Genomic DNA, 67,815 nt, shown 5'->3' on the forward strand with positions numbered 1-67,815 from the left:
TTCCTTATAATATTTCGTGTCTTCAAAAATTATTTTTAATAAATTCATAATACAGTCATATCTAATCTAAATAAATAAAAATGAAAATAATTGATCGTTCAAAATCTTAAATCTCCATAAGTTCTCTATCGATTGCTTTGAAAATTTGACACAGCGTTGCATTCGAATACGCGCGTGATTTACATATATATCACACCTGTGATAGGTAAAATTATAGATAAAATAGAGATAGGTAAAAACATAGATTTTTTTATACCTTCATTAATATAAAATGACATATATAGAGATATAGAGAGATATAATGATATCTGTATAGAGAGGAGAGAGATAGAAAGATATAGAAGGAGATATAGATATAGAGAGATATCAAGGTTTAGATAAATAAATAGAGAGTAGATTATATATAAGTAGATGGAGATATAGAGAGATAGAGAGATGTATAGGGATATACATAAAGAGATAGAGAATTTTTAATAGCGATAGAGAAATGCTTTGTGTATGTGTGCCTACTTGAAACAAATTATAAAAAAAGTTATTGACGCATTGCAACGCATGTCGGGCATTGGCTGGTTTTTTTATAAATTTTTTTCCCACCCAACTTGTTTCAATTTAATGACTTTTATGAAAATAAAGGCCAAATTTTAAGTCAGTCCTAGCACATACTGGAAGCATGAACTCATGTGGTTTTGTATTGATCGTTCCTATGTAGATAGTCGTCGTCTTAAAACTAATTATTTTTAACCAATAATTGATTAAAACAAAAAAAAATTGTTCTCCATAACCATAGAAATATAAGTTTTTTGGGGGTTGTGGAAACTTATTTTTATTGACTTATGAATGATACACTAAAAACAAAACAAATAACTGAAGACGAAGACTACATGATAACAGAGGAAGAAATTAATTACGCATCATGGGAAGATCCTAACATTTTTTTCGATCGTCTGAGACTACTGATTGCATAAATTAGTGGAGGAAACTATTCGTAACTCAACGAAGTAGCCACCATACTCAAAGAACTGAGGGAAACTGGCTACATATAATAATGACTTGTTTTACTTGCATTGAATAAAATTGAAAAATAAGTTATATTTTGGATTTCAAAAGTATTGGTTCTATTTATCGAAATCTAATTTCTAACTATGACTGAGTTTTGGTAATACAACTTCTAAATTAAAGATCCAAATATCATCTCCAATTACTAACAAAATAGAGAGTAATAATATAGATATTCTAGCAATCGGGGTAATATCAATCAAAATGGTTTTGTAATCAGTTTGAGCCAAATTCAATTGCCATTGGAGCCCTAGGGCTGTGAGAGTATTTGAAGCTTTGGAGCACTTGGAGCATTTGGAGCATTTGGAACTTTGGAGCTCTTGGAACACTTGGAGCTGTTGGAGCAATTGGAGCATTGGAGCCATTGGGAGTAATTGGAGCATTGGAGCACTTGGAGATGTTGGATCACTTGCAACTTTGGAACACTTGGAGCACTTGGAGCTGTTGGAGAACTTCGAGCAATTGATGCATTGGAGCTGTTGGAGCAGTTGGAGCCTTGTAACCATTTTCGCATTATACCAGTCACTGAGAGTATTTATGTGATGTTTAGACGACGGTGCCCCCAGTCCTTCTCTGACTGCGGTGCAGTACGGATCGCCTCCCTTCAGAATGTTACATGAAATTTAGTTGTTCCAATAACGAACTTGATGAACAGTTTACCATCAGCAGCGCAGACCTCGATGGCAGCGACGCCGACGTGAACGCAGTTCCCTGAGGCATCTATGATACCAACTGCAGAGGAGACAACAATGGGTGCTTTTCCATCCGCTGAAGTTTCGCCAGCAACCTCAGAGACTTCAGTGAACGAAGGACTTTCATCGCGCCAGTGCAAGTACTGCGGCACTTCATTCACTACCACTTCAAATGCTCGCAGGCAGGAAGGAAGCAGATGACGGAATAATGCACAAAGAATACTGCTTCAATGCATAAAATATAGTAAACTAATTGCACGACTATAAAGTCTAAATTGATATTTTAAAATCTGTACAAAAACCTGTTTGTAAAAATTAAACTGGCTGTTGAAGGAGCTTGGCTTCCGGGTTGTTTCTGTGCCCTAGGCGAATAATTCACCGACGTTTCGGTCTAAATTGCTATCGCAATCATCACAAAACAGTTACCTACTGTAGGTAACTGCTCCCTGATGATTGCGACTGCAATGTCGACCGAAACGTCGTTAAATTATTCGCCTATGACACGGCTAACACCCAGAAGCCAAGCTATTTCAGACAATTGCCGTGAAAGCCTGCGAACATTATAAACTGGCTGTTGTTTTGACTCAATTCTCACGCTAATCGCTTAGAGTATATAAGTGAGGACTGGATGTAGCTGGCTGTGGTGCGGTGCGGGTCGTCTTTTATTTACTAGTCTGGTGCATGAAGTCACGTAATTACCTATTCTTGAGAACTCGATGGCATCATTAACATCATTAACGTCCACCTGGATGGAAAGTCTATCATCAACAGCTCAACAACATTGCTGACATCTCCAGAGATTCCAATGAATTTAATTTTAAAAACTAAAGAAATTGATTAATTTCATCATTTGATGAATCAGTTGTTTGTGAAAGCGAAACAAATTTCATGGATTATTTTTCAGGATAAATTCAAATAGTTTGATAGCATTCCCTTGGAATCAAAATCCAAGGCATTGTCCTGCATATCCTGCCTTCTATATACTGCCATCAATTTATTACATGAACATGGATATTTTCGTAATTTGTCAATTAACTTTTCTCTCTATTTGACTATTTAAAGCACATTACTGAGAGATATTAAACTTAGTAAAAAGCAGATGCGCAGAAGTACAACACAATCACTCGCGAAACAGATATTTTGTGTTTAACTGCGCATGCGCGAAGTAAGCAAAGTTTTAGAAAAATAGCCGAGAGCTAAACACCTGGTAACATCGCCAACATAGCGAACACATATTTGTGTGGCCAGTGACACCTCAGATGCAGCTGGCTATATTTTACTCGCATAGCGAACATCTCAAACATAGCGAGCACATCGCCCTGTGTGGACGTAGCTGAAGAAGACTGTAAAAATCGAGGAACGCTTCTTTTTTTGTTTTTGTACTTGAAGTACAGTATAAAATATGTAATAAATTTTTTATTTGTAATTTTGTTGTTTTTTTCTAGCAAAGTTAAGAGATATTTAATTAATTTATTGTATTTCATCAGTCAAGGATCCAAACAAACAGTATGCAATCAAATCAATGATTGTTTTAATAAGCGATATTTTAATGATTTTTAGAATTTTTTCCTAATTTTTAACTTAATAATGACATATTATCAAGATGGCGGCCAAGATGGCCTACAAGATGGCGGATGTCAGGTAATAAATAATACTACACTCTATCGGGCCAAAATTAAACTAATATGTCGACAGCGCCCTCTAGCAGACGAAACCAATATGTGGAATCCAAGATGACGGCATCCAGTAGACAAAAACAAGATGGCAACCATGACATCTTACTGGCTGATGTAATATATTCCTTGGCATTAGTGGTGGCGGGTCAGTCTTCCTGTGGCTTCTGTAAAGGAAGGATCTGGAGCCTTTTATTTTTTTGCCCTCACAAAGTTAGAATCGAGGACTCTGAGGTCCACGACGCAAGTGGTTTTTTTATTAAAATTTTATTAAATAAAGTATATTATAAATTTTAGTTATTTCCCGATATTCTAGCATAAAAATACGGATTTTCAAGATGGCGACTGTAATGATAAATGCAACGATGTCATCATATACATATACATATAAGACGGAAATTTCCATAAAAAAATGGCAGCTTGACCTGGTCCAATATGGCCGCCGTAGTAAAGGTCAAAGGTCATTCAAGATAGCCAACATGTCGTCATAGCAGTCAGTTTTTGAACCCATCTACGCCATCCACACCCTGAACCCTGCCGCAAGGGGCATGTATTTTTCACCAAATAATCCGACCACTCATTAGACTGCAATGAGGTATAAAATTATTCCCTTGTAATTGGCGGCGGAGAAGACATTTCCCTGTTTGGCTGGACCATTCAGGACTCGTTTGCTTCCGGAATGTATGGCTACGATTGTTGTGCTTACAGTAGACTTTCGCCTGAAAGAAAGCCCAGCCAACCACGGAATTCGTATGACTCGAAATTTTGATTCAGAACCGTAATTTCCTGAACTAGCAATTGTACTCGGCTTGACCTTCAGTTTATGGGTAGGAACTGAAAAAATTTGTGTTTCGATTACCTTAGGATAGACATCACAGTCGTCTGAATACTCGGACAAATAGCGGCAGTTCATTGGCTGCTAACTTCTGAGTCGTCTCAACTGGTTTGTTGGGATTTGATACTTAATTGGCTGAGGTTTTATAATTGGTTCAGAGTCTCACCGACCTCAGCCAATAACCACAGGAGAAAAGCTACAGTATTTTGTGAAATACCTTGAAACGAAATGTATTCGCGAAATACAGGTGTCCCTACTAATGACTATTGTAAGTTACGCTGGGGGCGGTGGGGCTTGTAACTATGGCCAGCGGGAGAGAAAACGGGGCGGACCGCGGTAAGCTCTCGGACAACTGTCGTAGGGGCGCGTTCTTCCTCCACTGACTCGGGCCAGCGCGCGACAGCAGCGCACTCTGGCCGCAGCTTCTGCGTCGCACTCGCGAGTTCACACAGCTGCAAACAAACCACGCAGTTAAACAGAGTAGCTGAAAATTTCATTTTAATCCTAAATGCATGAAATGTTTTTGAAAGAAAAATTCAATTTGGGTAACAAATTTTATAATGAACCTTGTATTTCTGCTTGGATCCAGCGTAATATATTGTCATAAATAGTATAATGAATAGGGACCGGAAAAATTCGCGGATTCAATTACCTGTAGGATGAACTCCATAGTTATACGTACTCTCGGTCAAATGTCACCCACCCATTGGCTGCTGTCTAGTGAGACGCCCCAACGTAGCAGCCTGTGATTCGATAAAGCGTTGGTTGGGTGTTTCTCATTGGCACAGAGTCCTCCAGGTGAGTTGTGAGCCAATAGCAGAGGCAGCACTGAGGTATAACTATTTTTATTTTAGCCTCTCGTGAAACGAATCCACGAATATTTCCGGTCTCTAAGTACTAATGCATACAACCACTATCAATCCGCGAAATATTTTCACTACCACCCAGAATCTAATTCACTTTAGCTAGTATCAGCCTTAGTTTGCAGTGAGCATTTTAAATGGCCCGGCTATTCAGGGATGTATTGTCGTACAGGTGCTAGTAAAGCGGAATGATAAGTGGAGCACTCTCTAGTGTTTTTGGTGCTATGATTAGGGACACCTGTATTTAGCGATTTCATTTAATGTCAAGGTATTTCACAAAACACTGTAGCTTTTTCTAAGAGTCATGGCAAATTGTGAGGGTGCAGCAGTACGGTGTTCACATTCTCATTGGCCCCGTCAAGAGCGGGACGACACCTATCCCCGACCTCAGCCAATAACCACAGGAGAAAAGAAACAGTATTTTGTGAAATACCTTGACACGAAAAGTATTCGCGAAATACAGGTGTCCCTAGCTATGATTTGTGTGCCAACAATGGCAGTACGCACTTTAAAAAAAAACTCAATCAATCGCGAATTACAGGTGGATGATAACAGTGTTTTAGCACATAGCTTGTCTATAAATCTTTTCGTGAAAAAAAAACCTCTGACCCTAAGCACACGTCGTAGACGAAACCATGGAATGAAAATTGTACCGATAAGTGCAAGGAGTCTTAAGTGATACTCGTATTCAGACAGTTGTAATGAATCTCGAGCTGTTTGCAAATGGCTCGGCCTGCCTCGCCTTAAGGCTGTTGGATGGTCGGGTGCTGGCATATTGCCAGTATAGGAAAATCAATGTTAACTAAATTACATTTTATGTAGGCACTAAATAAGATAAAAAGGTGAAATAAAAACCAAAATGCAGATAATGCAGGTATACACTTGCGTTAATACCCACTTTTTAAAAACATTTTCACATAGTTTTCAAATGACTTGTTCATTTTTCAATACTCTATTGTAAACAGGCTGCCCGTTTTATATATAAAATGAATATTATGGCATATTCTGCAAATTATTTAGATCAAAAAAGTTTCAGACCGCATTTCTCTATCTGTAATAGGAAAATTATAATATTATATTTGTTGTATTGAAATAATTTGGCAGGGGCAAATATCTCAGATGAGCGATGGCTAGCTTGATGAGGGGGGCAGGAAGGGAGGCAAGCTGTCAGGTAGCTGCCTTGGAGCCTGGAGGGGGGGGGGGGCGGTACTAATCCCTTCCTGTAGCTGTTTACAGTTTGTAAGTCGTGACTCACCACGGCATCGAAACTCTGGTGTATTTTCACCCCTTCGTTCTTGACAAATACTCAGTTTGAATCTTTGAATATATATACTGTATAGAAGTCGCGAGTGGATAGGATTTACTCTACGTTTTTCAGAAGCGTATGATGAGCAGCTTGGGAACTTCACCGCTGCAGTGCGCTGCCGTAACGCCCTGTATCGTCCTAGTTGTTATTTACACGTTAGAGCGCAGCACTGTCGCCCGCTGTCATTCCCCGCTCCCCCCACCCACCATTCACTTCAGCTCGAGGTCGTTCAACGGGAGGGGGAAGGGGTGTTTGAAGAGTTCGACACTTGTCCGCTAGGGACCACCACAAGTCGATGCACTAGAGATGGTGGCGATTGCGGCGGTGAATTAACCAACTACCTCAAAACCGTATTAGAAATTTTAACCTGGGCTGGCGACTTATATACAGTATATATATTCAAAGGTTTGAATCCTAGACCCTAAAACAGATTTTGAGAACTGGTATACCATATCACCTCAGTGTGGGCCACCAAATTATAAGTGTATATTACCATGTTAATGACCATGCAAATAAAATTATGGAATTTACTATGTGTGCAATTTGTGTGACACTTTATAAACCAGTTATAATGAATAGCCAAAGTTATTACAACTTCAGCATAACATTCGTTAACTGCTTTATCTACACATCGCGGACTTAAATATGATTGAAAACATGTATCATTAATATTATATGGTAAACAAAATGTTAAATATCTGAAAACAAATTATATAGTCATAGCTTTTAACTAGGGACCGGTAAAGTAGGATATTTTTTCCAAACTTAATTATAGCAAGTATTATTCATTAAAATACCTCTATTGAATTCGTATACTTATTTAGAAATGAAATATTTATTATATTTAGCAGATTAAGTGTGATTACGCACGCAATCTTGACGAGTGAGCGTACAGACAAATAAAAAAAATTGCTTACATACCGTTAATACATTGGGCCTGCGTGTTATCTGTCAATATATACATAACTGTTATTGTAGGGACAGTGATAAAACTATTTTGCAATGTTTGAATGATTTCACCTTAATTGCGCAAAGCAAGTATTGTTGGTAAATCAGCCATAAAACTACGTAATTATTTATTACGCTCAGTTGCGTTCATATTTTAAAAAATGAGGAATAAAGTATACCCATACGGAACTAAACGTTAAACGTATATGTTTAATTGCTCCAGTTGTCTGTATATTATAAATATATTTATATTAATATACGATAACTTATATTGCTGTAAATATTTTGCAGCATTGCGAAGAGTGTAGAATTATAGTGTACAGTAAAATGTAGGACCGGAACAATATGTGCGTCGCATCACTCTTTATTTCGGCAATATAAGTTTACGCTACTGAATACACACATGCCTACATTATATACATACATTAGCATAATATATCTGAGGACGTAGAACAAGTTATAGTTATATAATTTATACGCGAGTTGATATATTTGAATTAATGTTGCATTTACTTCACGAAACTAATCACAAACATTATTATTTAAATAAGTGAATATCTAATCAGACAAAAGTTATTAAACTATACAAATAATACGTTCTTTGAATGTTTGATGCAATGGGGAATCTTGATTCAGTGAAGTCTTTTGGACATACGCCATACAAATAATAAAACAACTCACTTAAACTTTAATTTATATTTCTTAATCTAAAAATAATAGTGCTTACCCAATTTATAGTAGGCCAATATATAGTATGAAATTATTATATTTGAATTTTTTTCGTTAATCACAATTAACAGCCATTATTCTGATAAATTGCAAGTCCCGTGTATGTTTCAGTTGCACTCATAAAACAAGTTATCTTCGTATTAAAAATATGGATTATTTTACAGGTTTACTGATCGACGAAGTCAAAATAAGTAGAGAAATTTGGTTGAGTAAAATGCTTCAAAAACTTCAGACATTTTACAAGGAGTGTCTTCTGCTTGAAATAATAGATTCGCGGAGAGCTCGAGGGCTGAGCATCAAAGATCCGCCATACATTCAAGATGCAAAGAAGAAACTGCAGCTTGACAAACATAAAACATGAACAAAAACTATTTGATGTGATTTGGGAGGTAATGTGTAGCTTAGATATGTGTGTACTGTATGTACAGATATGTAGGCCTATTGTAGATATTTTGGATATGTTTGTTTTTGAATGCCTAAAAACGGTTATCAACAGATAAAGTAACTAATAACGTAACTTAAAAGCCTACATGTTTCTCTCTCTCACTTCTTTTTTACATCGCACATTCTCTGATCAGCTTCTGTAAAAAAAAAAAAAAAAAAAAATTCTGTGAAAAACAATTTTCAACATGTTGTTGTGGCTTGTTGCTGAATTAATAATTACACACTAACGTAATGACTTCTAAATCACATATAAAATAATAATTCATTTGCTTATATAAATTATAAGTAGATTTCTTCAGGCTTTGCCGACTTCGGAATAACGATTACTAGGTACAAAGATTTGTCTTAGGTCGTGCAAGGGTTTCAGATTATGTCTGTGGTAAGAGAAAGGATTTATGTTTCTTGCAGGAATGAACAGTAATTTTTTTAACAGAAAAATTAATAGAAAAAAATAAAAAAATACTTTAACACACTTTGTAATACGTTGGCGTATTTAATTTTGTTTCGAAGGCATAAGAATTTCACCGATAGGGAAATTTACTAGCGAAGAAATTTCTTGCTCATTATGGTGACCTTCGAAACCGTTTGGAAGTATGCTCGTATAATAAATGTTTGTACAATATCAGTATAAATGCAAATTTATTAGAATTACATAATTATATATATTAATATATTTGTGTAATTATAATCATGATAAAAGTTTAAAATTATATTGCAAAGACTAGGTATATGTATGCTGCATACTGTACATTTTATTCAGCTTGCAAATTATTTTTTTACTCTCCTGAACCATACAATGATAACACAGTTGCCCATATTTATTATATGTGGTTTTGAAATGCACCGTGCTATTGCATAATCGCAATTCCGTCCGTATAAAATTTTAGGGCAGCTCATTTCTGAATAAATTATTGTATTAAATATTTAAAACTTTTTTTCACGAGACAAAAAAAATCCTCACTTAATTTGTGTATTTTCACTAATTTAATACACTCATTATTGGATTAACAGAAGTCTCATTTGTCACGTAAAGTTAGATAACAATGTTTTTCCAAATTCAAATAGCAAATTATAACATGAATAATATCGTTTTAATAGTAGGATATTGATATGTAACTCGCTCGTTGTAAGTCTTCAAGAAAATAATTGTGTGTCCCTGCCCATTTGTATCCTTCCCCACGTTCAAGTACACATATACAACAACAAGATGTAACCAAACCAACTACGTTGACATTAACGTGACTGTGTATTAAAGGAAGGCTTCATTGTTCAATGTCTTCACTTCAAATTCAAATCGAAATTTCGGAAGTTAATTGCCTATAATGTGCAATAAAACTAAACGACTTCAACTATTCAAGTATTATATATATAATATTTGGGGACTAGTTAAGTACTGATCTTTACTTTTATTCTTAAACGATACTTACACACGCTTATAATTTACAGATAGGCTTACGAAAAATATCTGGATGACCAGTTATGAAAAAATATAGTAAATAATATAACATTTACAGCACAGTACGTACGTGCTCATCTAAATTGACGTTTGATGGGAGTTTGTACGAAGTAGAGTTTGGTTCAGGTACAGAAAATTATGGATCTTTTAGTCATCTCTGCTAGTGTCAGAAGGATCATTACAGTGCTGAAATACGTTTCGCTGTAGAAGACTCACCAGCTGGCGGAGGGTGGGGTCATGGGTTCGAGTTTCTCGTGAGACATGCATGAGTGTGGTGGGAGTGTTTAATGTCAGGTTGATGTTTGATTACTAAGACAACCTCATTCCCTCTACAAAGTCAGCCTACGGACTAAACAAATAGGGGAAGTGTTTGAATATTTATTTACACACACGATTATTTCACTAGTAATAACTTATAAAAATCCAGTGGTGGATTATTCACTCACTCTTTACATACCACATGGCAATTTCAGCCTTTGTGGTATATCTGATTCTGGTTTAGATAATTTTTCAAGCCAATGATGTATAATTCCGCCAAACGTTAACGATAGTATTGCCATGCAGGAAATGCCATGTGACTAACACAAGAAAATGTTTTCAATCAGAAGATGCAAAATACGCATCAAAGTAGATCTAAGCCAGAAGTAGATCTTACAAAAACGTTGAGGTTACATTGCGGCACCTATAATCAACTGTAATACCACAGTCGTGCGACATATTTACAATAAAAGTCAAATAAAATTCAAAATTATTTTCAATAATTTTTTGTTGTGTATTAGACCAAATATTACATAATTATATGTAGTTATTTAGTATTGACATAACTTATTGCCACATTAATTACTTTCAATCTCACAGACGCTGGAAATTTGATATGTATTGCATTTTTTTAAAAGTACGAGTACAGTATTATAGTGATCACGGAAGCGCCTTAGATAGAGAACTGCAGTATGATTGGTCAAATGCGAAAGATGCTAAGAAACCAGACAGGAAATTAGGTGCGTGGCATAAAAACTGATAAAGTGGATACCACACATCATAGCAAGACATACCAAATTAATTATGCCACAAAGTAAACAAAAAGCGTAGGTATATCTTACTCAAGGCAACTACATTATGCATATAAATCGAATGGCGACCGAAAGAAAAACACCCCTAATTGAATAAACATTTCATGTAGGCAATTTTCTTTAGGTTTTGCATAAACGAAAAAACTTCTAATTAAAAAGTTCAATTAGCGTGGCCTTAAAAACGACGCTTTTATTATAAGCAACTGTGATGCATTTATAAATTAGAAATCACAACCCCATTCATTAATTTTTTTTTGTGTTACAAATGTGTACTCCACGTGACTGAAAGCTTCTCGACTACGCACAGGGATCAAGCCTTGATTCTGCGTTCAAACAATAACTTGTTTTTGTCGGAGATATACACGGAGAGATACTCAGTAATGATAGAAATACCAAAGGTGAACTGTAGATACGCGTAGATATAGGCCCTACAGAAATAAATACACGTATGCGTTGCCTTTCATTACTATTTATGATTTATTTTACTGCAACATCGGCAGGCAGACTATGTAGGGCCTAAATGTCGCTGCGCGAAATTTCGGTGTTATTTTTAAAAGACCTTCTAGTTTCAAATGATGTCGCACATAGAATGTGTACGACGCCTTTTACAGGCATGTTCAACGGAGAAGTTTATCAAACAAGCAAGAGAAAATAAACACATATTGCACTGTGAAAACTTAATTATATGTACCACTTTGCAGATTTCGCAATATCAAAGTATTTATTTTTAAATTCTGTGTAGCATTTTGATATCTATAACTCATTGAATTAAATGATTGAATTCACAAATTCCACTTTTTGTTTTTCCTGAACTCCACATAACACCTCGACTCGCCCCAGGACAAGCAGCATGAGATGCTTCATTTCCTCTTTTCAAACAAGGGATTACGATAATCCCCATTAGTGAAGCACCCTGCTGTGTTGACGAGGGTTGGCAAGGTGTGTCATTAGCCTGGAGGGACACAGGTGGATTATACGGCCAAATTCGCCTGAAAATTCAGAAGATGCTACTTGTCATACATCCGTGCATTTAGATAGGCAATTTTTCATATTTTACTGAAGTTCTTGGCAACCAGTCAACGCCCTTAAGGGGCCCGCCTCGTCAGGGGTGTATGTGTGTCAAAGAGGCGGGATGATAAGCGCGACGCTCGCTGGTGCTTCTAGCGTGGTGTCTCCGCTGGACTGGCGCGCAGTCTTCTCGACGTCACAGGACAACTGTGAAATTTGAGCGGTGACCGTAACAATATATGGCCGAGAAATGAAGATAAAGGTGCAATGCAAGTCCCTTGAGTGCTTTCTAGAATCTGTACTGGTTGTTTCACGCCTAAAAATTACTCTGAAAACATGCGTTTTAGCCATTTTAACTCTTCTGAAAACACAGTTTAAAAACTTAATCCGGAATCAAAAGTACTTTTTGGCCCTCAGCGAACTCTAAAATGCTTTTTCGTAAGCAGACCCCAGTCGGATATGTTGAGTAGTATTGAAATCGCGTTGTTTTTTCTGAAGCTCTGCACACCTTGTGTGTGCCCGCAATCTGTCAACAAGAGCGCTGGTTCGCTGGACGGACTGTACCAGGCTCCTGCGGCCACGAGGCTGCTCTCTTCCCAAGTGACCGGTTCACCGTGGCAAATCGCAGCGCGCATTAGGCTAACGGAACAGCGCTTCGCGAAGCATCGAGCCGTGGTGTACGTGCTGCGATCTGTCGGAGGGTCACGCGCACCACGAGGGGAAGCCTGCAGTTCACGGGAAGCCTTCTTTTCACAGACTAGAGAGCCAAACGCCCGATAGTTAGACACCTGAAAAATTCGCGGGTTCATTTCGTGTTATGCTAAAATTCAAACAATTATACCTTAGTGCTGCTTCTGTCATTGGTTCACTGTTAATCTGCAGGACTAAGGACCAATTTGAGACCCTCACTATTAGAAGTGTCGAATCAAAGGCCACCCAGTCGAGACGACTCACAAGTCAGCAGCCAATGAACAGTTGGCATTTGCCCGAGTATGTAGAAGATATTGGATTCTATCCTGGAGGTCACTGAACCCGCGAATTTTTCCGGTCTCTACCGACAGTGCATCTTCAGTTTTTTTTTTTTGTTCATTGTAAATATATATGGCGGTTTTGATAGAAGGATACTAATGGTCAATTAGGTTAGGTGAGCTACATTATAAATAGTTTAAAACATCGTGGACGGTTGATTTGGTTAAGATAGCTACATTAAAGATACGGAATAAAAGCATGAACTTCGGGAACTTCGGGTTTTGGCTCTCTAGTCTGTGAAAGGAAGGCTTCCTGCAGTTCACAGGGACGAGAGCCACGCCCGAGCAATTCCGGAGTTATCCGAAGAAAGCCTATCACTCGTCAAATAAAACCAACATGTTGCAAGGATTCGTATATGTTACGGTCATTCAGATTTAAATTAACGCTAATCAACCTTTCAAATTAGTTACGAAAACCTAATTTAACCTACCCTCCCAGAAAAAAAAAATCGGTTGTCTGTAAAGTCGGTTTACGGACGATAGTTTAACGTGACGTCATAACAAAACATTGATGAAATGATTGCATACTTTTATAAATAAAATTGAATCATTTTTTATTGAATTATCACTATTTTGTATGGATACAAAGAAGGAGTGAAATTAAATCTACAATTTAATTGATGTATTAACTTTTATTTGCACTCATTAATTCAAATAATGTTTATTACTTTAACGAACAGATTATTTTAACTATAACTTTTATACATGTTTGCTATTTAACTTCTTCCAATCTGTGTTATTCTGTTAAGGATAGGACGATGATAGGAAAAGTAGGAAACGAATGGGAGTGATTCAAGTTTAATGTGCCTCGAAAAAGTATAAATCGATGGTTGTTTCAATCGAGTGGAAGAGAGATAGATGCGGCGCAAGCGTACAATAAGCGTAACTGGACACAGCGTAACGGGACAATGTGCGTAACGGGACATTTTTTCGTGCGTGCAGCCTGCGTTCATCGATTTATTAGACGTTGTCACGTCAAAAAGAACTATTATTTATTAGAATGACCGAACCTAACCTAGCCTTTTACTTCGGTAAACTTCGGAACTGTTCGGGTTGTGGTAGTGACTTTCATCCCTGTGAACTGTAGGCTATCCCTTCACGAGGGGTGGTGATGGGAGAAACACACTACTCACTAGCCCACCGTCGAACCCCCGATTGTTTAGCTTTCGTGCATCAAATGATTATTATTTTTTCTTAATAATGAACAGTATATCAAGTAAGGTGTGTTATATAAATAATTTATCACAAAAATTAGTCATTGTTAAAGTGTAATATCCTAGCTCTCGATAATACAGTTTTTGGTAGGAGTAATTTCGGGAATGGAACGGAAGTCGCATGAATCGGAAATATGTAACCACGGTGCTGCCATTTGTGGCAGATGGCGCGAACCAAAGTTCACAAAGCCAAATGTAAACTTTATAGTATTAACGGTTTAATTAAATTTAACAAGATAGGTAGTACTTTAATAAAATTCCTTTTCGAAAATCAGGTCAAAATTTCCCTTTAATCGGGATCGTTTCATTACATATTTAAAATTTCGGTATGCTAATCAAATGATTCAGCGGTCAACGAATTCTAGTGGCGGGCGCGGAAACTACTTGTGAGCCGCGTCTAGAAATGTGGCTGTAAACACAATTTGCGTAATTTCAAAGAATTATACGTTAAATCCCGTGTCCAAATTTCGTGTTATAAGTGTATTTACGATACGGGAACACATTAATTTTGCAAGTTACCAGGGTTAGATGTTACTCATCTCTGTCAGTACTAAAAGACGCGCTCACGTGTATTTTTTTTCCGTCGGAAGAGTACCTATGATTTTGCAATAGGTAATAATAACTTAAAAGAACGTTTGAATGGGTTAGGTTAGTGAAATTTGAAGTAATCTAAAATCGTTAATATATATATACTCTTGCAAAATGGTGGGATTTGTTATTATTATTATTATTTCGGCCGCAAATCGCACGAGCGGGCGGGCGAACTTAAGAGAACTTCGGAACTGCTCAGGAGTCAATGTATCGTAGGATACCCTGATGACAGAGAAGAAGCAAGTCTGTGCCAGATTATTCCGACCTTATGGCCGGCATTCTCACGTTCCCCTCCCACGTATGCGCCCTATCAGGGTAGGGTGGGAGTAACATTCCAGTTCGATTTTTATAACATTCCAGATCTTTAAGAAAAACAGAATTGTTAGGGATTACTCCCTTTTGTTGATCAGGAGGGTGTTAGAGCTTCGGAAATGACCAGCGGCTGGGGCCACCAACCCAGCATAGTCACCGCCTCAGCCCCGTACCTCGCTCAGCTAACCAGACAGTTGGCTGTGTCCTGAGCCCTAAGACTTTGTCAGCACTGCTGGCGCCTACATCACACCGGGACCCCTCGAAACACCCAGTGAACCCGTGGTCCGGTGGAGGCCTATCCAACCTCTGCCAGCTGTCCAGGCTAGTATCGGAGCTGTGTCGTCGCTCACCACGTCGACTCCGCATATAGGGCTAGGGAACCCTAGTCTGTGTCAGGAGGGGATTGCGGGGATGGGAGGGTATCGCGGTGCGTGTGATCAAGGCTCGACGTCTGCGCCAGAGCAAATGCTCGACCCCGCCGATTGTAGCTCTCCCTGCGGCAATCGCAACACAATTGTGCGGCGTTAAAAAAAATGTGAGCGAGTCTTTCAGATTTCTCCAGAGATTTGTATCATTTAACCTCGGTAACGATCATTTGCATGTTTAGGGACCGGAAAAATTTGTGGGTTGAATGACATCTAGGATTAACTTTATAGTTCTACGTACACTCGGTCAAATGTCACCTTCTCATTGGCTGCCGTCTTGCGAAGGTGTCCCAATGTAGCGGCCTGTTATTCGACACAGCTTCGGTTGAGTGTTTTCTCATTGGCCCAGTCATCCGGGTGAGTTGTGAGCCAATAACAGAGGCAGCACTGAGGTGCATCTATTTGAATTTTAGGCTGTCGTGAAATGAATCCGCGGATTTTTCCGGTCTCTATTTATATGTTCTCATGTTGCAAATACACTTACAACTAGGGGCATGCGTATTTCGCGAAAAGATTCTGAGACTAGCTGGAAGTTAAAACACTGTAGTATCGTCTGTGTTCCGTGATTTGGTGAATTTCTTCCAGGTCCATGTCTACTGTTACAACACCAATCACAGTGATGCAATGCAGAATCAAACGCGTCCTGAGTGGCTCGGTCAAAAAGGGTAACGACTTGTCTCGCAGACGACCGCCAATCACAAGGGAGAAACCGTTGTTGCGGGTACCTATACCTTGTTGCAGTCTAATGAGCGCTCAGATTTTTTTCGCGAAAAATGCCTACCCCTACTTATAACTAAGGATACCTGTTTTTCGCGATTTCATTTCATGTCAAGGTATTTCACAAAACACTGTAGCTTTTTCTAAGAGTCATGGCAAATTGTGAGGGTGCAGCAGTACGGTGACCACATTCTCATTGGCCCCGTCAAGAGCGGGACGACACCTCTCACCGACCTCAGCCAATAACCACAGGAGAAAATCTACAGTATTTTGTGAAATACCTTGACACGAAATACAGGTGTCCCTACTTATAACACGAAACTCGGACACGAAATTTAACGTTGGTTTCTTAGAATAATGCCGAGAGTATTGAATACACGCGAAAGGTGTTTTCAACTACATTTACGAAAGTGAATCACACGTAGTTTCTGACGTTGACTATAGATTAATTTGATTAACAAACTGAAATTTTAAACTATGCACTTATATGGCTCCGATAAATGTGCAAAAAGACTTGAACAAATACTAAACCCTGGCTTTAGTATTGATTTTTGGCATGGAATGTAATTAAAGTACCGCCCATCATTTTAAAATTAATTAATAGAAAATCATTTTAAGTTTCCCTTTGCCTTTGTGAACTTTGGTTCTCGTCATCTGCCACAGATGGCAGCACTGTGGTTGTTACACATTTCCGTTCCCTGACTTCCGCTGCAGTCACGAAATTACTCCTACCAAAATGCCGTACACCGAGCTGAGATGTTACACATCAAAAATAATAATAATAAACTCCCGTCACGGAATTTAGAAGTGAAACTTCACAGTAAAATTAAAATGTTAGGTTGCTATAAAATTTGAAACACGCACAGTCGTGCGTTTAAAATAGGCATGTATTTACTAGTGTCTAGACATGTCTTCAATGGAATCTAAGAATGAACTAATATATTGATGACAGCGGGAATAAGGATACATAAACCTATTGAAAATATATATACAAATTATCACAACTCTAATGCTAACACCGGAGCCAGCCTCAGAGTTGAGAGTTTATAATTGCGAAATACGAGTTGTATAATTATGAGAAATTCTGTAAACATTTTTACAAAAGTATTGGAAAGTATACGAAATCATGCGCTGCTACAGACATCTGTCATCGACTGAAAATTTGTTTCAATTCAAAAATTATTTCAACCCCGTGCCAAGGAGCAATATTAGTTACAAACTTTTCACACGTGAACTTTGTTACCTACTCACTTCCGTTTCCCTGTGGTTCTGATATTACTTTACCAGCCAAAAAAGTTTCACTTCAATAATAATGGAGAAGCGATTGTCTAGAGCAGGGTTTCTCGAGCTCAGAGCCGTTGGACCTCTGTGGGTGTCAATCTGAAATAAAGTCTATTCAAATTTATGTGTTTAGCCCTTGGATCTATAGGCTGTCTATAAAAGAATGTCCTCGTTTCAATGGTATATTATAGGAGTTTAATTTAGAATATTTAAAATAAATATACATCAAATTGAAGGTAAACTAACCTAGTTTTTTTTTTTTTTTTCAAATGTTCAATTTGCGCATCTTTAGTTCTACGACACACATTCAACCTAAGTCCAATTCTTCCCACACTTTGCCAACATGACCGGAGTAATGGAAGAAAAAGCCTCTTAAATTCTGTCTCAACTGTGGCAAATCATTTGGCAGAGGCGGAACGTAGACACGAACTTTCGTAAAGCCCCAAAGGAAAAAAAAATCGCATGGTTGTCAGGTGAACGTGGAGGCCAGCAAAAATGAGCTCTGCCGTCTCGACCATTAACGACCAATCCAACGGTCAGGTACTTTGGCGTTCAACGATTCTGGTGCAAACAGATTACAATGGGGAGGGGCTCCATCCTGTTGCCAAATAAAGTTTACAAGTTTGCCCTTTACTAATTGGAGTAGGAGAAATTCCTTCGCGTTGCAAGAGAGAAAAAAACAAAGCAGTATTCACGTACGCACTTATCAAAAACTGCAGGTCCATGACTAAAAATTAGTGGAAAATTGCGGAGGGGGTATACAACACACAAAAATAATATATAGAACATGTATATGTTACTTCTAATTATTTCAAAAAAATTATTTTTCTGCAGCAATAAAATTCCTGAATTCCTGCGGTTGTAGAACATAATCCAGATGATCAGTGTCCCATCAGAAATACTTCATTATTTACAATAGAAATGTTCTTCAGCTCAGTCTTCATTTGTTTAACTCAGTCTTCATAATCTGTAAAAAAAAAATTGTAAATGTGACAGAAATATTCATATGAAATCACAGATATTTGTAAATTTTTACATTTCCGTGAAAACAACTGTATCACTTAAAAACAGTGTTCGTAATAATACTGGGTTCGGACTCTAACCCGAGAATTTATGCTTTGCGTTTTCACAGTACCTCCAATAGTTAAATTTACTTCTGAACTTTTCCCTTTAATAGGTTTCCAGTAATAACCGCGCACATAATAAGCATGATTCAACAATGGTAACGTATTTCATAAGTTAAAGTATCTTTCTTGTACTATTTCTTGGCAACTGGTTTTTTAAAGGAATCTTTTGTGAAAATTCAGCAATTTTTTTTACCGTGCGTTAGTCGTATGGATGTTGTAGCGATGAAACTGCAGCTGTGGTAGTTAGGTGTAATTCAGACTCACCCTTAGAGACCTGAAAAATTCGCGAGTTCATTTCGCGATAGACTGGCATCCAAAAAAAAAAAGTATACCTTCGTACAGCTTCTGCGATTGGCCTACATTTTATCTGGGGAACTTCGCGTCAATGGAAAAACCTAAACCAAGAAAGTGCCGAATCATGGACAAATTGGTTGAGACGTCTCACGAATCAGCAGCCAATGAACAGGTGTCATTTCCTCGAGTTTGTTAAGTACTGTGGAGTCTATCCTAGAGGTCAATGAACCCGCGATTTTTTCCCGGTCTCTACTCACCCTGTGTGTAGGTCTGCATGAACACGAGTTCAATGACCACTGGGTGACGGGTGTTTCGGCGAGTTTCGGGCGGCGGCGGGAGGGAAGGAGTTTAAACGGGGGTTTCCGGAGGCGGCCAGGAATAGCGCGCGACGCCGCGGGGGCGACGGCCCCCTACTCCCCCCCCCCCCCAGGGGGCGAGCACGCGCGCCGGGACGCCAGACGTCGGCAGTCAACGAGCTGTGCTGCAGAGCCTACCCACGCTCCCTCCAATCAGGTACGAGCGTCGCCGCTTATATTCTTCCAAAGGCATTCATACAATGGGCGATTTTTGATTCAATACAATCTCTTGGACACACGCCATTGCCGTTTTAAGCTTTTTGTCATGGAAAAAATTGGTTGTCTGTAAAGTCGGTTTCCAGACGATAGTTTAACGTTACAGCGTCATAACAAAACATTGATGAAATGATTGCATACTTTTATGAATAAAATTGAATCATTTTTATTGAATTGTCACTATTTTGTATGGATACAAAGAAGGAGTGAAATGAAATCTACAATTTAATTGATAAATTTACTTTATTTGCACTCATTAATTCAAATATGTTTATTACTTTAACGAAGAGATTATTTTAACTATAACTTTTATAGATGTTTGCTATTTAACTTCTTCCAATCTGTGTTATTCTGTTAAGGATAGGACGATGATAGGAAAAGTAGGAAACGAATGGGAGTGTTCCAAGTTTAATGTGCCTCGAAAAAGTCAAATCGATGGTTGTTCCAATCGAGTGGAAGAGAGATAGATGCGGCGCAAGCGTACAATGAGCGTAACGTGACACAGCATAACGGGACAATGTGCGTTACGGGACACTTTTTCGTGCGTGCAGCCGGCGTTCATCGATTTATTAGACGTTGTCACGTCAAAAAGAATTCTTGAACTAAAATTAAGAAATTAAAATTGAAAAATTAAACCCCTGGAGAACAAGCTTGAATCAGCTGATGTCAAACAGATAAACCCAACGGTAAAACTAAAGGTACAAAGGTCAACGCAATGATGACAGCACAGACGAACACATTCAAACTTAAATATCGGACAGCACAAGAAGTCTGTAGAATGAATTTAGTCATGGAAAAAAAATATATAACACAGTGGGCTAACACCAACGAGACAGTTTCAACTATAACAGTACATTCAGACAGACAACAAAACCCGGACAACGCAGAAAATATACGAACACAACGATGAAGATAGATATTACGGTCAACACAACGACGACAACACAGACGAACACAGTAGGTATCGTAAGACAAAACTGTTGTGACGTTTTTGGAACTGGCATCTTTTTTTATGACAATTCCTTCCACGGAATTCTTGTGCTGTCTGATATTTAAGTTTGAAAGCGTTCGTCCGTGCTGTCGTTTTTGTGTTTCCTTAATACCTGTTTAGCTACATCGTTGGGTTTATCTGTTTGACATAGCTGATTTAGGCTTGTTCTCTGGGGGTTTAGGCTTTCAATTTTTAGTTCTTATTTTGCTTTATTGAATTTTTTCCATGACAAACAGTGAAAAACTGCAATGGCATTTGTCCAAGAAATTGTATTAAATAATTGCTTAATTATACTGTGGATATAGAACTGCGTAATTCATTGATTAATAAGACGATGTCACGTAAAAAAACCCGAAGATGCACGATCGGGCGTTTGACTTCTCTCGTCTGTGAAAAGAAGGCTTCCATATGACACGGCCACACCCCGTGACGAACAGTGCAGGACTGCAGTGGCGTGTGTCCAAGCAGGCGGCGGCGATGGGCAGCCGCTACGCCGGCGCGCCGCGGATAGTGACCGTGTCCGGGGGCGGCGGGGGCAGTGGGGGCGGCGTGCACTGCTGCTGCTGCACCTGCTGCACCTGCGTGCATCTGCAGTTCCTCAAGACCGGGCCCGGGGTCGCCAAGCTGGTCGAGGTGGTGAGTGCACAGCTGCCAGCTGCATCTTCTTCAACATTTCCTTTAGGAAACCAGTTGCCGACAAGACGTTTGTTATAACTAGAGACCTTAAAAATTCCCGGATTAATTTCGTAAAATGCTACAATTCAAATAATTATGCCTCAGTGTTGCTTCTGCCATTGGTTTCACTGTTAATCTGGAGTAATGAGGGCCAATTAGTAGAGACCTGCAAAATTCGCAGTTTCGATGGCCTTCAGGATAGACTCCACATACCCCTGTACACTCGGGCAAATAACGCAAGTTCATTGGCTGCCGACTTGTAAGTCGTCTCAGCTGGTTTGTCTGTGATTCGATCCTTCTTTGGTTGAGGGTTTATAACTGGTTGAGATTCGTCCAGATGAACAGTAAGCCAATAGAAAAATTATATTAGAGATATATGTGTTTGAATTCTAACCTACCACCGAATGAATACGCGAATTTTGCAGGTCTCTAGAGACCCGGAAAATTCGCGGGTTCAATGACCTCCAGGATAGACTCCAATATCCTCTACACACTCGGGCAAATGCCAACTGTTCATTAGCTGTTGACTTGTGAGTCGTCTCGACTGGGTTACCTGTGATTCGACACTTCTATGAGTGAGGGTCTCTAATTGGCCCTCAGTCCTCCAGATTAACAGTGAAACCAATGACAGAAGCAGCACTGAGGTATAATTATTTGAATTTTAGCATAACGCGAAATACAGGTGTCCCTACCAATTAGAGACCCTCACTCACAGAAGTGTCGAATCACAGGCTGCCCAGTCGAGACGACTCACAAGTCAACAGCTAATGAACAGTTGGCATTTGCCCGAGTGTGTAGAGGATTATGGAGTCTATCCTGGAGGTCATTGAACCCACGAATTTTTCCACTCCCTTGTGATAAGCACTACACAAAATAAAACTCTAGCACAGCAACCTATGGGTACGATGGAAATAAATTTAACACTATTCCATTGTTTATCATGGCTAATAAAGCCTTCGGAAAATTAATTATGTTTCGCGAAATTTTACGATCCCTATAAATAACTGATATGTAGGTATAGGAGAAAATTCACTGTTTCGATGGCCTTCAGGATTGACTGCACAGTCCTCTGTACAACAGGGAAAATAACGCCAGTTCATTGGCTCCTGACTAGCGAGTCATCTCAACTGGTTGGCCTGGGATTCCCTACTTCTTTGGTTGAGGGTTTATAATTGGTTCATAGTCATCCAGATGAACAGTGATCCAGTAGTAAAAGAAGCTTAAGGTATGTGTATTTGAATTTTCTCCTATCGCTGAATATATTTACGACTTTCTCCGGTATTTACTGATATGTTAGCATGCAGAGTTATTTTTTTTTGCAAATGTAATTGAAATAACAATGCAAAATTACAGATATTTGTACATAAGTGCATTTATAAGAAAGCAACTCTATATCGCTTCAAAAAGAAATTCTCGGTAATACTGGGTTTGGATTCTCGCCCGGGCATTTATTTTTGTGTTGTCCTAGTACCTACACTAGTTAAATTATTTGTATACCGTTCTTGAATAGCTTTCCAATATAACTGCGCACACTAATACGCACTTTAGAAACAAAATAATGTCAAATTGTTGAATTTTTGATGGTTTTAAATTTTATGGTTGAATAAAATATCAATGAAAATTCAAAATTATGCGCCAATTTCAGTAGGAATGGCAATAAATATTTAGAATTGTTTCCATAAAATTATTTCATATATACAAAAATAACCATAGCAATATTTTGTACATATATTTGCATAAATGTTCTTGTAGTGATACATACTTAGAGACCGGAATAATTCGTGGATTCAGTGATATCAAGGATAACATCCATTATTCTCTGATTTTTTTTTAAGCTAACCCACACGTATACACTGAGTAGCTTTTGATTCGATGCTTCTTTGGTTGATAGTCTCCCATTGGTCCAAAGAGCTTCAGTCAAAAATAGCGAGCCAATAGAAGAATGGGCAGAATGGTAGGCCTACACGTATTTGAATTTCAGTGTATCACGAAATGAATCAGTGTATTTTATTCCCCCATTGTCCCAGAGAGCTCCAGTTAAAAATAGCGAGCCAATAGAAGAATCGGCAGAATGGTAGGCCTACACGTATTTGAATTTCAGCGTGTCACGAAATGAAACAGCGTATTTTAATCCCCCATTGTCCCAGAGAGCTGCAGTTAAAAATAGCGAGCCAATAGAAGAATCGGCAGAATGGTAGGCCTACACGTATTTTAATTTCAGCGTATCACGAAATGAATCAGCGTATTTTAGTCCCCCATTGGTCCAGAGAGTTCCAGTTAAAAATAACGAGCTAATAGAATAATCAGCAGAATGGTACATGAATTTGAATTTCAGCGTATCACGAAATTAATCAGCGATCTTTAGTCCCCCATTGTCCCAGAGAGCTCCAGTTAAAAATAGCGAGCCATTAGAAGAATCGGCAGAATGGTAGGCCTACGCGTAATTGAATTTCAGCGTATTTTAGTCCCCCATTGTCCCTGAGAGTCCCAGATAAAATTAGTGAGCCAATAGAAGAATCGGCAGAATGGTAGGCCTACACGTATTTGAATTTCAGCGTGTCACGAAATGAATCAGCGTATTTTAGTCCCCCATCGTCCCAGAGAGCTCCAGTTAAAAATAGCGAGCCAATAGAAGAATCGGCAGAATGGTAGGCCTACACGTATTTGAATTTCAGCGTATCACGAAATTAATCAGCGATCTTTAGTCCCCCATTGTCCCAGAGAGCTGCAGTTAAAAATAGCGAGCCAATAGAAGAATCGGCAGAATGGTAGGCCTACACGTATTTGAATTTCAGCGTGTCACGAAATGAAACAGCGTATTTTAATCCCCCATTGTCCCAGAGAGCTGCAGTTAAAAATAGCGAGCCAATAGAAGAATCGGCAGAATGGTAGGCCTACACGTATTTGAATTTCAGCGTATCACGAAATTAATCAGCGATCTTTAGTCCCCCATTGTCCCAGAGAGCTGCAGTTAAAAATAGCGAGCCAATAGAAGAATCGGCAGAATGGTAGGCCTACACGTATTTGAATTTCAGCGTGTCACGAAATGAATCAGCGTATTTTAGTCCCCCATCGTCCCAGAGAGCTGCAATTAAAAATAGCGAGCCAATAGAAGAATCGGCAGAATGGTAGGCCTACACGTATTTTAATTTCAGCGTGTCACGAAATGAATCAGCGTATTTTAGTCCCCCATTGTCCCAGAGAGCTCCAGTTAAAAATAGCGAGCCAATAGAAGAATCGTCAGAATGGTAGACCTACACGTATTTGAATTTCAGCTTGTCACGAATTAATCAGCGTATTTTAGTCCCCCAATGTCCCAGAGAGCTGCAGTTAAAAATAACGAGCCAATAGAAGAAACAGCAGAATGGTACACGTAGGGCCTATTTTAATTTCAGCGTATCACGAAATGAATCAGTGATTTTTTTTCCGCGGTCTCTATACATACCACTGCTTAGCAACCTGTTTCCAAAGGCATCTCTAATGTACAGAAACCTGTAAAATTCGCGGATTCATTTCGCGATAGGATAGAGTCCAAATACTTTGGACATTATTTTGCTTCAGTGATTGGGCCACAGTTTATCTGAAGGACTCTGGGCCAATGATAAATCTTTAACAAAAGAATTAGCGAATCACGATCATTCCAGTGAACAGGTGTGACGAGTCGGTAACCAATCAGCAGATGTAATTTGCACGAGTGCGTAGAGGATCATGGAGTCTATCCTTTAGGGATTTGAAATCGCGAATTTTGCAGGTCCCTAGGCATCTCTAATGGAAGTAGGGGACAGAACCGGTGCTGGGTTGAGCGCAGGTGCTGGCGGGGCTGTGCCAGAGCATGCTGCTCAACTACGGGTTGCGGCACTCGGCCGACATCGGGCCGGCCTACGACAGCTTCCTGACGGCCGCCTCTTCGTGCTTCATGACGTCAGGCATCCTGCTGGCCTGCTACCTGCTCTCCGAGAACAGCTACCGCCTGGTGCGGTCCTCGCTCTTCGTGAGTTACAAGTCATACTCCCGTGGCTAGAGACCTGCACAATTCGCGGGTTCGATGGCCTTCAGGATAGACTGCACATACCCCGACTGTACACTCGGGCAAATAGCGCAAATTCATTGGCTGCCGACTTGTAAGTCGTCTCAGCTGGTTTGTCTGTGATTCGATCCTTCTTTGGTTGAGGGTTTATAACTGGTTGAGATTCGTCCAGATGAACAGTAAGCCAATAGTAAAATTATCTAAGAGGTGTATGTGTTTGAATTCTAGCCTATCACCGAATGAATCCGCGAATTTTGCAGGTCTCTACGTGGTATTAACCTTAAAAATTGACCTTAAATCTGTGCTTGTTTCGTAAAAAAGGTGAAGTCCAAAATCATAGTTTTGAGAAAAACGCGATTGAAAAATATCAGGTTTCTTGAAATCAGTTTTTTTTGACGTGATGTCTTATAAATCGATGAACGCCGGCTGCACGCACGAAAAAGCATGACTCATTCTCACATTCCGCCTGAGCCGAGCGTGCAAGAACCGGCCAACCACCGTGCGAGTAAATCTTCTATAATATCAAACAGGTTAAGGCGGGCTTCTTAACTAATTGTTCGTGAGTATATTTAAACAAATTATTTAAATTAAATTTGCCATAACTGTAAATAATATTTGAAAATTAAAAAGTATGAGTAGTATATAATAGGGCATCCGGGGACATGGCGCCGGCGCGTGGATTGCGATTGTCGGTCCGCCATCTTGGATTGTGACGTCACGGCGGCAAAAATTCCTCAAAATTCCTCAAAAATGACTCAAAATGACTCAATAATTCCCGTTTTAAGAAAAAATTTCCCGTTTTCGAGGGAAAAATCCCGTTTCGAGGGAACATTTCCCGTTTTATTCCTTAAAAATACCAGCATCTATAAATGTCCATATGTAGGCTTAAGCATCCATGTCTACAGCCTCAGATAAGCCTCTGACGTCATCATGGATGATGATGTCACCGTTGCAATTTTCGTTACGGTCGCCATCTTTAAAATCTTTATTTATTATCCGATTATAATGAAAAAAATTTTAAATAATAAAAATTAAAAAAATATATATTTAAAAAACAAACTTTTACGACACGGAGCTCGGAGTCCTCGGTTCAAACCCGACGAGGGCAAAAAAAATAAAAATGACGACCTCCCCCGCGGTGGTTACTGGCATACTGACTCCCACCACTTTTTTAAAACCATATATATCGTCACCTAGTATGATGTCATGTCCACCATCTTGTCATCGATGCTGGAAGCCATCATCTTGTTATCGTCTGCTAGAGTGCGCTGACGCCATGTTAGTTGAATTCTCACCCGCTAGAGTGCAGTAATCATTTATTATTGATGTGATACCCGCCATCTTGAAATTTGGCCGCCATCTTGGAATCGTGTAATTATTTAGCTAGAGATTCGGGAAAAAGTTCAAAATTCATTAAATAAATTTGTAATCTATATAATGATTGATTATATCGACTAAGGTCCTTGGTTCGATCCCTGGCCGATACAAAACAACTTTAATATTTTAAAAAAGTACCACTAAAGTGGCAGGTTTGAGAAAATAAAAAACACCGCAAGTTCTTTTAAAAAAACTTTTATTACACAAATTCTACACTACTATAAGTAAAAAAAAATACACAGACAAATTACTAAAGTATTGTGGATTCCTTGATTCAAACAGTCTTCTTGTTGTATGGACCAAGTCTTTTACATGTTCGTAAATGTCTATTCAGTTTATCAGGTCGACATATTGGTACACCACAATTTTCGCACAAAGACGAATTAATGACTTCATTAAAAAGACACTGATATATTTCGTTTCGTTGTGCACTTTGAATATTTGCCAATGTTTTGTTACAAAATATACAGCTTGATTCCGATGAATGTACAGCCAGTCTAACACAATTCCTGAGGTGCCGTTTTAATCTTCCATATTGTACAAACTTGCTTAAACACATGTTGCACTGATATTTAATGCCTTCAGAGTTATTACTACAATTGTGTATTACATAATCCCGTAATTTCAAGTTTTTGATCTTCTCACAGTACGTGCAGTCGTGTGATGGAACACCACTGGACGCTCCTTCCTTCATCAATGGCACTGGAATTGTTGACAACCATTGTAACACTGCTGACATGTTAACTTCTGAAGCCGTTGAGGTCTGCTCTGCAGAAGATGTAGCACGCGTCGAAATCTCCTGCTGTGCTGAGAGAGCAGGTGTAGCTGTAGACATCGTTGTCATCGTGCTCTGCACTGATGATGGTAGACGTTCGAGCCAGGTTGGTGTAGATAGTGGTAATGATGCCATCGAGTTCTCGAGAATAGCTAGATACCGCTCTTAGCCGATTAGCCTTACCGCCCTGGGTCCCCACGGGCGTGGATGCGGATACGCCGCATACGCAACCGGGAAGAGCGTTAGAGCTTTTGGCTATGCAAAGAGACTGAGGCTACCAATCCCAGCTTATGCACCACCTCCGGCCCCCTACTCCACTCAGCTCACCAGCAAGATTGATGCTCCCTTAGCCCTCTGGAGTTGTCATCACTTCTGGCGCTTACCCCAGTCTCCCGCCTCACACTGGGACTCCTCAATCACCCAGCGAATCCGCGGTCCGGTGGAGGTCTACCCAACCTCTTCCAGCTGCCCAGGCTGGTAACCGGAGCTGTCCTCGTCGCTCACAACGTCAGCACGTCAAAGGACTAGGGAACCCTGATACCTGCCCCTAAAGCACTCGGGGCACCACTCCCAAGTACGAGTCCTTCCCAACAAGAATCCTGGGCCTTAGAGGAAACCTCAGCGGGGCACCATTCAAACATGGTGGATTCTCCCCGTACTACGACCAACTTTTGGTCTCGTCGGCAGACTGTTCGCCGGTAGCTTGACCAGACCATCACACTTCAGAGTGCAGCCACGAGGTGTCCGCGTCGCCTCGGAAAACCCTCCGACCCGCCGTACCTCGGCCCGACGGGTTTACAGCCGGTTAAGGCCCGTATGCGACTGCACTCGTCCGGCGACCGCCGTCTGCCCCAGCTGGAAAATGGCAACTACAGTGCCCGGGCAGGAGGCACCTGGGGGTTGCCTCAGTACCTCCACCGACTACAAGGCTAAAGGCTAACCTCGCCGTGCAGTTTACAGCCCGTTTTTAGGCCCGGTCGCCCGACACCATAACCACCATACCCAGTCGAACTCCTTTACCATAGGGCCTAATCCATTCACTATGGGGCCCTTTGGGACCGATGCACCGAGGCTCGGCCGTCGAACCCCCCGGAAAGGTTTCTATCGCATCTGCTGTTGCCCGCAGATTCAGCCCTTTCACCATTTCCGGTCTCATACATGCAATTGAGGATGCACTGAGGCAGAGTTAGACCCGGCAGCGCCCTCTTTAGTTAGAGAGGTGCTATGACTAGAGGTTGGGGAACCCTCCCAACTTAGTCACCACGATCCTCCCCCAACAGTGGTGCCAACGTGGAGTCAGAGGGTTGCGACTTGATGTGGAGAAGCTATATAATCGCATCACACACCCTTTCCGCGGGCTTGATGGCTCATGTTTCGGATACTAGAACCGGCAACAGTTCCGACACCTCAGACGACAATCACCTTCCTGATCGGTGTGTGGAAACCTCAGAGCAGGCAGAGGAGACCTCAGGGTTGCCTGAATCTCCTCACCGACTGCAAGGCTAAAGGGGAAACCTCGCCGTGCAGTTTACAGCCCGTTTTTAGGCCCGGTCACCTGCTCTGCAGCGCCACTGCCAGATAGGTCAAACCCACTCCCACCTCAAACCCACTCCCACCACTATGTTTAACAGACTACTTCACATAATCGGAATTGTAAATGGGAGTATTCACTGTCTTGAATGCGCAAATCTTCACTTGTCCTCGAAGCTCGAACGGAAATGGTTTACCATATACGCAGTTCAACCATAAATTATATTTTAAAGATCCGTACGTTGCTACTTCCTCACTAAGCTGATTTTTTTTATGAATTTTTGAATTCTTTCCGAATTTATAGCTAAATAATTACGAAATTCTAAGAGGAGGGTCAAATGTTAAGATGGCAATAAACAAATACGGCACGCTAGCGGGTAAAAAATAAAATAACATGATGGTAGCACCGTCTAGCAGACGAAAACAATTTGTCGGATTCAAAATGGCATCCTCCAGCAGACAGAAACAAGATGACGGACATGATGTCATACTAGCTGAAAAAAAAAAATATATATATATATATCTACCTTGGCATTGCTGGTGGGAGACAGTCGGTCGGTGGCTTCCATGGAGGAAAGATCCATCGCCACTATTATGCTCTCGTCGGGTTCGAACCAAAGACTCCATGACTTAAGTGCGTTTTTAATTAAGATTTTATTAAAATATTTTTATTTTTAATTTTTCAATTTTTTCCCGATTTTCTAGTTGAATAATTACGGATTTTCAAAATGGCGGCTGCGTATCAGAATAAAATATGACGGAAATTTTTTATCAATATTTTATTTATTAATTCTTTATTTCTAATTTTTCCCGATTTCCAAGCATAAAAGATACATATTTTGAAATTAAAACAGTTATGTAACAATTGAAAATAGCGGCCATTAAGCGACTTTGTGGACATTTCTATCCTATTACTTTTTGAAGATTAAAATGGGAAATTTTCTCTGAAAATGGGTTTTCCCTCCTCGAATTAAAGATTTTTTTTTTAATTTTTGGTGAAATATTTTTTCTTAAAAAATGTACATTTTGGTGGATTTTGGTGAAGTTTTGACATATTTTCAATAATTTTGAGTTATTTTTTGGCAATTATTGGCCAGTTTTGAAGGTCAAGGGTAAATATTAATGTTAAAGGTTGTAACGTTACAATCCAAGATGGCGGACGGCTCCATGGGTCCACACCCTGAACCTTACCACTATATGCACGTTTGTATACTATTCCCCGTGTTAGACATAGTGATATCGGGTAACATACTGTTACGAACGCAGACAGGACCACGACACGCGCCAAGTTCGGAGCTGGCTGGCGGCCCTGCACGTCCATTGACGTAAGGCATGCCACGCGTATTGTTGCACTCCTCAGTCTCTCCTGATGACTAGGGGTAACTAGTGGATCTTTGGTTTCAGAAGGCCAAAATAATGATTTTGTCTAGACATCAGTTCCTCTGTTTTTATTTGACTTTTGATTATTTTCACATTAAATTTTATAAATTGATTAACCAAAATATATATAAAATGGATTTAAAATCACATTATTAAAAGAATGGGCCGGCCCTTATAAGACAATTAAATAATTTTTTATCATAATTTAAATAAAATTCGTAACAATAAACTGAGTCGCAATCCCACTATCTTTTAAGTCCTGATGAAAATTGCTGGCTGTCTGATCGTCGTGATTCAATGCTAGTCCGAAAAAGTATTTAAAAACTGAAGGGCTGGCGGTTTGAAGATTGTTGGACGAAATGGAACAGTTGACGGGACGTCAGATGGTCTTAGTCATCCGGCCCGTTGATACTGATCTGGTCCTTGGAATGTGTCAGGTTCTTTTAAACTGGTCCGGTACTAGTACCCTGGTCCGGTACTTTTACCCTGTCTGTGAACAGATCCGGAACACATATGTTCAGGACTGATTCACAGACAGTTGGTGAAATAGGCAGAAAATGAATTCTAGTCACGATGATCGTCAAAATTCACCAAACAGGGTGATGTCTTCCAGGATCTGCCCGTCTGACCCGTCACGGACGTTTCACGATTTAAAAAAAAATATATATTATTTATGATGACTATAACATGAGTACTCGAGCTAGATCTACACGGACTGACTAACGCCTAAACACTACCGTTGTGGGAATCATCCCTTGTCTAGTTGATCACATCTTAAAAGGGAAACGGCGAGGCTCCTGTTGACGTAGATACGAAGTGGTCAGTCCAGAATTGCGGCACGCAGTAAATTTGGGGCGGCAGACACTCGTAATTAAAAGGCGACATTAAAGAAAAGGGGGAGGCTTCGGCTTTCGGACCGAAAGGTTCCGAAGATTACAGAGAGGCTTTTCGAGGAAAGCTGACTTCGATATCTTGACGTTGGTGGTACCGGCCGATGTCAGCGCGACCTACTGAGGTGTGGCTGAACTGAGTAGAGGTCGACTCACACGAGACGAATGCTAGCAGCATGGGGCTTAGGGAGCTGACTAAGCCAGCGCTCTGGTGGCCTGGGAAGGAACTACTGGGTACTGGTGGCTGCGGGAGACGCCAGAGGGCAGGCGTTCAGCAGGCGTTCAAACACCCAGGGAAGTGATTCGCAAAACTACCGCTAGGGTGCATGAGCAATATATTTTTGAGGTTGGAGTCGTGGCCTTGGGACACGCCGACCCTGGCCGGGGTTAGTGGCCGGTCACTGCACTGAGCCGGGTCCCCAGGAAAATTTGGAGAGGGCGAGAGGTGTGGAGACTGCTGTGGCGGTGGGAAAACGTCTCTACTGCGCCCGAAGACATGACTGTACGTTGGTGAAGATGATTCGAGATCATGTCTAGAAGTGCTCGCGTCAGGCGAGGTCTTAGAAGTAGCCTGCCCTGAGAGCTTGCAGAACATAGCAGTTCTCGTCACGGGAATAAAAGGATTTTCAGTCTGACTCGCAAAAGACTCGGCAAAAATCAGATCTAGGTTTGGGAAAACTTGGGGAGACAGGTCTGACAAAGGTTGAATGGGAGTGTACAGGAGGAGTAACACGTTTAAGTTCTTGCAGCAAAATAACTCGTGACATTCATTAATTCTTAAAAAAAAAAAAATTAAAATTTTGCCAAAAATACTAGTTGGCACAGTATCTGGCCTGATTACAAGGGTCGTCGTTACCCCCTTCCCCGCGCCACACCCGGTGCATCACCCTGCCACGGCGCCATTTTCTATCGCTGAACGGCCTTGGGAATTCCGCGGGTCGCCCCATGACGTAGCGAGAATGGACGCCGCCCTTCTGGACGTTTTGGGCGTCGGGTAGGCCCAGGATGATGCGACTCGTCACAGCTGCTCTCGTCGGTTCGAGAAAGGGCGCCTCATGTACTTAAGCAGCGACGCTTGCCTCCACGGATCCCGAGCGAAGGGAAGCTCAACATTGGCGAAGAGAACAATTGACCCACCACCCACCCCCCACCCAATCACGAGAGTGGCATGATATGGAGTTCGACTGGATCGTGAGAGTGCGGCGACTGAGTGGCATGAGACTGTGTGTGTGGACAGGCACGAGGCAAGGGTTGAACCTCTGTTGAGCCTAGCTCCAGCGAGGAGAGGAGTGTGAACTGTGGAACTTGATTGACATTGAGTGACCTGAGAATAAACTTTTTAAGTGCTGTTGACTTGTAATATGACATTTATAAGTACAAATATTTATTAATTTAAATATTAGTTATTAATAAAACTGTAATAAAACCTAATTGGGCTATCAATTACGAATCGTAAAAATATTTATTTATTCGGGCAGGTTTTTTGTATGTAGACATTTTTCATAGTGGGGATGATTAATAAACTCAATGGCAGGTAACGGGAAAAATAATATTTAAAAAATATTTTGAGTTGTAATAATTCTTAGCACTGACCAAGGATAGAATCATTGATAGAATCAAGGACGGAAATATATATATTCAATCATTACATAAATAATTGATTTCTTTATGATTTTTGGCATTTTTCTGAATTTCTGGATTAATAATTACATAGTTCAAAATGGCAGCCAATATGGAATCCGCGTCTTACTGGAGGCTGATAGTTAGAATTCAAGATTCTTTCAGGATTTTTCAACATATTTAATAAAATTAATATTTTTAACCTAAAAATAACATTTTTTTGGATCGACCATGGTTCTAACCAAGCATAGAAATCGATCATATCAATCAATATATTAGTGATTGAATTTTTTAATGGTCAAGATTGTGACCTCCAACAGACGAAAACAGCATGGCTGTTGTAATGTCAGAATATAAGATGGCAGAAGATGTTCTATCCTAACGAAAAGTGCAAGGTTTGGGGAGTGGGATATTCGATTATAAGATGGCGGAGTTTAGGATCTCGGAATTCAAAATTCTGGACGTGCTGTTATTCAAAATAGCCACCGAGATTCCGAAAGTCATTCTGGATGGCCGCCGTGATGTCGCAATCCAAGATGGTGGATCCGCTCACCCTGCAGTCTGTTCCCGGATCGGCCAAATAATACTACTGATGTGGTTTCGTCGCATGCACGGATGCACCGCTTCGTCGATGTTGATTGCAGGAAGTGATGTTCAACGCCGTGGCGTCCTTCCTGTACCTCTCCGCGGCCTCGTACATGGGGTACACCGTGAACCTGTTCCTGTGGCCCAAGTACCTCATCACGCCCTACTACCAGGTGTACCCCGCCATGACCGCCGTTTATGTGAGTACTATGTATGTATGTACGTATGTTTACACGAAATGTTGTGGCAGCATTGTCTCCGCAAATGTTAGTGTCATTTTACACCTACACGGGTGGGTGTATGTTTACTTTGATCCTCAAGTGAAAATACCATCAGAAATGTGATTATTTAAATTATTTGGTAAACACTGAAAACATTTTTCTGCACTTTTACATAAGATTAAGCCAGTTGCAGAGAAATAGTTTGTAATACTTTAAGTAAGATATTTTAACTTTGTACAACACATGGCTGTGTTTATTTTAGCATATAGACTATGAAGTACGTTTTTCGATATAATATTGAGTATTTCTTACGAAAATTGCCGCATAATTTTATATTTTGATTGTTTATATTTTTATTAAATAATTATATTGATTATAGATTTATGTATTGTTACGAAATATGTGGGGAGTACTGGGTTCGTAAGTGATAACACAATTAAGTTTTTAAAATAAATTTTATTACACTTTAATTAGTTACTAATACTAATATTAATAATAAATAATTTTACTTAAAAATGTCCGATCACCAATCAATGGCACTAGTAAATGTTTGTTCTCAAGTCACTCGATGTCTGTCAAGTTCCGCAGTTCGCACTCCTCACTGGAGCTAGGCTCAACAGTGGTACGCCCCTTGCCACGCGACTGCACAAACACAAAGTCTCGCGCCACTCAGTCGCACTCTCTCGATCCCGTCGCTCCACGTCGCGCCACTCTCGAGGGGGATCTCTCACCCTCTTCGCCGATGTCGCACTTACCTTACACTCGCGGAACTGTCCGAAGTCTAGGAACTAGCTCAGTCCTGTCGCGGGACTCGTCGTGAGACTGGCGTCTCTGCTTAAGTACTTGTGGCTCCCTTCTCGAACTGACGAGAGCAGCTGTGACGAGTCGCGGCATCCCGGAACATCGAGAAAGGCGGTGTTTATTCGCACTACTCCGCGCGGCGACCCGCGGAATTCCCAAGGTCGCTAAGCGATACATAAGGGTGCCAAGGGAGGACGATGCGTGGGCAGGACGATCCTTGTAATTCGGCTAGGCGCGCAAAGCATGCCTTACGTCAGTGGACGGCAGAAAATTACAAACAATTGTGGCTTGTACTATAACTCTCTCCTTGCTCAACAAATGAAATCACAAGCTTGCAAAAGCTGTTTTTTGTAAAAAAAATTATTAGTTAAATACATTAAAATTACTCTAGATTAAACATAAAATGGTTTTATGGTGTTGTCTTTAAATCAGGTCTGTGATTATTAAAAAACGAAATATTACTTTACGCCCTTAATTAAGTACGCACACGAAAAGGTGTTATTCAAACAAATAAGAAAACAATTTGTTTCTAATAAAGGGATAACAACAAAACATAGACATCTGGTCTCAGTTCTGTAAAACACCACACCTCAGTACGAAGTTTAGTCTCGAGCATTTTCCACGTGATAAGAAATAAGCTATTACAAATTTATATTTTCCAGCGTGAGTCCCTAATTTTATTTTCATGCAAGGCTCGTTTCCCTGCCTCATTTTGAATCAGGAACCAGCACACTGGTTTAATATCTGGAGTTTTGAATGTTACTGTATAGCACGATAGCTAAATGTTTAGTACCACTTCATTCATGCCAGAATGCTATATCAGGTATCAGCTAACACCTGATATCCTGTGCTATAACCTGCCATATTTTCTACTTACATAACAAACCCGTATTATAAGCCCTCTAAATAAAACCTAGAACTTCAGTCTAAAACAATTTTAAATGTATTTTTTATACGAGTAGTACGCATATATTGCTGTTTTCAAATACCTCCTTAAAATAAAATATAGACTATAGGATGCTTGAAAAGTGAATGTTAAAGTTAGAACTGTTTCTTTTATCTTCCCAATAGTTGCAAGTATCCTTACAAAATCGCCGCTGTAAACTTTCATGAAAGGCAACATTGTGGCGTTTGAAGGGTTTCTTGCGCTATCCTTACTAATATTATAAATGCGAAAGTAACTCTGTCTGTCTGTTTGTTTGTTACCTTTTCCCGGCTGAACGGCTGAACGGATCGTAATGAAATTTGGCAAGGAGATAGATTATATCCTGGGGATGTACATAGGCTATCTTTTGTCTAAAAAAATAAATTTTAAACGGGTTTAAAAAATTATATCCCAATTTTATGTAATGTGTATCATAGATATACAAACTGTTAGTGTCATTCCTCTATGTCTGCCGAGCAATAGCTTTCAAGCCATTACGTTACGTTTTGCTATTGTAAGGAACTAAGTAGAGAGTAAGAAAAAAATAAAGATCTTGACAATTTGTAGTGTCGCCATATTTGTTTCAATTTTCAATACCGTTTTTGTATATTACAATTTAAATTGCAGAAAAAAATCATGTTTCATAGACACATAAATAGTGAGTGTGTGTCATTTCTCTATGTCCATGAGGTCTCGCCGCGTCAATTTTCTCCTTGGGGCGAACCCGTCGGCTTAATTAAATAAACAGCTTTTATCGTTGAATGCTTTCATAATTTATTTCATGAAAATCTGCTCTCATAAAAAAGTTAGTTTTATAGACATTCAATAGGTGTCTCTCTCTCTCTCTCTCTCTCTCTCTCTCTCTCTCTCTCTCTCTGAAGATCAATTTATGAATCGTTACAAATTTATTTCCTTTATTTTTTTAGTTTGATTTGATACAATATGATTTCTTAAAAATTAATTTCTACCCCTTCCTATTTTCATTTCCACATTACGAAGTTTCACTTCTTCCACGCGGAGGGACTCCACGCACTATTTTTGCATGCAATTAAAAACTATTTTTTAATGATGCCAAAGAAGTATAACTTTTCATGCGCGTACTTAAGTACACGAACCCATTTTTATTTATTTAATTTCTTCTATATATTTTCCCCCCTACCTAGGGCACTCATAATTCTTTTAAATTTCACGTGTATGTTTTCAATGTCATTCGAGTTGTACAATTTTTTTTGTCAAATTGGTCATTATTTATACTTTGTTTCATTTTGGAAACATACGTATTTTAGGTATTATGACAAATAAAAAAATTAGTTTCACTAACATTCTTAGGTTTTTATTGTGTGGATAGTTTCAAGTTTAATATTATGTAGGTACCCTACATAAATTCTTAAACTTATAAATTTCTTCGAAATTTATTCATAGGTTGGTAGAGCCTACTAATATTTTCTATTTGTCAATATTGTTATTTTTTTCACAGTACCTACTTACTTGCAAGGAGTTTGGTTTAGTGTTTATAATTTATCTGCAGAGCGCCAAGAGTCTTAGGGCTGCTGAAACCGAAGACCAGAAATATTTATCAATTATGTAATATATTGTTGAAAAATTTGAATTTTACTATTTCAGGAAAGTTGATTTTTTTTTATAAATTAGAATAGTTACGTGTAATTGCCATCTTCCTTTATTTCATATTAAACATTATGTTTGGTTGAGTGTGAAATAATTGTATTTATGTATGTTTTAATTTCATTTAATTTCTTATATATATATATATATTCTTACCTACCTAACTACTTCTATTAAATTTCAGGCGGATGTTAACATTATCATTCCAGTTGTATAAATTTTTTTGTCAAATTAGTTGTTATTTATACTATTTGTTTCATTTTGGACTATGTTTTTTTTTTTTTTACTTAATTCAAAGATTTTTGGTGTGTACAGGGAGTGATATCTCTATTAATTTATATACTCCTTTGGATAAGCGGAATATTGCCACCACAGTTTTACATATAAACAAATCCTACAAATGTTTTAAACATTATGACAAATAAAAATAGATTCACAAACATCCTTAGTTTTTTTTGGTGTGTACAGTTTGAAGTTTAATATTATGTATGTACGTAAATTCTTAAACATACAGTAATTTAATAATTTATTTATATAATTATTCATAGATAGGTAATAAGCTTTCTATTTGTCAATATTGTTATTATGGTAGATAGGAGTACAGTAAATGCCTACATTCTTATATTCCTTTATATCTCTTTCGATTTGGAGTGTTTCCAAGCCATTCGGGGTCCTCAACATCACCCCGTTCCACACCAGGTGGTTAAAACCCCAAAATTTCGAAAGCTTAAAAAATTTTAAAAATCTATCTCTTTCGATTTTAAGTGTTTTCGAGCCATTCGGGGTCCTCGAACTCCTCGCCCCCCTCTGGGAACAAAGCCCCAAAATTTCGAAAATTTCAGGAACTTCAAATATCTATTCTTTCGAGATGGAGTGTTCCTAACCATTCGAGGTCCTGAACACCCACTTTCCGCAAAAGTGAAAGCCCAAAAATTTCGAAATATAAGAATATATATAATTGGATGTTGGCATGTATGACGTCGATAAACTCTTACACCGTTTGACCGATCGCCATGAAAGTTGGCACATCGAAGTGTTTTTATCATGGAGAAGGTTTTTATGCTAATCATTTTTTTTTTAACTCGCCGCTAGATGGCGCTATAGCGCATCAACCTCTAAACCTTTCAACCGATCGCCATGGGTAGAGACACGACAAATTCGCGAATTCATTTCGCGATAGGCTAAAATACAAATAATTATACCTCAGTGCCGCCTCTGCTATTGGCTCACAACTTACCTGGATGACTCTGGGCCAATGAGAAACACTCAACCAAAGCTTTATCGAATCACAGGCTGCTACGTTGGGACGTCTCACAAGACAGCAGCCAATGAGTGGGTGACATTTGACCGAGTGTACATAGAACTATTGAGTTCATCCTACAGGTCATTGAACCCGCGAATTTTTCCAGTCCCTAGCCATGGGTAAACAGATAACCATAGGTCACAGATACACAAACAGTAATTATGTGTAATTTCTTAATGTCCACCACACTGGACATATCGCTATCCATTTTGCTGTAACTCGCGGACAATATATCACTCGGTGTTCAGCCCGGGCAAAGCCGGGTACTGCAGCTAGTATTTTAATATAACTGTGACAACAGCTTGATTTTTGACCAGCCAAAATTTATTTACGACGTTTTACGATTATGTATTACTGTTAAATTATTACATTTAAGATGTAAAATTTGAGAATCACCAGAAAACAAAACGAGTAAAAGGTTTGCAAACGCTGACAAATGTCTTCTGAAAAATCCTTATTCATTTATTCACCTGGTTGCGCAAATCTCAAAAGAATTCTGAAATTCTTTCCTGGCTAGTTTGGTAGCTTCTCGCGAAATACAAACTTAGAAAGAAAAGTATCTTTCAGTTAATAACTGCGTCGTTGAAAGACAAGTTCTTACTATTCGGAAACAGTATCCTATGTATTTAAGTGTGAAAACGATTGTATTACTTTATGTAAAACACAAGAATTTTTTACGTATATGCTAAATCAGTGATGCCAAATGGCGACCCGCAGCATCTTTTCTTATGGCCCTCCTAGAGAGATTTTTAACCAAGAAATATTATTAGATCCTAAATCGTGTGCTAGCCATTTTTTTCACACGTTTATAGAATCTGTAGTCAGCAGACACGCTTGGGGAAAACATAATATTTTCAAATAAATACTCGAAAATAGATATTAATTATATTCTTGTATTATTTATATTTTTTAATGATAATTTTTTCATACACCTATTTATACTTATTTTTTTATTTTTTTAATACTTTTTTTTAAAGACTTACTGTTCGTTTGTTCATCACATGTCATTATTTTATTAATAAGTCATTGCACTGTTTTTTTTTATAAAAACAACAAACATTTTCATGTAAACTTACATATATATGTTAATTTGTACTTTTACACTAAAAAAATAATGTTATTATCCGGGCATTTAAGCTTTGTGTTTACTCAGTAACTTCATTAACATAAAGTTATTTGTGAACTGTTCCTTTAATAGCTTTCCAGTATTAACTGCGCACATTAATAAGCATAACGAAACAAAATAAGGTCAAATTGTAGATTATTCAATTACCTTTTCACAGTTTAAAAAAAATACTATTTTTGAATGAAACATAAATTAAAATACAAAATTATGCGTCAATTTTCGTAAGTAATTTACAGTTTTATATAGAAAATCGTATTTAACATATGCAACATGTGTTGTACAAAAGTTACTTATAAAGTTATTTCTTGGCCACTAGTTTCCAAAGCCATTATGGGTAAAGTACAGTTTTTTTTCTGTGTGTACAATATGTATATCACATAAAGTATTGTTGAAGAAATTGCAGTATTAGTTGATGTATGTCTGGCCCCAAGAATTCGTTTCGGAAATGATTTCTGATCCTCAGAGAGCTGAATCGTAAGTAAGGTGTGCAATGACTTGATGTAATCTTTGGGACATACGCCATTGCTGAGCACATGTAAGTCTGTAGAAGAAAACTACAAAAAACCAAAAGACAAAAACACAAATTTAGCAAAAAAATTGCTGTTTTCAACAGGATATAAACACCACATAATATTCCATAACAGGAACATGGTCAACAAACAATGAAAACAAAGAAAAATGGACTAAAAGAACGACAAAACCCCCACAAATGATGACAGCACAACATTATTAAACCCAAAAAAATGTCAGCAAAACAGTTGAAACGAGACAAAAGCACGACAAAACGAAAAGGCGAAACAAACACAATAGTTTTCCAAAACAGAAGAGAAAGAAAAAAAAACCACAAATGATGACAGCACAAAATTATTAAACCCAAAAAAAAATTCAGCAAAACAGTTGAAACGAGACAAAAACACGAAAAAACGAAAAGACGAAACAAAAACACAATAGTTTTCCAAAACAGAAACAAGCACTCCCATTGCACAAAAATCTTTCAAAGATAATCAGTAGAGACCGGAAAAATTCGCGGATTCATTTCACGACAGCCTGAAATACAAATAGTTATACCTCAGTGCTGCCTCTGCTATTGGCTCACAACTCACCTGGACGACTCTGGGCCAGTGAGAAACACTCAACCAAAGCTGTATCGAATCACAGGCCGCTACGTTGGGACACCTCCACAAGACAGCAGCCAATGAGAGGGTGACATTTAACCGAGTGTACGTAGAACTATAAAGTCCATCCTAGAGGTCATTGAACCCGCGAATTTTTCCGGTCGCTAATAACAATTAGAGCCACGGAATTTTCGCGCATTCATATAGTCGCAAGCTAGAATGCAAACCTCCACACTGTCACACTGTGTTCATGATTTGACCCAGGGCCGCAACTAGGGGGGAGCAAGCGGGGCATACGCCCCGGGCGCAAAGCTGTGTGGGGGCGCCGAAATCGCTTGCATTGTAATTCCTTCCTACTACAACTGGTAACTGGTAAAAAGGTTTTTTAACTTGCACATGCCAGGAATGTCTAATCTGATTTACAATATAACGTCTCAACATATTTAATGAACGAGTCTAGTGATTATACGGACTAATTTATGGACATAGTGGGTTCATGCATGAAAGTTACAGTAGCACAGAAACTGTTACATGTAGGTATGGAAAATGCTTAAATAGCACCATTTTTCTGTGGGAGAGCCCCCGGACCCCCCGCTTTATTGGTGTGGTATGTGCAAAAATAATTGGGGGGGGGGGGGGGGCATGAATCCATTCATGCCCCGGGTGCCAGAAACTCTAGTTGCGGCCCTGATTGGACCGCAGTTATCTGGACACGCCCCTCTACGACCGTGAGCCAACGATGTCCAGCTAAGCGAATCAGGTAGTGCCAAATAACAAGGATAAAAATGTTCTCGCTAAGAAATCAACCAATGGGAAAGTAAACATGGGTCGAGCACACCTATAACTTTGAATTCTATCCTGAGGTCAGAGGAATCCGCGAAATTTCCGGGACTCTAATAAGGTGTGCAATGTTTCAGATATTCGGCTACGTGCTGGGCGCCGTGCACGCGTACGACGCCTACGTCAACTACCGGCACATCAGGGGCCATCGATGAGGCTCGCGGCGTCCCTGGGAGAAGCTCAGAGGGGTCGTTACCACAACGCCGAACGTATAATAGCGCCTAATACCTAGAGACAGGAAAAATTCGCGAATTCATTTCGCGATAGGCTGCTCTGCTATTGGCTCACAACTCACCTGGATGACTCTGGGCCAATGACAAACACCCAATCAAAGCTGTATCGAATCACAAGCTGCTACGATGGGACGTCTCACAAGACAGTAGCCAATGAGTGGGTGACATTTGACCGAGTGTACGTAGAACTATGGAGTTCATCATATAGGTCATTGAACCCGCGAATTTTTCCGGTCTCTACTAATATCATAACGCCGAATGCCAAATTGACCTATACGCCGACAGCTAGACAACTGCTGTGTACCACAACGCCGAAATACAGTAACGCCGAAAAATATTGCTGAGATGAGGGGGGGGGGGGGGGGGCGGCACAGGAGCAAAATGAAAAACAACTGAATAAATTTTTGTGCTAACCTTACCTAACCTAACCTTTGTGGCAGTCCTGCAATGACATTTTTCGGCGTTAATGTATTTCGGCGTTGTGGTAATTCGGCGTTGTGGTACACAGCAGTTTTCTAGCTGTCAGCGTTGTAGTCAATTTGGCATTCGGCGTTATGGTTTTCGGCGTTATTGTACGTTCGGCGTTGTGGTGCGTCCCCGGCTCGGCTCCAGAGCCGTCCGGCCTCAGCTGCTGACGTCACGCGAGAAGACACGCTGCATTTATCAAACCGCTCGTACTTCTTCACAGATGCCAAACAGTAGGAAGCGCAAATTTTTACAGCCCCCTTTTTTATGTGTCTTTGATGAGTTTAAAAAAAATAACTTATTGTGCCAAACTATCTGAAATACTCAATAAAACAAATGTGATTTTGTTTAAAGTTTTTTTCCTGGTGTTTTTACCTACGAGATATTTACTGGTATGCTAACAGAAAAAAAGATGTTACGCTATGAATGAAAGATGAAACAAGTAATTTTTTTTAGTTTCAATTGCCGTAAGCAGTGTGAAATATATATTTTTTTTACATGGATTGTACAACAAATACATACATTAAAATTTAAACGTTTTATAAGAAAATCAATTATGACATTTTTTTACGTGACGTCTAATAAATCGATGAACGCCGGCTGCACGCACGAAAAAGTGTCCCGTAACGCACATTTTCCCCTTTACGCTGTGTCCCGTTACGCTCATTGTACGCTTGCGCCGCATCTATCTCTCTTCCACTCGATTGGAACAACCATCGATTTGACTTTTTCGAGGCACATTAAACTTGAAACACTCCCATTCGTTTCCTACTTTTCCTATCATCTTCCTATCCTTAACAGAATAACACAGATTGGAAGAAGTTAAATAGCAAACATGTATAAAAGTTATAGTTAAAATAATTTCTTCGTTAAAGTAATAAACATATTTGAATTAACGAGTGCAAATAAAAGTAAATTTATCAATTAAATTGTAGATTTAATTTCACTACTTCTTTGTATCCATACAAATTAGTGATAATTCAATAAAAATGATTCAATTTTATTCATAAAAGTATGCAATCATTTCATTAATGTTTTGTTATGACGTTGACACGTTAAACTATCGTCCGTAAACCGACTTTACGGACAACCAATTTTTTTTAACTGATTATCAGTACCATTCAAATGCTATAGAAATATTTTTCGTGTGGTCTTTAACAAGCTATTCCTAAAAAAAAAAAAAAAAAAAAAAAAAAAATACTTTAACCAACATAACTTGACCTTGCGAAGAATTTTTGTATATGCGATCTTAGTGTGTCATTACATTATGAAAGAAGAATTTTCCTCGTCTCACAGTAAACTAATTCTTTTAATTTTTTTTAGGCTTTCATTTATTTTGAAAATAAAAATATATATATTATTTTTTGTAGAAACCTATTTCAAGTACCTACTGAATGTCATATTTTTGATGTTTCAATTTTGCAATATGATATTCACGTAGGCCCTAGTATATTTTGAACTTTAACGATAACATTGATCAAGTTGTAAACATTACTTAAATAGAGACTCAGTTGTCTTGAGTATTCTGTGAATTCGAAAATCATAATATTAAAAGCTTTTTATAAGTTATCTGTGTAAATCATTCAGTATCTTAGAGACCTGCAAAATTCGCGGAATCAGTGACCTCCAGGATAGACTCTACTACACTCTACACACTCGGGCAAATGCCACCTGTTCAATGGCTGCTGACTTGTGAGTCGTCTCAACTGGGTAACCTGTGATTCGACACTTCTTTGAGCGAGGGTCTCTAATTGGCCCTCATTACTCCAGATTAACAGAGAACCAGTGGTAGAAGCAGCGCTAAGGTATACCTAATTATTTGAATTGTAGCATATCACGAAATTAATCCGCGAATTTTGCAGGTCTCTAAGTATCATTCTTGTAATAGGTAAGCCATAATGCACAATAGTAAAATTAATTTTCAAAATTTAACGTGATATACGACTCACTATATTATCCACGCAAATACACTCGCCTAGAGTTCAGTTAGGTCGTCGTTGAAGTACAGCATCACGAGAGGAATGTACTCTGTCTCCTTCAGCCCGATCTCGAGGAATGCGTCCCGCTCGTCGGGGATGCCGTTCTCTTCCAAAGTCTTGTCCATGTCCAGAACACGTCCGTGCACGGACTTCCACGTGTAGCTCGCTGCGTGCGAGTTGACGGGCAGGTACCTCTCCAGCACGCGGCTCAGTTTGTCTTCCTTGCACACCTGCACAACAGCGGAGAATGGCCCATGGGTAGGGACACCTGTATTTCGCGAATACATTCCTTGTCAAGGTAGCTCACAAAACACTGTAGCTTTGTCTTGAGGCTACTGTATGTGGTCAGTGAGAGGTGTTTCCCCACGCTTTACGGTGGCCAATGGGAATGTGGGTAGCGCACTGCTGTAAGCCCACAATTCGCCATGACTAGAGACGAAAAATTCGCGGTTTCATTGACCTCTTTGATGGACTCCAAAATTCTCTACATACTCTAGAAAATGCCACCTGCTCATTGGCTACTGACTTGTAAGACTTGGTGTCTGGGTTGCATGGGAAGGTTTTTCGTTGGTTCTGAGTCTTTCTAGCCAACTGTGGTCCAATAGCAGAAGCAGGAATAAGGTAAACATGTTTCCCTTCCAGCCAATCGCGAAATGAATACGCGAATTTTTCCTGTCTCTAGCCATGACTCTAACATAAAGCTACAGTGCTTTGTGAAATACCTTGACACGATATGTATTCACGAAATACAGGTGCCCCTACCCATGGGTAGAGACCGGAAAAATTCGCGGTTTCAATTACCTCTGGGATAGACTCCACGATCATCTTATGTACTTGAGTAAATTCCACTCGTCCATTGGCTACTGACTCGTGACACCTGCTAACTGGGATGCTCCTGATTCGGCACTTCTTTTGATCAAGGTTTTCCATTGGTACAGAGTCCAACAGATAAAATGTGGCCCAATCACTGAAGCACAAAAAGGCAAATGTATTTGGATTCTAGCCTATCGCGAAATTTACCCGCGAATTTTTCCTGTCTCTACTCACGGGGTCTTACAAAAATAAACAACAACTAGAGACCGGAAAAATTCTCAGATTAATTTCGCGATAGTCTGAAATTCATACACAGATGCCTTTGAGCTGCTTTTGCTATTGGCTCACTGTTCTTCTGGGTGACTCAGGGCCAATGAGAAAGCCTCAACCAAAGAAGTAACGAATCTCTCGGTCAAACCAGTCGAGACGACTCACAAGTCAGCAGCCAATGAACAGGTGGCGTTTGCCCAAATGTACAGAGGACTGTGTAGACTATCCTGGAGGTCATCTAAACCACGAATTTTTCAGGTCCCTAACAATAACTAGATCCCGGAAAAAATTCGCGGTTTCATTTCGTGACGGACTAGACTCCAAATGCGTGTTTACTTTTTTTTTTTTTTTTTTTTTGCTGATTCAGTGATTGGTCAACAGCTTGTGTGAAGGACTGTGAGCAAATGAAAAAAAAAAAAAAACCTTAACAAAATAAGTGTGTGCGGGAGGGATAGACTGGAAAGGTAGAATGGATGGGGGAGGAAGTAAAGTATTGGAATTACGAATCCGAGGCTGGGAGGGACAAGCAAGGTTGCTGGCAGTGTACAGTTGGCACGAGTCAGTAGACAAAAAGGATAGTGGAGTCCATCCTAGAGGTCAATGAAACCGTGACTTTTTCCAGTCCATAACAATAACTAAATGAAGAACTTCCACTTTTTTGACGTGAAAACGTCTTATAAATCGATGAACGCCGGCTGCACGCACGAAAAAGCATGACTCATTGTCACTTTACATCTGAGCCGAGCGTACAATAACCGGCCAACCACCGTGCGAGAAAATTTTCTATAATATCAAACATGTTAAGGCGGGCTTTTTAAAAGCAGCAATTTAAAAAATTTGATTTATTTTTCCAATTTCGTCATTTAAAATTAACAATTTATTGACATTGATTTGATTTCAGTTTATTTCTATAAATAATTGTTCGTGATTATATTTAAACAAATTATTTAAATTAAATTTTAAAAACTGTAAATAATATCTTAAAATTAAAAAGTATACAATTTTTCATCAATATTTCCTTATGACGTTATATCTTAAAATTATCGTCCGTAAACCGACTTTACAGACAACCACCTTTTTTAGAAAACAAAAAACTGTTTTCACCAATAATGATACTTTTACATGCTTTAATACACAACAGCAAAAGAAAGAACACTATTTTCCCACTTTGAAGAGAGAGCAGTCCTCCCATTCCCCTTGGCATCCCACTAGAAGCCCTTAATGTCGAATGTCCTGTTCGGTATTAAAAGTGCTAAATGGAAACTGTTCTTCAAGCTGTTGATAAACATACATAAAAATCCAGATGGTGGGGATTAATAATTTCCCCCTTTTAATTGGGGCCTCACACGCCATATTGATTTTTTTTTATTGGTAAACAGCTTAGCTTTTGGTAGGAGTAATTTCGTGAGACTATAAAGGACGTTGATGAACGGAAATGTGACACAAAAAGGGCGAACCCACATGCAGCAACTTAAGCACGTATTTAGTCACTTTCGTAAACAATAGGGTACAGGCCAAATACCCTGGAATATTTGGTAAAATAAAATAGTCATAGTAAAAAGTAATCTCAAGTTTCAAATTACCTAATAAAACAGCCATTACAAAAACTATAAAACCTATTCTCCTTCATAATTCTCAACTGGCTTAATAGTACAACCTCAAGGGATGTGGTTCGAATTTCGTCACTTGAATTTTTGTTTCCTTTTATAATAAAATTAAAATAGAATAATATTACATAATAATATTGTTCAGTCAGCTCAATAAGGTTAAGGTTTTTTGTAGTAATGATTTACAGAGTGATTTCAGTCGGTTAAGCAAAATAAATATACAAACATATATTTAGTGATAAAATATGTGTTTCATATTAATATTTTAGTAATGCTATAGAAGTATAACTATGGACACCTGTATTTCGCAAATACATTTCGTGTCAAGGTATTTCACAAAATACTGTAGCATTTTCTAAGAGTCATGGCAAATTGTGAGGGTGCAGCAGTACGGTGACCACTTTCTCATTGGCCCCGTCAAGAACGGGACTACACCTCTCACCGACTTCAGCCAATTATCGCAGGAGAAAAGCTACAGTATTTTGTGAAAAACCTTGACACGAAATGTATTCGCGAAATACAGGTGTCCCTAAGTATAACGTAAGCGGCAACTTTAAAGTATTAACTGTTTAAATATTTTTACCAGATAGACAGTATTTTTATAAAATCCCTTGTCTAAAATTCGGTCCATAACCGGGTTTTCAGATTTTTCCGAGTCTTTTTTCGCATTTATCGGAGCCGTTTCTAATAGTTTAAAACTTCCGTTGGTTTCGTACTGTCATCTGCGTGTGATGGTAGCAAGCAAAGTTTACGATTCAGGCAGCGAATGGCGGGCACGGAAAGTAAGAGAGTGATTTGCGTCTAGAAATTTTGGTACGTAGATGAAAAGCGAATATTTTATTTATAGAGACCGGAAAAATTCGCGGATTCCTTTCGAGACAGGCTGGAATCAAATTGGACCGCAATTTACCTGAAGGACTCTGAGCCAATGGCAAATACTGAACAAAAGAAGTATCGAATCATAAGAATCGCAGTAAACAGGTGTCCCGAGTCGGTAGCCAATGACCAGGTGTTAGTTTCCCGAGTACATAGAGAATTGTGGAGTCTATCCTAGTGGTCATGGAAACCGCGAATTTTTCCAGTCCCTATTTATTGATCATTATTTTATCCTACTCGAAGTTTTTTTTTTTTTAATAATTCTACTTATTTTTCGTGTCCAAGTTCGTATCATAAGTTTATTATCAACATGAGCAACATGAGATCACGTGAATTTGCACGTTAGCAAGGTTAGGTGTTTACACATCATTGGTGAGTACTAAAAGACTCACTCACGTGTACTTTTTTTTTAATTTTCTAGTCATTTCTAATAGCTTTGAATATATATACTGTATATAAGTCGCCAGCCCAGGTTAAAATTTCTAATACGGCTTGAGATAGTTGGTTAATTCACCACCGCAATCGCTACCATCTCTAGGGCATCGACTTGTGGTGGTCCCTAGCGGACAAGTGTCGAACTCTTCAAACACCCCTTCCCCACCCTCCCTCAACATGCGTTGTCCTCCACACACCCTCTACCCCACCTCTCATCCCTACAGTTTTGTGACGCACAAACTCCTGTTGAACGACCTTGAGCTGCAGTGAATTTTGGGTGGGGGGTGCGGGGGAATGACAGCGGGCGACAGTGCTGCGCTCTAATGTGTAAATAACAACCTAATACGATACAGGGCGTTACGGCAGCGCACTGCAGCGGTGAAGTTCCCAAGCTGCTCATCATACGCTTCTGAAAACGTAGAGTAAATCCTATCCACTCGCGACTTCTATACAGTATATATTTTTTCAAAGCTAATAGTGAAGGGCTGTTTCGATAAATTTAACAATAAACATTCCTTGCATTTTTTGTTCTGCGACACATTATTTTCAACATACCTTTACGAGGTGTTATATGTAATGTGTGTAAAATGTAGCGCAAGTGGTTGTAATTGTTATCTTGCACGACTTTTTGCAGTAACTATATCACACTTCGTAAATATATATATATATATATATATATATATATATATATATATATATATATATATATATATATATATTGTAAATATTTGTGCCGGAAGAACAAATGCAAAAGAAGAATATTTTTAAAATTTCAGTAAAAGCTTTTGACTTTTAATAATGAGGAGAAAATATTTAAAAAATCAACGTGGTGTATGTATGAGCCCCTACATTAACGTTTATTACTCCAGGGCTGTAAAATCCCCATTCAGCACACAAAAATATTAGGTAAATTTCAGATTTGTAACTCACATTTACTGCGACTTTTCCGATTGTCCTGCAATATTACCAAAAATATATCTAAAACTAATTATTGCGACATTTCTGCAAAATTGGAAATAGGATAATGTGGGGCAAGAATCCACACGGGGCAAGAGTCCTCCTTCGTAGCAGTTACGCTCAGTGTCACTAGATAGCACTGGCATGTCCATGTGCTCCATTCGAATGCGTTTCTACACACTGGGCTTGGTTGTCAAGGTACTCCCGCCATTTCAGTGTGAGTGGTGGCAGTTTATTGTTTTAAGCAGTGTGTGGTGTTATTTATTATATTTAGAAGAGCGTATGAATTTGCATGAAATCTTCAAACCATTCTGTGGAAAGTACATAGACATTAGAAGTATCTAAGTTTTAAATTATCTACTGGTTTGGGTAATTTTTGTTTTTATATTAACGGGTAAATAATGGCCAGTGGATGAAACATTTTGTTACACATGGGGCAAGATTCCTGGGGCAAGAGTCCGTAAAACATTCTGTGAGGATTCTTGCCCCACATAGCCATTTTGTCTTGAAAAATGTATTTAATGCCTAAAACTGTATTTTATAGTATGCATTTCCATTTTGTTTTTATTTTTGTTTGTAAACATTGATTATAAACTGTGAAATTCAATTAAAAACCCCAAAATTCTTATTTTCTTTAGTGAAAACATTCGAATATGATTTATCCTGGATGTGGGATCAAATGTGTTCAAAGTGCTGTTTCCATTTACAGGATATGTAATATAGTGTGCATTGTGCATTGTGTAACTCATTTTATTTATTTTAACTTACTGCGGAGCAGACCGTCGTAGTGCAGTCCAAATTAATATAATAATTAAAGTGGTTAATTTTTCACATATGAAATTTAAATAACTACCTAAAGAGTGTACTGTAGTGGTTTGAGATGCAAGTGCATTTATTTGTAAGTGTAAATAATGTTACAATACATTCATCGCCTAGTTAAAATAATTACACATTTAATAATTTCTTGTTTATTCTCTGACTGGCCGCTATTTCCTATCAATCAATGAATTTGATCCAATAGAACAGGCAGTGATTTTCCACTACTTTATTATAGAGCCATTTGCACAGATTTTGGACGATTGAATCGGCTGTAGTTCAATTAATTTTTTACTGATTCAGGTATACAATGTTGCAATTGTATTAAACCCAGAACATAATAGGAAAATGTTTTATCAAAGCAAATTTTATTGCAGGAAAATGAGGAACTATAAAAGAAAGACAAATAGAAAACCACTTGATTCCGAGACACTACAAAAAGCGAAGTTGGGAAGGATTAAAGGTGACTCAATTCAGGCAATTTCTGAGGATTTGAACGTAGAGGAATCCACCTTACGGAAACGACTTAAAGTGGTAAGAAATAGTTAATGGTTATACATTAAATCATTTCACGTAAGCTTTAAATTTATTGAACAGTATTTAGGCTAAATAAAATACTCATTTGTTATAGGGTACCCCAGCTGTTTCATGCGGCCGTTTTTTGTCAAATTTTTCACAATAATTAGAGCTACAGCTAGTGTGTTACTTACAGGACACTGACAGAAGATTTTACGGTTTGACATTTAGGGAAGTTCAAGCTTTGGCATATGAATTTGCAGATCAAAATAACATTGCTCGTCCCTTTAATAAGGACATTAAACTTGCAGGCCGGGACTGGGTTTATTGATTCCTTTCACGCCACCCATCGCTAAGTTTAAGGAAGCCTGAAGGTGTGAGTATAGCACGGTCTGTTGGATTTAACAAAGTTCAGATGGATCGCTATTTCAAAAATCTTCAAGAAATAGACGAGAAAAATAGTTTTCTAACCAAACTCAACAGAGTGTACAATATGGACGAAAGTGGCCTATCCACTGAGCCCAACATAATTCCCAAAATAGTATCTACCAAAGGTCAAAGGATTGTAAACAAAGTTGTGTCTGGAGAGCGGGGTCAGACCGTGACAGTTGTTTGCTGCATGTCAGCAGCTGGGCATTTCGTCCCTCCTGCGATGATATTTCCAAGAAAGTGTATGAAGGTTAAACTTTCAGATGGAGCTCCTCCATCAAGTTTATTTCTTCTTTCTGATTCTGGATACATGAATTCTGATCTGTTCTCAGCGTGGCTTCAATATTTTGTTTCACATACTAAGCCTTCTAGAGACGACCCTGTCCTCTTACTTTTGGATAATCATTTTCTGGAAAGTTGTGGCACTACTGATGCAGGCACCCCATCTAGTCCTAGGTCTTCTCATACAGACACTAACACTGAGTGTGCTTCAGATAGGCCAAGGTTACCTGACCTTTCACCTCATGTTGGAGATACTATCATGTATACTCCTACAAAAGTTTGTTATATTGTTTCCCCAGAAATAATAAGACCTCTTTCAAAACGTAGCACTCCTCAAAAACGACATAAAAATTCCAAAAAATCTCCACTGCTCTCAGGATCTCCTTACGTTAAAACGATTTCTTCTTTACAGTCGAACAGCAACACAGAAATTAACTCTCAGAAAAACGTGCCAAATAAATGTAAGCCAAGACAGTTGGCCATTAAAGGTATTGGAGCAAGTCGTCAATTAACATGGGGGGTTAAGAAAGGCATAAAATGTTCAGGAAAATCTGACTACTACTGTGGGGGTTGTGGTGCTGTGTACGAAGAGCCTCAGAACGTGGACTGGATTATGTGCCATGCGTGTAGATCGTGTTCGGAAGAGCCTTGTACAGATTACATGGGAACTGGTATTTTTACATGCGATGTGTGCAAGTAGGAGTCTTACCCCACAGTGATAGGACTCTTGCCCCTCATGTGGGGCAAGTTTTCTAATTTACATGATTGTGAGTTTTGTTAGGTTAAAACTTCATAAAACCTCTAGTAATAATTCTAAATATTTATTTTTGTTCCTAAAGGCTGTAGATGTATGATAATGTGTGTTTTAGTTCTAAAATTTGCAACAGAGGTAATAAAACTACAGATGTGTCATTCATTAAGTGCGGACTCTTGCCCCACATTACCCTACATGTCTGAATGTTTCTACAACATTGCAGAAATATGACAAGAATGAAAAAAAATGCTGTGTTTCTGCACATTTCAGACACATGTCTAAAATGAAAAATAAAATAAAACTGCGATGTTTCTGCACATTTCAGAAACATGTCTAAAATAAAAATAATAAAACTGCGATCTTTCTGCACTTTTCAGAAACATGTCTAAAATGAAAAGAAAAAAATGCATCATTACTGAAACGTATCGGAAACTGTCCTGCTACTCGGGGCTACTCACGACGACTGTGCACTGCTGGTTGATGAGCATGTTGAGCACCCGCAGGGGCCGGGACCGCTCCGTCAGGCGGCCCACCACGTACCTGGGGTCCCGCCACCAGGGCAGCGCCACGGGCCGCCAGCTGCTGGTCGCCACCTCGGGCCCCACGTGCGGTATGGGCCCGTGCGGCAGGTACGGCACCCTCACGCCGGTCACCGGGTGCACGTGGTGTCTCAGCTGCAGCACACGTCCTGTCCTTCAGCGGGAGCGCTCGTGCTGGAGGACCTTTTGAAGTAGCTTGTAGCCGTGTCCTTGGCAAATAGTTCACCAAACATTTCGGTCGACATCGCAGTCGCCATCATCAGGGAGCAGTTACCTACAGCCGTGTCCTTGCAAATAGTTCACCAAACGTTTCGGTCGACATCGCAGTCGCCATCATCAGGGAGCAGTTACCTACAGCCGTGTCCTTGGCAAATAGTTCACCAAACATTTCGGTCGACATCGCAGTCGCCATCATCAGGGAGCAGTTACCTACAGCCGTGTCCTTGCAAATAGTTCACCAAACGTTTCGGTCGACATCGCAGTCGCCATCATCAGGGAGCAGTTACCTACAGCCGTGTCCTTGCAAATAGTTCACCAAACATTTCGGTCGACATCGCAGTCGCCATCATCAGGGAGCAGTTACCTACAGCCGTGTCCTTGGCAAAAAGTTCACCAAACATTTCGGTCGACATCGCAGTCGCCATCATCAGGGAGCAGTTACCTACAGCCGTGTCCTTGCAAATAGTTCACCAAACGTTTCGGTCGACATCGCAGTCGCCATCATCAGGGAGCAGTTACCTACAGCCGTGTCCTTGGCAAATAGTTCACCAAACATTTCGGTCGACATCGCAGTCGCCATCATCAGGGAGCAGTTACCTACAGCCGTGTCCTTGCAAATAGTTCACCAAACGTTTCGGTCGACATCGCAGTCGCCATCATCAGGGAGCAGTTACCTACAGCCGTGTCCTTGCAAATAGTTCACCAAACATTTCGGTCGACATCGCAGTCGCCATCATCAGGGAGCAGTTACCTACAGCCGTGTCCTTGCAAATAGTTCACCAAACGTTTCGGTCGACATCGCAGTCGCCATCATCAGGGAGCAGTTACCTACAGCCGTGTCCTTGGCAAATAGTTCACCAAACATTTCGGTCGACATCGCAGTCGCCATCATCAGGGAGCAGTTACCTACAGCCGTGTCCTTGCAAATAGTTCACCAAACGTTTCGGTCGACATCGCAGTCGCCATCATCAGGGAGCAGTTACCTACAGCCGTGTCCTTGCAAATAGTTCACCAAACGTTTCGGTCGACATCGCAGTCGCCATCATCAGGGAGCAGTTACCTACAGCCGTGTCCTTGGCAAATAGTTCACCAAACATTTCGGTCGACATCGCAGTCGCCATCATCAGGGAGCAGTTACCTACAGCCGTGTCCTTGCAAATAGTTCACCAAACGTTTCGGTCGACATCGCAGTCGCCATCATCAGGGAGCAGTTACCTACAGCCGTGTCCTTGCAAATAGTTCACCAAACGTTTCGGTCGACATCGCAGTCGCCATCATCAGGGAGCAGTTACCTACAGCCGTGTCCTTGGCAAATAATTCACCCAACGTTTCGGTTGACATCGCAGTCGCCATCATCAGGGAGCAGTTACCTACAGCCGTGTCCTTGGCAAATAATTCACCCAACGTTTCGGTCGACATCGCAGTCGCCATCATCAGGGAGCAGTTACCTACAGCCGTGTCCTTATCAAATAATTCACCAAACGTTTCGGTCGACATCGCAGTCGCCATCATCAGGGAGCAGTTACCTACAGCCGTGTCCTTGCAAATAGTTCACCAAACGTTTCGGTCGACATCGCAGTCGCCATCATCAGGGAGCAGTTACCTACAGCCGTGTCCTTGCAAATAGTTCACCAAACGTTTCGGTCGACATCGCAGTCGCCATCATCAGAGAGCAGTTACCTACAGCCGTGTCCTACGCAAATAATTCACCCAACGTTTCGGTCGACATCGCAGTCGCCGTCATCAGGGAGCAGTTACCTACAGTAGGTAACTGCTCCTTGATGATGGCGACTGCAATGTCGACCGAAACGTTTGGTGAATTATTCGCCAAGGACACGGCTACGACCTTTAAGCCAAGCTAGTGCAGATAATGGCCGTGAGATCCTGCGAACATTACTATTTCCTTTTGTTGGTAGGTACGATAGATATTTAGGATTTTTGGGAGTTGCGTATACAACCCCCCCCCCCCCCCACCCAACTCCTCCTTAAACCCCTGTCCTTTACTAATCACGCGTGGATATACTTAGTAGAGTTTTAGAGGGGAGATCATGTGACCGAGTTAATGCGACGGAAGTCGAGGAACGGAAATGTGTAACAACCACGGTGGTGCCATCTGTGTCGGATGGCGAGAACCAGAATTCATATAGACAAAAGAAACATTATGGTTTTAACTGTTTAATTTGTTTGATGATACGGAAAGTATTTTTAATAAAATTTATTTTCGAAAATTAGGTCCAAAGCTTTCGGTCTGCTAGTCAAACGTTTCAGTAGCCGACGTAGCAGTGAATTCTAGCGGCGGGTGCGAAAGGTACGTGTGATTCGCGTCCAGAAATGCAGTTGAAAACACGATTTGCTTATTTTTATCACGCTTGGCAATTTTTTCAAATAATTCTACGTTAAATTTCATATCCGAATTTCGTATTAAAAGTGAATTTGCAAAACAAGAACAAATGATTTTATCCGTTACCGAGGTTAGATGTTACAGTACCTACTAGAAGTACATGAATTTATATTTTTTACATTTATTTATATTTTGAATTATTTGTACGATTTATTGGCAAGGAATTAATAATAAAATTATTTTCTTATTGCGTTTTCATAATCTGATATTGATTAAAGGACTCCAGCGTGTACTTTCAGAAGGAAATTCCTGATTATTTCATTTTGACATCGAGAGTTGACTTCAACAAGAATCAAAATCCAGGTCCTAAGCTTTAACAAGCCAAGAAAAGAAAAATATTTTTACTGCAAACTCCAGCTAATAGTTTTAAAATTCTCACAGTTAGCTAATAGCTCGACTCGCAATGATCCATCGCGTCTGACCGTTTCCCATCCGCCCGTCAGTCACGTGAACTCGCCCGAAAAATTCCATTCGTTCATTCCTCAAAAGCGTTCCAATCTTTATCTTGGGAAGCCTTCTTTTCACAGACGAGGGAGCCATACGCCCGATCGTGCATCTTCGGTTTTTTTTTGTTTTTTTTTTTGTTTATTGTAAATAAATATGGCGGTGTTGATAAAAGGATACTAATGGCCAATTAGGTTAGGTTAGCTACGTTATAAATACTTAAAAACATTGTGGACGGTTGATTTGGTTAGGATAGCTACATTAAAGATACGGAAAAAAAGCATTAACTTCGGAGAACTTCCGGTTTTGGCTCTCTCGTCTGTGAAAAGAAGGCTTCCCCTTTATCTTTCAATGGAGGGACGAATGCAATTATAAACTCAAAAATGTTAGCAAGGTAATGCCGTCAACCTTTACTACAAAACGAGCGTAAGTTTTACAAAGTTACAATATATTTCTTGTAGTATATAAACTATTTCTGTGCAACTGGTTTCCAAAGGAATATTTGTAAAAGTACAGAAAAAAAATGTTCTGTGTAGTTCCGGGTGTGTTCTTGGAGCTGGTTGAAAGTCGGTGAACTGCGTGAGGCTTGGATAAAGCACACTCTCAATCCTCTCCCACAGCTTACCTCTTCATCGAGCATAGCTTATGACAACGTAACCGGCCCGTCTACAGTTGAAATGTCCTAAACTGTGTCCGACGGACACTGATCATTTATTGGTCCACGTGACCCTCTGACGCCATGCGTGGTGTGGGTGGTGGTCCGAATACATTGGCTAACTTGGCCTTTTTGTCCCAGTGATGAACACTCGTGATATTGTGCTGTTTTCGGTTCCTATTTCAAAAGGTAAACAGAAAATAACAGACATTTATTAGAATTTACTTTTGCCTTACAGAATATAAATAAATATTGTAGAACTCCCACAAATTTTCACAAGTAAACTAAATATTACAAACATTAGCTGCGTACAAATTTACGAAACATTGAAATAGTAAACAAAAAATATGTTTTTCAACTATTAATCGACATGTGGTTGCTTTCAAAAAATTTGTTGTCTGTAAAGTCGGTTTACGGACGATAGTTTAACGTGACAACGTCATAACAAAACATTGATGAATAAAATTGAATCATTTTTATTGAATTATCACTATTTTGTATAGATACAAAGAAGGAGTGAAATGAAATCTACAATTTAATTGATAAATTTACTTTTATTTGAACTCATTAATTCAAATATGTTTGTTACTTTAACGAAAAGATTATTTTAACTATAACTTTTATACATGTTTGCTATTTAACTTCTTCCAATCTGTGTTATTCTGTTAAGGATAGGACGATGATAGGAAAAGTAGGAAACGAATGGGAGTGTTTCAAGTTTAATGTGCCTCGAAAAAGTAAAATCGATGGTTGTTCCAATCGAGTGGAAGAGAGATAGATGCGGCGAAAGCGTACAATGAGCGTAACGGGACACAGAGAAACGGGACATTGTGCGTAACGGGATACTTTTTCGTGCGTGCAGCCGGCATTCATCGATTTATTAGACGTTGTCACGTCAAAAAAAATCGAAAGACAATTATTTTGGCGATCTATATTCACTGCGTTCTGGTGACTACTTTAGAAATCAGTAGATTCGGACATCGAACGTCGCAATTGTTGACTGGGCTGTTTCCCGTGCGAAAATGTGACGTCATTCACACCAGGATAAGGACACGGACCGCCCACTAGCTCGGACTATTGTAGACGGGCCTACATACAGACATGCAAAAAATATGCGAGGGACCATTCCAGTTCCTCACCTCCTCAGTATCTTGGTCGAACCAGTGACTGATGTCTTTCCCTGCGTTGGCGATGATTGGTCTGACGGCATCGGTCGCTTCGAATTCTTTGACGAGGTCGGTCAGGTTGAGAACCTTGCCCAGCATAGACACCCACAAGTCATCTGGAGTGTTGTGCACGACGACTTCTCCGTGGGTGAAGTACGTTTCGTTGACCTCCATTTCTATTCGCTTCCTAGGAACAAGGAAATATTATCAGTGGTAATGCTACAGTTAAAATTCCCTATAACAAAGACGACAGCATATTTTACTGTGAAGGAGACACTTTTTAATCTTACTCCACCTATGTTGTCAAATCTATAGATTGAGCCAAAATTACGCAATGCGTAACAGAGTTCTGAGACACTGGATTCACGTTTTAAAAGACCCGGCATTGAATCGCGGTTCAGTCAACTTTATTTTGGGTTTTCCAAATTCATTTCCAAGCAAATGCTGGAATGATTCTTTCAAACAGAAAAAGACCGATTACCATCTGTGTATTCTCTATCTGTGCCGGTGTTTATTCTCTAATGGCCTTGTTTTCAGACCAGGACCCCTTTTTACAAAAGCAATTTAATTTATCTCAGCTGAGCTGGCACGGAAAACAAAATCACTTAATTACGAAAAACATGCTGCTATTTCGGACACCTATCTGGATTTGATTTTTTCTGAAGGTTGAGCTAGAGCACAAATTAAAACCATTCGGACTTTTAAACATTTATATTATTAATATTATTTTCATATTATTTATAAATTATATATAAATATATACCAAAGCTAAATTATATTAAATATTATAATTAAACATGTCGGAAAATTCCATGATTATTATAATACTGGAATCACAGTAGCGAAACGGGCGGAACACAATGAAATAATCTTTCTACAACTCAAGTTTGATATACATCTGATGTCAATGCAATAAATGCAATGCAATAAAATTCGTGGGGGGGGGGGGGGGGCGAGAGGCTTTCTGATTAGAAATAAATTATCTATTCCTTTCCCATACTGGACACAACTTAGCTTAACTGAGCGTCAAATATTTGAGTTCGACAGATGTACAAACTGTAGCATTTTTAATATTATTATAAGCTTTTTTTGGTTCTATTGTACTCGTTTTATCAGTGAAATCTGTGAAATGTGTTCATGCAAAGTGATTTTCTCGAACATATTTTAAATTCAAATTAACAATATTTCTCCCAAACATGTATATTAAAGTAGGTACCTTGCAAACATTGATAATTGTCATATATTTTGTGCAAACGTAATGGCAAGAACTTTTTTTTTTAATTTAATTATTAATTTTTGTTTTACCTTGTAACCAGAAACAGCATGTTCGCAACACGATGATATTTTGCTGTCGCATCGCGTACTTTGTGATATTGTGATTCAAGCATAAGTGAAGTCTCGGATCAAGAGAAAGAACAAGCAACTAGGTATAACTGCGGAAAGCATTAAAACTTACAAAGTGCCAAAAGTAGGGCTATTTCTTGGCATGGTTTCGCACCACGATAAACGTTTCGTTCATGCCATTACAATGTACCTATTTTTTATATATAAATGGAACAGAAATATTCATGTAAAATTACATATATATATATATATTTTTAATTTGTATATTTTCATAAAAATAATTGTATCACTACAACATAATGATCGCTGTAATGCTGGGTTCTGATTATCACCCAGGCATTTAAGTATATTTTGTGTTGTCCCAGTTCCTCCATTAGTTAAAGTTATTTTTAGGCCGTTCGCTGAATAGCTTCCCAATATGAACTACGCACATTAAACAACATAATAAAACTAAATAAAGTCGCATTATTAAATATTAAATTATCTTTTGAACGGTTTAAATCAATTATGCGTGATTGAAACATCAATAAAAATATAACTTTATGAGCCAATTTTCGTACTATCTCGAAAAAAACGTATTTCATATAGGCCTATGCAAAAATTGCTTTTACCATCTGTTGTGCAAGTTACAATATATTTCGTTTCGTATTTCAAACTTTTTCATGGCAATTGGTTTAAAAATAAATATTTTGTAAAAGTACAGAGTAAAAATTTGTTTGTGTAGGTCTGTCTGTGTGTTTGGTTGGAAGTCGACCAACTGCATGAGACTTGAAGGAAGCACACACTAAGGCCTCTGCCCAGGCTACTTTTTACGATTTTATGACATGCCAATGTAGTATGCCACCACGTACCTCCATTATTGTTTGATGACATGCCAATGTAGTATGCCACCACGCACCTCCAGTATTGTTTAATGACATGCCAATATATTATGCCATTAAACACCTCCAATGTTGTTTTTGACATACCGGTATGAAAGAATAATGTTGAAAAAATTTCAGAGTTGTTTTTAAAAGGCTGGTGAGAATAGAGTTATAAAACTTTTCAAAAGTTAAAGAAATTTTAATTTAATTTTTGGTATTACTGTTAAAATATTACTTTATCTCAGTTCACTTATAGCAGAAAAGCAGGCATAACCAAAATATGTATAAAATCTTATATTATTTTTAAATCGCATGTATGGTAAGCAAAACATTTATATACATCACCTTAATTATCTTAAATTAATAATTACGGAATATATAATTGTTAACCCTTGACAAATTTTAATGTTAGGTATTTTTTTTCTGCTTCGTTTTGACGGAAGCAAATCATAGTTTGTACTTTTTGTTGGTAAGTAATAAATCATAACCTACTAAAGTTTATGCGATGCCTTAAAGTAACTTACCAGTAATTACCTTTCGTTAGTATGATAATAATTATTCATTTAGTGATCAACAATAAATTCGTAAGTGGTTCTGGCCACATGAAATATTTTCATTCTTAAAAAATTTCAAATTACATACAAAACTATACAAATTGCTGTAAATATGGAATCATATGAAAAATGGGATTGTAAACTTGAACTGATACTAAATATCAGTGGGGATATAAAAATAGTAAACATACCATAGAAATTGTAGCATTTTTAACTATGGCATTGTAAAAATTCACACACAAATAATTTAAAAAAATTATTTTTATTATATTATTCTGGAAGACTCTGCAGATAAGTAAAGGAAGTTTGCCACATGGAATAAATATGTTAAGTATTTTAAGTAAGTAACCACACATTTTAATTTGTAACATAATATTTTTCGATAATAAGTGCTCAATTAGTGCTAATTTCTGCCATAGTAAACATAATTTGCGTTACTTTAATTTATACTTTATAGTGTTGTGCTTATAGTAGATTCCAACACACAAAAACACATACACTGACCGATTTAAAAGAGAAATTGTAATTACAAATTTTATTGGGGTTTTTAATAAACATATGTGATATTTTGACGAGTCGTTAAACTTTTCTTTTCTTTAAATTTTTCTTATACTTACGTTGGCACACACTGTAACAAACCATGGACATTAAGTAGATTAATATTAAGTACTGTAGGCGCACTGTAGAAACTGTGTTTAAGATTTTGTAAATAATTTTTAATTTTTGTAACTCTGCGATTTTTACTGGCGTGTCCATGGTTAGTGACACCTCATTAAAATTGAAGGTCCAGGACAAAGACGCTGTACTAATTTATTACTGATGGTCCTTCACAATTTCCTCTGTGATATTTCGATTTCCGTTTTTGAGATTTTTCTGAATTATTGTGTGTTTGTTATTTTGGTACTTTTGCGTGTTAGCTCAAATTTTGAGGCTGTACCCTCAAGGGGGGAGGCTACAACCATTGAGAGTGACTGTAGCATGCATGGTAATTATAACTTTTCAAACTAATTCTTTTTGCTTATTCCTCCCCGCACATCCCTGGACCATTTATGGTGCATGGAATAACATGACCGGCATTAGCTTCACCCGCCGTGTGAATCTCCTGCCGTGTGAACCTCCTGCCGTGTGTAGCTCCCGCCACTTGGCACTGGCTGCCTCCAGAACAAAGCTTTGCTTAAATCGGCCGCGCATACGTCTGCCAGCTTTTCAAGTAATATTGTTCCAGTCATTGTTATGTAAATTCTACCTGCCCACTGCAGCGCCCCAGCTATGTGTTTTAATCGCCCTCATTTATAAGCAGAGACTGCCGGCAGGACTAATGTGTTTCGTCATTTCAAGTGTTGTTGTAGTATTCCCACAAAAACTGTAAATATGTAAACCAAATCCCGTGTGATTAAAACCATGTCGTTTCTCAAAATGTTTATTTCTCCAGTTTTGTGAGAGAGTACTAAGCATCAGCACACTGGGCTGAGCAGGGAGTGTGTAGCAGTACAGCAGCTAGGGACTTCAGGTCTCAGGCGAAGCATAGGGATTAAGTGGTCCACACATGGGCTGACGACCCACATCGCATCATTTGTCAGACACCTGAGATAGCCTTGCACCCTCCTGGACATTAAATATCATAACTTCACACCAACCACCACTAAGCTCGCCCCGGGTCTCAGTTTCGTGACCGCGGGTGACTGACATTGGCGCTCCTGCATGTGACAAATTTTCTAGGAAATAGATATCCTCCACAAGAATCCAGCAAGGATTGGTGAACAGGCAAGGAAACAGCCATTAAAAATGACTAGGTCCAGACAGTCCTGAGGGCTGAGGACAAAGTACACCCATTCCCCTGTAATATTCCATCGACTGAGCGATATGTGCATGCAACGTCATGGCCCAGTTTCCCCACCCAACAGATATTTTTAGCTCATGCTTTATTCTCTCTCCTTCGCGAAGCAGTCCACACCACTATCCCACTTCTGGCTGAGCATGCACCAACAATTCTCCAACCTCCCCACTCTTTCTTACTTTCTCTCGCACATTCCCACCAGTGGTGATAACGGCCCACACAAACAGAGTTTCATCAGCAGATCAGCCACGATTGGCCCCGCATCCGCGCATTCCTAGTCGAGTTGTTAATGCACCCAGCACCCGTGATATGCCAGACAAAATAAAATTGGTTATTTTTTTTAAAAAATCCTTTCATATCAAATATAGTCAAATGCAATATATTAATGAATAAAATGGAAAGTTAGAACATATGGAAATGCTACCCATTGCAAACATTGTCATATGAACTGGGTCACTACAGTGGCGAGACACCTACCAAAGACAGAATCTGTGCATTGCAAAACATAACCAGCCTCCCACCAATGGTAGATCAACTGGGATCAATGCTACCCATTGCAAACATTGGCATATGAACTGGGTCAGTGGCGAGACACATACCAAAGACAGAATCTGTGCATTGTAAAACATAACCAGCCTCCCACCTATGGTAGATCAACTGGGATTACATTTATAAAGGGACTTTAGCTACAGGACTCATGCCACCATTAAATCCAAAGACAAAACACCAAATAAATACATCTAATAACTCCGAAACCAGAACACAAACTAGCAGGGGACTGGAACACATACCCTTACTACGAGCCTATCGCTGTGGCGAGGCCATCACACATGCGGGAGCTGTCCACATTGGCCCACCTGGAAGTAACATTTGCTCCACGAAACATTTCGGGCACTACCAGAGTTAACCGAAGCCCCACACGAAGATTCGGGTATGTATCTACAACAATGCGAAACCTACCTGGCCTGTTAAGGGAAACCGCCCGATGATAGGCATAGGACCAGCAAAGATTAGCGCGGCAAAGCCCACAACTGAAGGAATCTGTGACGGTCTTTCGGCACAACCTAGCCATAGTTCACGGAGACATTCAACTATCACTTTAACATGGGATCCCCTTAGTGCAGTGTGCATCTCAGCTCTATGTCTTCACCCAGAGGGACAGAGAACTTGTCGAAATTTTCATTGCCCATAAACTACAATTGTTTAGGTGTATTTCACATGATATCGAACCCACCTTGGTATTACTCACAGTCACGATGTTATTAAGAGACGAATGGCAGTTATTCATGCAAGTCAGGCATGCATCGACAGTGGAAGTTTACATACAACAAGCAGTGACAACCAAATGTAACCTCCATAAAATATGGTGGCGACACTTGCCAGACAGAGCCAGGGTTAACCACAGCCCGCCCCACAGCCAGCGACAACCCACTTTACAAGATCTACAGTCAACTCAAAAATAATTTAACCAGGCGATTAAAGATGTGCAGTCACCACATGCAGTCGATCACATGTCGGAACCATAGCAAATCAGATTAGCCTGATAAAATCAGCTACCCCCTTGCTAACAAGGCTGCCTACAGGGGACCCACCACTGGCACATCGATTGCCCACTGACACTACTCATTCCACCGACCATCATGTCACAACAGCAACAGTGCCAACAACTGCCACCACCAGTAAATATAGCTGGATGCCCTACAGCCCCTCAGCAACCAGAAAATCCAGCACAAAACATAATCAACCCTCAACCAACTCTGGGACAGATAGTTTGACCGCTGGACCATCTACTCCGCATTCCAGTGGAGGTAAACAACCAAATGGACATCGCTTTGATCGACATGGTTTCGAGTCACATTTTCATTCACCCCACCCTTGTGCCACCCAGGGTACTACATCCACACCATGGCAAGCTGCCCTGGCAACTTCCACCCACACTAGCCAAATAGTGGGAACACTGATGTAAGGTAAGCTTAAGGGACATAACTACTTATATCACAGCAATTGTGTATGACTTGCACAAATAGCTGGTTTTAGAGCAACCATGGTTGGCAGGGCACTGCAAGATGCTAGTGATGGAAGCAGCAAGCATCCACATTGGCCGACTAAGTGCTTCACCATATATGGCATGGGACAAGCCCCCATCCCAGCTGGCACATTGTTAAAATTAAGAGACCTACGTTATAATGTCTTCCGAGAGTTCTAGAACAGTGTCAACAAAGCTCTGTGCGAGCGACAAGATGTTGATGTCGTACCGACCGGAGGCCATTAAGCCCGGCCTCGACCCGCCAGTATTGGCTCCCGTTGGTGGAACGCACCCCTCGCAAACTCAACTTGGGTCAAACACGGAGTAGATACGCAAGTACTCCAAGTGTTTATAAAATTGTTCACGGAACTGCGCCTATTACAAACAACCGATAATAATTTGACGTCGTACCGACCATGGCCGTTAAGCCCGTGCTCCGCACCGCCAGTACCGTATCCCGTTTTCGGAGCGCGCCCCTTGCCCAGCCGGATTGAGTCAGGCGAGCGCCTCGGGCGTGACCCCAATAGACATAATGATATTTAAAGGTACGGAACCCCGGAGGCTCGAACCCATTATTCAATTAAGGGAAAAGCCATTAGTACGTAATTACTAATTACCCGACATGTAATAAGTGCATCGTAGCCACTCCGTGCGAGTACACCACGCACGGAGCAGACAACAAACCTCATTACAGTCACCGCGGCCACTGGCCTTAATTGAAATGCCCGTGACTATGATCAAGTCAGAATAGGAGAAATCCCTCTAAAACAATTCACAGTGGGACAATATGTTAGTAAATTTACAGTCGCCAACTTGATGTCACAATTTAAATAATTAAATACATTAAAACCATTGTTAAGCCTTAAGCACCCAATTACCAGGTGCTACATTTTAATTGGGCACCTGGAACATGTTTTAACTGGTAATAGAGTAACTTCAATTAATATAAGTTTTTTGATGCCGACTCACAAAGAAGAGAAAGTTTCTCTTCCTTGCAAGGCGCCCATGTTCGGCAGTCTCCAACCACTCCGCACCGGGAACAGACGTGTGTCCGTGGGCTGCATCCAAGTTTTCTTTCTTTGATTATTTTATTCTGTACTAAATCCTTAAATTTAAAACCTTTTATTAATTCACCGCTGCCCACGTCGACTCGGCGCGTATTTTGCAGAGCCGGGCCTATCCCGACAGTCTTCAGTGTGATACCGCGCGACGTATCGCTGGCCGACTCCAGCGAAAGTGTTTTTACTTAAGGACGCCGTGCATATGCCTGCCGGCTGCACACACGTAAGTGTTTCGCCGAATTTAGGAGCCCGCTCATAGAGCCCCCCCTGCACCTGTTAACTTTCGGCGCTGGCCGTCTCCAGCGAGCATCGACCCACGTCCCGCGAGACTGCCGCGGTAACCATTGTCACGTAGTGTTGTGTTTAGTGTTGTGAGAATTTTTGTAGCGGGAATGAACCGCGGAGCGGACTTGTAGAGTGTACCGTGTACCCACATGGACCCCCGGTGAGACTCCCAAATTAAATGTTTTCTCGCCAACTCGTATATCATTTTCCGTAATTCCCCGTCCTCCACATGGCCGAGCGACCTTCACAGTCAAGGTAGAACCATTCAGGTTACATTCAAGCCGTGTACCTGGCGGGGCACGCGGGGGCAGAGTACCCACGACCCCACACCAACGGCCTAGCAGCCCGCTAGTCTGGCGCCCCTCCGGACAACAAGAGCATCGCGATGCCCGTAGCGCCCGTCAGGTACCCCCCGGGCCTTTCACAGAGGTCGGGTGACGGCAAATTCACGGAGTAAGCTCATCAAGCCATCCTCTTAAATTAACATGTGATAAGAAATGTGCATCATAGAGCACGAATGTTAGCCCCCTCTGGCCACAGTGTTTAATGAACGCCCTTAATTCTTATCGCGGCCTAGAGCTTTAATTTAAGTAAGAAACAAGGTGCTGAAGCAATATCCAGAACAAACCCACAAACATAAACATAATCAGTGGTTTTTACCAACTAGTCAGTAGTCTTTAAGTTGACTCATCTTTTTAAATAATATTTGTTCAATTTCTTAAATTATAGCTTTAATCAATATTTCATAATACATTTAATGTCAGCATTAATATCCAAACAAGGGTCATGAACAATAAACAAGTAAGTTATCAATTAAAAACCGAATAACAGTAATTTCTTTTCTTCACTCGTGGTTTGGCGCACGGCGGGAACTGTAACTCTCCCCCCCCCCCCCCCGCCCGCGACAGCCCCCTCCGGCAGTCAGTACATATCAGCTCGCGGCCCGGGGTGGATGTGATTGTGTGTTCATTTCATGGGGAACCTTTAATTTAATAACTCACCGATTCTTCACTCTGGTAAATATAGGCATGAACCAAATCCTTTGTAACATCAATTCCCCACGCGACTGCGGGTCAGTTTTTACGGTACAGGGCTTAACCCGGCCATAATAATTCCTGCTTTAAGGCCACGGGCCACAGGGCCGCCTTAAGGTCAGTCAATTTACGGACCTGGCCGACTCCAGGACAACCAACGAACTCCCCCCTCTAACAGACTGCCTTAGGGAGAGACAATCATAATTAATCAAGAGTTGTGTTGTGTAATATTGTGTATCAATTATGTCCAAATTATCAACCAAGAGTAGTGTCATGCAAATCGTGTACCCAATTATGTCCGTTAATAAATACGTGTAACACACATATTCAGTTCCAGTGCGTGTATTACATCTGTAGTTAGGCACCAGCCACCTTATGCTGAACAGGGAGTGTCACCATTGTCTACTATCAGTTAATAACACCCTTAAGATACAGCCACCGAGTCTCGGGAAGCACGAAGGGGCCCTTCGACCCACCCCATTGGTTAGATTTACGAGCTAACCTGGTGCCCTCCCGGAAAAACACACCATAAAACACCACCAGCCCCTTAGACTCGCAGCGGGACTCGAACCCGAGACCCCGGCCGACGGCAATGTATATGCAGCAACTCATCCTCTGAGGTTCACCATGGTGGTCAAACATTCTATCTTCACCATCACTGACCAGCCCATATACGAGTTCTATAGCGGGTATGGTTTTCATGAACAATGAGTGATCCGGGAGCAGGTGACGGAAATGTTGCAAAATTGACGTCGACCCAAGTGTCTTCCCTGCTCATAAAGTCAGTTATGCTGTGCCAAACCCTGATCCTCCCCTGCCCCGTGCAGTGATTATGTGCTATGATGAACGAACTTTTATATATAATAATGGGTCATGTATATTATTTTTATGTATTATTTTTTTCGTAAACTTTTGTAATTATTATTATATGTTTTTCTAAAATTTTATGTGATATATTTACGTTAACTGTCACTGGGCGTCGAAGCCGAGGCCAACACCCGGAATCTCTCCGAGCGCTGCACATGTCGCGGAGTGGGGGGAGGACGAGCGGAGAGGAAGACGTGCGGAAGGAGATGCCAGTTGGCATCTGGCGGCTGGACGAGGCGGTCGCACGGCGAGACGAGTGTCGCAGAGCGAAGAGCACCGACGGGTGAGATAGTGTCAAGGGGAATTGAGGCTTCACGACCACGCGGGTTACGCGGCCATTCATTATTGTAAATAGTTCAATTGTACATAAGGGTTTTTCTTGTTTCCGTGAGAATAGACATTGCGCGTATCGGCGGACATGTGCGTACCGCAATGGGACGGGCTCCACGTCTCCGGCGCTAGCATTCAAACTGACTTTGTTTTTCGCTATAATCAGAAGGGGCATAGAGAGTTTTTCAAACGTGCATATCATGAGGCCACGGGGGCAGCCAGAACTTGGCGCCTGCCCACCGAAGCACGTGCAGCCGAGCTTCACTCCGCGGAGAGAACGGGTGTTGTGCCGCAAGCAGCCCATGTAAAGGAC

The 67,815-nt window shown here is 39.9% G+C and overlaps 2 protein-coding genes across 3 annotated transcripts; one reads left to right on the top strand and one right to left on the bottom strand.

Annotated features, from left to right (window-relative positions):
- The first annotated feature begins 19,531 nt into the window (after positions 1 to 19,531).
- Positions 19,532 to 42,496, top strand: LOC134539679 (protein singles bar). The gene is made up of 5 exons (XM_063381871.1): positions 19,532 to 19,582; positions 21,101 to 21,268; positions 25,116 to 25,298; positions 33,551 to 33,691; positions 41,523 to 42,496. Exons 2-5 carry the CDS (start codon positions 21,110 to 21,112, stop codon positions 41,598 to 41,600), a joined length of 561 nt encoding a protein of 186 aa, XP_063237941.1. The 5' UTR covers positions 19,532 to 19,582; positions 21,101 to 21,109; the 3' UTR covers positions 41,601 to 42,496.
- A 1,574-nt stretch (positions 42,497 to 44,070) lies between these two features.
- On the bottom strand, positions 44,071 to 60,218 carry LOC134539680 (cytochrome b5 domain-containing protein 1). 2 transcript variants are annotated; one of them, XM_063381872.1, is made up of 4 exons: positions 60,033 to 60,218; positions 57,275 to 57,488; positions 52,336 to 52,551; positions 44,071 to 44,352 (listed from the first exon to the last, which is right to left on the bottom strand). In XM_063381872.1, the coding sequence occupies exons 2-4, from the start codon at positions 57,473 to 57,475 to the stop codon at positions 44,119 to 44,121; spliced, it is 651 nt and encodes a 216-aa protein (XP_063237942.1). In that variant the 5' UTR covers positions 57,476 to 57,488; positions 60,033 to 60,218; the 3' UTR covers positions 44,071 to 44,118. The 2 variants fall into 2 exon arrangements, with proteins under 2 accessions (XP_063237942.1, XP_063237943.1); XM_063381873.1 differs by having other exon boundaries at positions 60,043 to 60,215.
- Between the last annotated feature and the right edge of the window lie 7,597 nt (positions 60,219 to 67,815).

This window comes from Bacillus rossius, chromosome 15 (assembly GCF_032445375.1).
Source record: "Bacillus rossius redtenbacheri isolate Brsri chromosome 15, Brsri_v3, whole genome shotgun sequence".
Taxonomy (NCBI): domain Eukaryota; kingdom Metazoa; phylum Arthropoda; class Insecta; order Phasmatodea; family Bacillidae; genus Bacillus; species Bacillus rossius.

Coding starts and splice junctions, on each gene's coding strand:
- LOC134539679 (XM_063381871.1), top strand. CDS start 21,110: ATGGGCAGCCGCTACGCCGGCGCGCCGCGGATAGTGACCGTGTCCGGG. Junction 25,299..33,550: donor TGGTGCGGTCCTCGCTCTTC/GTGAGTTACAAG, acceptor TGTTGATTGCAG/GAAGTGATGTTCAACGCCGT. Junction 33,692..41,522: donor CCGCCATGACCGCCGTTTAT/GTGAGTACTATG, acceptor GCAATGTTTCAG/ATATTCGGCTACGTGCTGGG.
- LOC134539680 (XM_063381873.1), bottom strand. CDS start 60,071: ATGAATAATTATTATCATACTAACGAAAG. Junction 52,552..57,274: donor TCGACCAAGATACTGAGGAG/GTGAGGAACTGG, acceptor CGTGTGCTGCAG/CTGAGACACCACGTGCACCC. Junction 44,353..52,335: donor ACCAGCAGTGCACAGTCGTC/GTGAGTAGCCCC, acceptor GCTGTTGTGCAG/GTGTGCAAGGAAGACAAACT.